Raw genomic sequence first — 72089 nt, forward strand, 5'->3', positions numbered from 1 at the left:
CCACATACTTAGAGGAAGTTCGATGCAGTTTGGGTGATTGTGGATAGATTGACCAAGTCAGCTCAGTTCATTCCTGTGGTTACTACTTACCCTTCGGAGTAGCTGGCTCGGGTTTACATTCGCGAGATTGTTAGGCTTCATGGCATACCAGTATCTATCATCTCTGACCAGGGTACGTAGTTTACATCATGGTTCTGGAGAGCCGTAAAATGAGAGTTGGGTAGTCGGGTAGAGTTGAGTACAATATTTCACCCTCGGACAGACGGGCAGTCCAAGCGCACTATTCAGATACTAGATGATATGCTTCGTGCTTGTGTGATAGATTTTGGGGGTGCTTGGGATCAGTTCTTGCCACTTGCAGAGTTTGCTTACAATAACAGTTATCAGTCGAGCATTCAAATGGCATCGTATGAGGCCTTATATGGTAGGCGGTGCTAGTCTCCAGTGGGTTGGTTCAAGCCGGGCGAAGCTAGATTATTGGGTACGGACTTGGTTCAAGATATTTTGGAAAAGGTTAAATTGATTCAGGATCGGCTTCGTATAGCTCAATCTAGACAAAAGAGTTATGCGAATCGGAAGGTTCGTGATGTTGCATTCATAGTTGGTGAGCGGGTCTTGCTCCGGGTTTCGCCTATGAATGGTGTTATGAGTTTTGGGAAGAAGTGAGAGTTGAGCCCTATGAGATTCTTGAAAGAATTGGAGAGGTGGGTTATAGACTTGCACTACCATCTAATCTCTCTGCAGTTCATCCAGTGTTCCATGTTTCCATTCTTTGAAAGTATCACGGCGATCCGTCTCATGTGTTAGACTTCAGCTCAGTCCAGTTGGACAAGGATCTATCTTATGTTGAGGAACCAGTGGTTATTTTGGATAGACAGATTAGAAAGTTGAGATCGAAGAGCATTACTTCAGTAAAAGTATAGTGGAGGGGTCATCCAGTCGAGGAGGTGACTTGGGAGACCAAGCATGATATACACAACCGTTATTCTCATCTTTTCACCACTCTAGGTATAATTCTAAACCCGTTCGAGGACGAACGTTTGTTTAAGTGGGGGGAGAATGAAATGACCCAACCGGTCGTTTTGAGTATTACAACTCTGTTTCCCCAATTATTTCTCAATTTGTGCTTTACAGTTGTTATATGTCTTGTCGGGGTAATTGGTTCGGGTCTGGTGAGGTCTTGGAATGAATTGGAACGCTTAGTTCTAAATTCTAAAATTTAAATTAAAAAGGTTGGCTGGATGTCGACCTATGTGTAAACGACCCCGAATTAGCATTTTGATGATTTCAATAGTTTCGTATGGTAATTTTGAACTTAGGAGAGCGTCCGAAAAATTATTTGGAGGTTCGTATTTAAATTAGGCTTGAAATGGTTAAAATAGAAATTAGAGTTTGGAAGTTTAACTGGAGAGTTGACTTTTTGATATCGGGGTCGGAATCCGATTCTAGAAATTTGAATAGGTCCGTTATGTCATTTATGACTTGTGTGTAAAATTTGAGGTCAATCGAACTTGATTTGATAGGTTTCGACATCGAATGTAGAAGTTAAAAATTCTTAAGTTCATTAAGCTTGAAATTGGGTATGATTCGTGGTTTTAGTATTGTTTGATGTGATTTGAATACTTGACTAAGTTCGTTTGATGTTTTAGGACTTGTTGGTAAATTTGGTTGAGGTCTCGGGGGCCTCAGGTCAGTTTCGGATGGTTAACGGATCGAATTCTAACTTAGAAGAAAAATTTGAAAGTTTCTACCATTGGATGTAATCACACATGCAGAAATTAGCTCGCAGAAGCTACCATGGCAAGTGCAGAAGCGGACGAGGGCTTGGTGAGGTAGTGGTCGCAGGTGCGGACGGGTGGTCCGCAGAACCAGCATCGCACCTGCGAAGGTTCGATAGCAGAAGAGGAAATAATGGGGGCCAGGCGGCTTCGCAGAAGAGGACAGCTTCTCGCAGAAGCGAGTCCGCAGAAGCGATGAAGCCGTAGAAGCGAAGGAATTCTCGCATCTGCGAGACCGCAGATGCGGCTAAAAATCTCGCAGAAGCGGAAACCCTTGGATAATACAAAAACATAGAGGTTCCGAGTTTTTGCAATTTTTGGGCATTTCAAGCTCGGGCTGTGCGATTTTGAGGTTTTCACAGGAATTCTTAAGGTAAGTCACTTATGATCATTTCTACTCCATAATATTGAATTATCATCGAATAATCCTACTAGATTGCGTATTTTTGAGGCATAAATCGGGAATTTGGGCCTAGGGATTTGGAAATAAGATTTGATGATTTGGAGGTTGAGTTGATGTCGAAATTTGGTAAAAATTATATGGTTAGACTTGTGGTTGAATAGACTTTCAGATTTTGTAACTTTTGTCAGGTTCCGAGACGTGGGTCACACATGCGAATTTTGAGTTAAATTTCAGATTTTGTTAGAAAATTTATATTTTCATATGGAAATTATTCCTATAATTTGTATTAGCTGAATCGAATTAATTATGACTAGATGCGAGTCGATCAGAGTCAAAAAATTAAGGGAAAGGCATTCTACTTGACTGATTGAGCGTGATTCAAGGTAAGTGGCTTGTCTAACCCTGTGTGGGGGAAATTCCCTTAGGATTTGAAACTGTTGTAACACTTTGTGATATGTTAGCACCGTGTGCGCGAGGTGATGAGTGCGCACACGGGCTAAATTTGGAAATATCGGTTCTTGCTGAGTAATCTTCTTTTAAATTCTTTAACTGAGTTGCCTTAGTATATGTAGTGATCATGATTATCCTAGTATCACATGTCTACGTGTCTTAACTCTTACTTGCAATATGTGCAACATGCTTAGCTGAATTACCTGCTTTCCTCGATTTGATTTAAATCTTTAACTGTAAGATTTCTGGATGAAAAATTTGTTGTTCCTCTGATTACCTGTTGCATATTTATTTTGGGACTACGAGGTGGTTCGTCGGGAGATCCCCATGTACTGCATATTTATTTTGGGACTACGAGGCAATTTCCCGGGAGATCCCCCTGTACTGCATTTTTATTTTGGGACTACGAGGTGGTTCCTCGGGAGGTCCTCTTGTACTGCATATTTACTTTGGAACTATGAGGCGGTACCTCGGGATATCCCCTTGCATATTTACTTTTGGGACTACAAGACGGTATCTCGAGAGATCCCCTGTTGAGCATTTACTTTTGGGACTATGAGACGGTATCCCGGGAGAGCCCCCTATTGTTTACCTCTATTTGCCGTGTTATTTACTCCTCAGTTATTTAATTATATTATTATATCCTCTGTCTTAAATTTTCCTACCGAGGTTAGGCTTGGCACTTACTGGGTACTGCTATGGTGTACTCATACTACGCTTCTACACATTGTTTTGTGCAGATCCAGGTACTTCCTACCAGAACAGGTATCAGTGAGCTAGTCCGTACGCGGAGACTTCAAGGTATATCTGCCAGCGTCCCCTTCTATCCTTATTATGTTGTCTTCCTTATTCTCTTTAAAATCTTATGTACCGAGACACTTAGTATTTCTCTTAGAAGCTTGTGACTTGTTTCTACCAGGTCTTGGGAGATTGTAGTTCTTTGACTCGCAATTTTCATCTATTACAACTATTGAGGTTTGAGTTTCAGACTCTTATTATACTATTCCGCAATTTGTTAGGCTTACCTAGTCTTAAAGACTAGGTGCCATCACGACATCCTACGTAGGGTGAATTAGGGTCGTGACAAAAACCATCTTCCAAAATCTTAAGAATAGGATAACCGACGCCAAAGGAAAGTGGAAGGAAATTCTACCTGAAGTTCTTTGGGCATATCGCACAACCTCGAAATCCAGTACCGGGGCTACCCCATTCTCATTAGTTTATGGCGCTGAAGCTCTAATACCAGTCGAAGTTGGAGAGCTGAGAATTCGGTTTTGATATGCAACAAAGGAATCAAATAACAAGGCCACGAATACGAGCGTATAACTATTGGACGAAAGGCGTGAAACCGCCCTCATCCAATTAGCTGCCCAAAAGCAACGAATCGAGAGATACTACAATCGAAGAACTAATCTTCGATATTTTAATGTCGGGGACTTAGTGCTAAGAAAAGTCACCCTCAACCCCTGAAATCCTAATGAAGGAAAATTGATTCCGAATTGGGAAGGACCGTACCAAATTCTCGAGGTCACCGGAAAAGTGTCTTACAAGCTCAGAGCAATGAATGGGGAACAACTACTAAGAAATTGGAACATATCTCACCTAAAACGGTACTACTGTTAAGGTACGCTCTTTTTTCATTCCTTTTTTCAGATTAACACATGCAGGTGGTCGACAAGAAATGACGATGGATTTTTTAGCGAACGACACAAAATCTTTAAGTCTGAAAGCACACGTTGCACTCTTTTTCTGTCAGACCCAGTTTTGTCCCAAATGGGTTTTTTCGGCGAGGTTTTTAACGAGGCAACGATTAATCGTGCTAATTTAGTATCAAACCCGATTATGAATCGGCATCGGAGATCCATTCGACATTATCTGAGGTTCCTTTGCAACCAACCTCGAATATTGTGGGGGCTACCCTCGGATATGCGAATATCAACTCTAGAAAGGAAACTACTTCATAAAAGGAGGATCTCTATAGCTAGGATTTATTGTAAGGGTCAAACGGTCAAATCAAACCGTGGCCATATAGATTGCTCGAACCCTATTTTGATCGAGAATAAAGATAAGCATGTTCCTTACAAAAATTGCTCGAACCCTGTTTCGATCGAGAATAAAGAGAAATATGTTCCTTACAAACATCTTATGATTTAAAAACATTTCGTACTTCTGAATATAAACAAGCCCAAGGGCAATACTTAACCGGAATACGAATGATCTCTCCCTCACTCGGGGACTGCCATCCGACTCAAATATCCCAAATCATCGGGCCTCGGGAGCAAAAAACCTAATAGGCAACACCCCGATTTCTAAAAGTCACGGCCACCCTGCTCGGGAACTATTATCTCGGGAATGCATTGATAAAATGGGAAATCAAGCCCAATGGGTAGCTACCGAACTAAAAGGCTACGACCAATTTAACACGACTTGGAGACGTCCGAAATCCGTAACAGAAATAGGCCTTCAAAAAAATAAAAAAATCTTTCACAACCGGTTCTAAAAAGGCTACCCTCAGCAAAATCTCAGACTTAAGATGTTTTTCGGGAAAACTTTGATAACATCGAACCCCGATAATGCCTAAATCCATAAATGAAATAAAGGAAAGGTTTGTTCGAACCCTCGAACACAACCTTATTTTATGCTAAGGCATTTTCAACCTTTGTAAATACACAGAAAAGAAAAAAGGAAAAATACGAGAGCCAAAAGGGCAAGAAAAACCTTATATTTATATACAATAGTTTTTACAAAGGCCATATCGGCCTAAATTTACAACGGCCAAAAACAAATGGCCTCAAAAAATAAAAAATAAAAAATTCTAAGAGGCTTGGTCTTCATCGGAGGTCGCATCTCCATCCTCGGAATCTTCTTTTTCTTTGGATTCACTTGAACTCTCGGAGTCTTCCTCAAGGAAGGCTATCTTCCGGGCCATGGCTTCCTCTACTCTAGCCTTTTCGATCTCAGCCATGATTTCGAAGCCCTGGGCCTGAAACCATTCGAGGGCTTCCCTTCGAGCCTGACATTTCGCATATTCGACCATGCCCTTGGCCTTGGCCTGGTCGACTTTGACATCGACCCTAAACTGGGCCACTTTAGCATCGTCTCTTTTGTTGGCCTCGGCCACCTCAGATCTGGCTACGGCCACCTCGGATCTGGCCACTTCGAGTTTATCGACCAAGCTTGCCTTATCATAAATGGTCAAATCCAACCGATGCTGAATCCTCTTGATCTTCTCGACCTGCACTGAGGCTTTCTCTTTTGCAGCTTGGAGCTGGGTCTCGGCCGACTCCAGTTGAGCTTGGACGATCTCCTTTTTCGAGGCTAGAATGTCCATGTTCATTTTGAATTCTTCCGCCTCGGCATGTATCGCATCCACCTGCGTTTGGAGTCGTACGATTTCTTTGAACCTCTGTAGGGCCTGCAGAATCGGATCATTAGTAGTTATCTGCAATTCATCTTCACTATTGTGAAGCACTCGAAATACCTGCTCAGCCATCTTGGCATGCTCATCCCGAGCCGTTACCAAATCTACCCAAAGCTTCTCATTAAGAAGCTTATAGGTGTCACTATTATCAGTGAGGTTCCAAATCTCAGCCTCATGCTCCTCCCGGATTCAGAGAAAAGCCTCGTGATGCAACACCGAAGCCTGCAAAACAAGGAAGAAGATGTTATAATTATCTACAACTCCAAGTATAAAAGAAACATTAGAGATACCCTCGAAGTTACTCGATTCAGAGCATGTTAGGCCTCATTGAAAAGGCAAGCAGCTCCTACCACGTTCATCACGGCTTGATCCTCTTCAGTCACCAAGGATCTAAGGTAACTAGCAATCCCCACGGGGGGAGAGAAAACTCGGGCATCCTCCGGGATGGAAAGCACTATTTTCCGTCTACGATCGGGATTAACACTCGGGGCCGGGAATCGGTCCACCAGTTTTGGGCTCGATGAAGACCCGATAGCTCCCGACCATGATGCTTTCTTCGGTACCGATAATCCATCAAACCTGATAATATCCTCCGAGGCACCAGACTCGAGCCCATCCAAAAAGCCATGAATATCAGTCGACCCCTGAATACCCCCGTAAGATTGACTTTCCAAGATGTTAGCTTCACGAATCATAGCATCCGAAATCTGAGGGGATCCTGTAATGTCGACTATCCCTATCTCGTCCCTCGAGACATTGTCTGCTGCCCGAGAAGCCTTTCCCCCGGTCTCTCCTTCGACCATCTCAGCTCGGGACGGAATGTCCTCAAATTTTCCTTGTTCATGAATTATGTCCAAAGCTCCCTTATCAAACTCCGCCGATTCGGAGGATTTTTGTATCACAACATTATCCTGCACACAAGCTACTTCCTCTTCTGCTTCTTCGGGCGCATCCCTTAATCGGCGGATCAAGTTTGAAGGCATAATACTGGAGCCCCCCTTGGGCTTGCGAGACTTTCTCGCCGGTATTTTATTTTCCGAGACCGGGGAACTCGGAGCCCCTTTTCTCTTCTTCTCTTTGACCTACTTTGGAGCAGGGACTTTTTCGTCACCATATGGGGGCCTCATCGCAACGTCCTTCCTACAAAGGAAAAAAGGGGAGAAAATCAAACGATAATCATTCTAAGAAAGAAACTCACCATGATTGGGTGACTCCCATCGACCCTTTGATAATTTCATTCAAGCACGCTAGGAGTATGGTCTCTGCAACACCAAGCCTTCAACCCATTGCTTAAGTTCCGGAATCGACTCCGGCATCTGGGCCACAACTGTAACAAACATAGAAAAAGTAGATAAAAAAATAAAAAATAGAGCAACAAAATTAAACGTTCAAAAGGGATACTACTCATGATTCATATTCCATTTTCTCAGGAAACGGCATGTCATCAGCGGGGATTATGTCCAAAGATCTAATTCGAACAAATCGGCACATCCAACCTCGGTCATGAGTCTCGTCTATACTCGAGAATAGGGCTTTGGTGGCTCGGCGAGCAAGCTTGATTAGCCCTCCTCGATAGAATCGGGGACTGTAAAAGCGCATAAGCTGATCGAGGGTGAAAAGACACCCCTCGATTTTGCTCGAGAAGAATTGGAGGAGAATCATTATTATCCAAAAAGAAGGAAGGATCTGGCCGAGGGTCACGTCGTATCTCTTATAAAAGGCGATGATGACAGGGTCTAAGGAACCCAACGTGAAAGGTTAAGTATAAACACTTAAGAACCTCTCCACGTGGGTAGTACTCGATTCTTCAGGCGATGGGACTACCACATGTTTTTCACCCTAGTTGCATTTCTTTTTCACTTTGTCGAGGATTTTCTCGGTGATTGTACACTGGTACCTCGAGATAGGCTCACATCGGCCCAGTACCGAGGAGGATTTTTCGACCTTAAAGTCGGTGACGATTGAGCATCCTACCAGAACGAATTCCTAAGGGTGAGGCTCCACCGCATCTTCACCACCGGCGGGTCGTGATGAAGAAACGACCTCTTTTTGCGGCACTGTTTTGGAGGTTTTCGCCATTGATGAACAAGGGAAAAGAGAATTAGGGTTGTATGCGGTGTGAAAATTATAAAGCAAATGGATTTTTTGAAGAATATGCTAGAGTAGAGAAGAAGCTTTGAGTGAAAACTTTTAATGAGGAAAGATTGGGTTCGCATAGGTTGTTGGCGACAGTTCGGAACCGATAATGGCCGACCAACAACTGTCAGGTATTTAATGCCTTGGTAACTGGACCGATGGGACATTTCATCACATACGTCATAATCGGGCTCATCGCTGACGTCACAACCCATCAAGTTGGAGTTCAGAAATTCATATTGTTTCTCGTCATCTTCTTTCCGAGAAATAAGGGATCTATCTGTATATGTTCAAAACCGAGCTTGCCCTTTATATGACTAATCGAGACTGGAACATGATAGATCAAGGTTCAACCTCGTATAATGACAAGCTATGATGCGAAGTTAGGTTGCCGAACTCATGACCCAATGATCGGCCAAGATCGAGATCGATCAAAATAGAGACTAGTCGAGATCGGTCAAGATCGAGACCAAGCAAAATCGAGACCGGTCAAGATCATAATCGGCCAAGATCGAGAAAAATGGAGACTGGTCGAGATCGGTCAAGATTGAGACCAAGCAAAATCGAGACCAGTCATGATCATGATCGGCCAAGATCAAGCAAAATAGAGACTGGTCGAGATCGGTCAAGATCGAGACAAAGCAAAAACGAGACCGATCAAGATCATGATCGGCCAAGATCGAGATCGAGCCAAAAAAATAAAAAAAACTGGTATATCCGCAATTAGGGCGAGAATCTTGGCGAAAATCTCGACGCATATCAAGGAAATGCTAATTAATTAATCTATCATGAGATTCCTTCTGTACTTTTAATTATATTCAAAATAGGACTTTCCTACTATATAAAGGGTTTTTGATCATTTGCAGAGGGGGGTTGTTGTCTTTTTTGGGAAAGGAAAGCAATACACTGCCTTATTTTAACTCTTAACACCTTGTTACTCTATTTATACATTAGCATAATTTTTCATTGGTAGGAGAGTAATCTAACTCGAAAGCCAAGGCTAACTGATCCGCTTGGTTTGCATTTATTTCTTTTACAGTTAATTTCGATATTCATTTACATATTTTCTCAATTTGTACCAAGTTATACTACGTATGCTTAAAATCGCATATAAATTTAATTGTTATCCGTTTTTCGGATAAACAGGGAATTAGGCCAAAAACCCTATGGTTAAATTTTTGGGACAAATGAAAAACCTCAATTCTCTTTACTTTGGTAGATTAGATCCTATACACTAAATTTCACAAAAAGATATCCATGGATCTAGTAAAGCAACTTTGATTTCGTTCTTCTCCGGGGTAGAAATTGGGAACTTTTTTTCTTGCTCATGGAAGAACCAAAATTTGTATGCTAGTACAATAATACTCTTTCTGTCTTAATTTATGTGATATTTGTCGCTTATTTAGATTCAAACTTTTAAATTTTAATTATATATTTGAATATAGAATATTTAAATTTTTTGATATATAAGTAATATATTTGAAAACTACGTAAATATATACTATAAGCCACAATAATTGATATTTAAAATATGTCAAAATTATGGTATATGATCAAAAAATGATTGTTTTGACATATTAACGTAAATTGAGACGGAAAGAGTACTAAATATCCAAGATTTCTATTTCCTAGTCCATTAGAAAGAAAGAAACTGTTGCACGTGGCCACTCGTTTCTTTCATTTCTTGCAAATGATAGTAATTGTCAATAACTGTCTGTTAGTGCAAGTGACTGAATGAGTGGGTGTAGTTGAGTAAGACAATATGGATGGCTTCAAATGTTTAAGGCCAGTTTTCCAATTTTATCCTTCAAACATGATTGCATTCGGACTCTCCTAGGATACAACGGATTTGTCATTTAGTCCTACAATACAACTCCAAAAGGAACTATTATGCTTGACCTTCTACTAACTTCTTCTCGAAGAGTTTGAATGTGTACGTACCTTTCAGCTCGCATCCATTCTTGATCTTGACTTCGAAGATTACTTCCTCCTCCTATTTGGCACGTGTTTGACAAGTGGACTTCAACATGCATAGTATCCATTCTAGAAAATAAACTATATGTTAAAATGATAAGTACTTTTTCATCTATTAATATGTAATCTTTATTAAACCTTCATTTGTATATCTTTTATCGTGGAATGGAAACACAAATGAAAAAAGAAATATTGAATTGGGCTAAGAGATGTTAGTTTTTCTTTGGTCAAATAACCAAATAGAGGAGGGGAGTCTAGCTTGAAGCAACGGTAAAGTTATCTGTGCATGACGCTCGCATTTCATATTGACACTATTGATCCTTCTAATTTGGGAGGGTTTTAAAAAAAAAAATTAAAAAAAATTAACTTGCGAGAAAAATATTTAAGTTTTATGCATAATCGATGTAAATAAGATTTACACAATCATGTCACTTATTAAGTAATTACTTAGAGATTTTATGATAAATATGGAGTAATTATTAATCTGAAAAGAATGATAACTAACGTTCTAACACAAATTACAACTCACTGATAATACTAAAGGAAAATATATTTTAAGTGCATATAATTAAAAAAATAATTAATTTTGTCTTATGATTTTCAAATGTCAAAGATTGGTCAATAGCAGCCTAAATAATCCTAATACTCTAGATAGCTATATTCCACAAAAGGAAGGAAGGAAGAGAAGCAGGAAAGTAGAAAGATTCACAAGTTGCCACATCAGCAAACACTTAAGACTTGGAATTTACTTTTATCTCAAACCAATCCACTCGTTCCAAAAACGCTGGGCTTAGGATATTTCTAAAAATATCCAGCCTGTCCCCTCCAATTACATACCGTGTTCTTTCGCCCGCGTCATCAACCTTTTTTAGCTTTATTATTGTTTCAGTTATCATAGCTTACTTCCCCTATATATAGACGCTCGCCTTTCATACCAGAAAAGAAAAAACCTCCAACTGACCAAACATCCAACACTACTAGACTGTACTCTTTACTCTCTGAATATATATATATATATATATCAGTGATCAAGAATGGATATCTTTCGAAGTTATTACTCCGACTCACTTACTGAATCTTCATCACTTTCTGATAACAGCAGCTCCCCATGTAATAGAGCTAATCTTTCTGATGAGGAAGTTTTGTTAGCTTCAAATAACCCCAAGAAGCGAGCAGGGAGGAAGAAGTTTCACGAAACTCGACACCCAGTATACAGGGGAGTGAGGAAGAGGAACTCAGACAAATGGGTTTGTGAAATGAGACTACCAAATAAGAAATCAAGAATATGGCTTGGAACTTACCCCATTGCAGAAATGGCGGCCAGAGCTCATGACGTGGCAGCTATTGCATTGAGGGGTCGTTCTGCTTGCTTGAACTTTGCAGACTCAGTTTGGAAGTTGCCTATCCCAGCTTCTACCGACGCTAAGGATATTCAGAGAGCGGCGGCGGAGGCAGCCGAGGCTTTCCGGCCATCTGAGTCAGAAGCAATTTCAGGTGAATCATGTGCTGGCACTACTCCTGAAACGCTAGAAAATGATAAGTTTTTTATGGATGAGGAAGCTCTGTTTTGCATGCCGGGATTGCTAGCGAGTATGGCGGAAGGATTAATGCTGCCTCCACCTCACTTCGTAGATGTTGGAGATTATGTGGAAGCTGCTGACATGCATCTATGGAGTTATACTATTTAAAAAACTTCTGGTTATATTGCCTCTTTCGAACAATCTATATATATCTATATCATCTTCCCTATAAGTATATATAGTCAATATGCAATTAGAATGCTCGAGGTTACTTAAATTAGGATTTAGTTAGGAGATATATACTGGTAGTTTCGTACTCAAATATTTGGAAGGTACGAATTTACAATAGCGTTGTAAATATTTGGTTAGGCAAGTGAGAAACAAAAAGCTTTGTTATTTTCATGCCATTGTATTTGAATGAAATAAGTGGCCAAGTAATTAATCTAGGACCTATTTCATCTGTTTTGGAGTATTCAATATTTTTTGCCTTCCAATATTATTATTAATAAACTTTGACTAATATTTAAAAAATGTATTATTTTGCCACTTTTGATATTTATAAAAAGTTACTTCTGAGTACTTTTTCTTTGTAGCTTTAGTATCTAAATTTAAAATTTTAACCCGATCCTAAGCGAAAATTATGCGAGCTGCTGAATTTAAACTAACTTACAGCTAGCGTGAACTACTGAAAGCCATTCTCCTCCTTGTAATTAACTAGAATTTCATTTAAGTACAAAGCGTCTCCTAACGTCATCTGTGGCCGTTGGTTTTACAACCACAGAATATTGTCGTTGATGGGACCTTCATAGTACGTACGAGACTAAAATATACATGGACGACAACCAAAGAGTAGAGGCGGAGGGGATGCACGTTCGGCCGAATCCAGTAGCTTTTGTTCAAATTATGTATTTATTTTAAGAAATTTATTGGATATATAAAACTTATTAATTTAAAACCTAATAACTTGAAAGGATTACAATCCCAAACCCATAGCGTTCAAATCTTGACTCCGCCTCTGCCAAAGAGCCCTACTAAATCCTAATAGCATGGCATGAAATGACACCGTACTTAGGAGGATTTGAAATGGTTTGATATTAATGTACAGCAAATAATAGCATATTCACAATAATATATTTGGAAATTTACTATCAAATGATAAAATTTCACGAAAACAAATCAGCCTCAGGCTGCAATAAGTGTAAGAATACTAAACATGATTCTCAGAACACCATGAAGCATATGGAAACACACTTCATAAATTATTCACCTCAAGGAGCTTTAAATGACTTGATCTTGTGCCCTAGCTCAAGTAAAGTTCACGCCACATAAGCACAAAAAGCAACAACAGATTTTCAAATGCTATTACAAGCTACTGGAGAAGAATTTGAAAATCAAACAGTGAATCCAACCCTAGACCTACTGAAGTTGGAAATAGAGAAACTCGCATGGGTAGGCATCTCCTAGAAATGCACACAGCGAGAAAAAAAAAGACAGCCTGCTGACAACTAACAAAGACCTTACAAGCAAATAATTTCATACATAATTAGCAGTTAGAAGCACATGATTGTTCAATCTACTTTGCTTTCTTGATGAGAGTTGTTGTCCTGAATTCACTGTCATCCCGCACAAAGCTCCACCACAAGCAGGTCAGAGGGATGGTGGTGGCATGCCATAGAGCATGGGCATCCACAAATCCCCTATAGGGAGGAAAGTCATATAACTCAAGGAGTGTAGCGAGACCTCCACCAATCACCACAACCCATAGTTTCCAGCGTGACGGATGGCGAGTAACCCCTGCCCAGACAGCCCATAAGATAAGCTGCAGCATGCCCATAGACATACAGACTTTCATGTTCCACCCTGCAATGTGATCAAGCAACATCAGTTTTCCTACTTTGCGATGCTTCATACATTCATGAAATCTAAAGAGCCACTACAATCATGCATCATTATTATTTCATACTGACACAAGGCAAGTATTTGCAACTAAAATTGGAAAGTCAAGATATTACGCCCCAACTTAATAATAGCATCTGATATATCTTCTTCTCTTCAGTTGATACACAAATTGCTTCAATAGTCTCTGCATTTTCTCATCATTATTTTATTTTTGTCGTGTTACTTATTTCCCGTCAAACTTTCTATTGTCAAAAACAATTGCACGGGCATCTTAAATTATAAGGACCTAAAGTCTTTTAATTCTAAAGGTACAGCACATAAACTCATACCTAGACAGATTTAAGGTCACAGAACGTAACAAGTTTATGATAATTAGTTCATTTATTAAGTTTAGTGTTACATATGGAGTAGTTAATATTTTTGTTATTAGGATATTAATTCCCATAATAATATGAACAGAAAATAGAGACAACATGGTTCGAATATGTGATGCTACTGATCATTGAGAAACTAAACACAGTTAAAGATCAAAAGAGAGAAAGATGAAATAGAGGACAAATAGGAAACTAAAAGTGTTGATGTTACAAACTAAATTTGTTTATACTGCAAAATCATCCAAAAATTTGCTGTTTCATTTTCAGTTAGCAGGAGATTGTGCAAGGCACACTTTATCACGATCATACATTATTCTATAGAAGTGGTGATGAAAGTGACATACCATAGTCAAGCTGGTAACAGTTCAGATACAAGATGTGGGTTGTCACAAATGCGAGAATGGGAGCAGAAGCCATTACCCTTGCTGCCTCGTCTCTCACATTGAAGACTCGCAATACAGCCAGGATCAGAGAAAACCCCAACAATGCAACGGCAGACGAATAGTCTAGCTTCTCAGTCAAGTCTACGTCTCTAAAGAGAGTTACAAAACATCAGAAGACAGAACATGGAAATTCGCAAATGAGAAACCGTAAGCTATTTGATAAAATAAAAGAAGAGAAAAAATGTGCCTGACTAGATAATTTGATGAATATATGTACACCTATTTACAAGTGTTTAACAGAATACATATGGGTAGTAACTAACTTAAGAACTTAAACTTCTAATATCTTAACACTGACATTCTCATGGACCCCTTAAATTTAATTGGAAAAACCAAATTACTTATTTTGACAACACATAAGAGCAAACAAACCTTGGAATCGTAAAAAGTCACCAAAAGTCACTTGAATAGAATCGGAATGACTCAGAAAAAAAGAGTCACTAATATGGTGCCACGGAGATCCTGTATGAAAATCACTGGAAAAGCATAACCGCTGGGATCTTATAGGAAAGTTCAGGTCGTAGGGACCGTTACTGGATTAACTGCCAAAATACTAGCCAGAAAGAACAGGTGTCATTGCAATGTTCATTAGAAAGAGGGGTGATGCTGCCAAGACAGTCACCTGAAATAGATGCAGTGCCGCTGCAACGGTCACCGAAGAAGAAGTGTGGTGCCGCTGAAACAGTAACCAGAATTTTAGAAGTGACGTTGCTAGAACAAATATCAGAATAAAAGAACTTTAAAAAAGAACAAAAAATTTTGCTTCGGTCAGCAGGTGGCATGAGGCTGTCATGTAATAAGCACAAATTACTTAAATCTCAGTAAGATCGTAGAAACTTCGGTACTGCGTGGAAGTAAGCGGTGATATATCTGTGACTTATAGCCTCTTTGGCCAAGTTTCTTTTTGGCCAAAAGTGCTTTTTTCTAAAGTTAAGGTGTTTGGCCAAGCTTTTAGAAGGAAAAAAAAGTGTTTTTGAGTAGAAGCATAAGCGATTTTTGAGAAGCAAAAAAAGTAGCTTCTCCTCAAAAGCACTTTTGAGAAAAATACACTTAAAACACTTTTTGAAAGCTTGGTCAAACAGGCTATTAATAATTAGATGGATACAAGAGCAATTATTGATAGGTGTCAAACATAATACACATATTATATTTGTCTAATGTGAAAGAATATCTAACTTTACCATTTCCAATGTTCCAATTCTGACATTATAACATCAATGATTAACATTTTAACAAGCTAGAACATTATAAAACCAAACATATATATATTTGCACAGGTGCTGCCCCAGAAGAAATAGTTTTATAATAATCCAATATGGTTTACCGTAATTAGAAGCTAATCTAATTTTCAGCACAATTACTGAAGAAGTAGTGGCCTCAAACAACACCCAGAATCAAACAGTTAGAGATTCGCAAATAACTAGTTTAGATACACCAAACAGTGTTGTCCACTATGCCCTTAACAATTCCACTCATAAGGAGAAGCTAGAGAAACATAAATTGTCCTCCTCACTCCTCAGACACCAACATAATAATTTGCAGCCGTGGTGCTCATATGATCTCTGTGGCACAAACGCCCAGAAAATTGAGAAATTGACAATCTCATATAGAAGGTTATGTTGTCTTGCATCTGAAAGTTCTGTATATATATGCTTCCCAGGACATATATGACAAATCCAAAATGTTAGCACAATTATGAATTATCCATGACCATGCCAGAAAAAGCTTGAATCATATATTGATGAGAAGCCAACAACCAAGAAGGAAAAACTATATATATTCAGAAGACAGTTTCAAGCTACTTGAAAGAAAGAGAGAACTATAAAAAAGAGAACAATCTCTCACCTACTATGGAAAACAGCACTCCAAAACCAGGAGTTCAGTGAAAATATAGCATAAATATGCCACAGGCCAGTATACTCATAATATGGCTTTTTGTTTGGCCTAAAGGGCAGCTTGTAATTCACCAAAATGAAAAAGGATACCCATCCATGGAATTGTACAGCAAGGTTAAGAGCCGAAAGAGCTACAGAAACAGGTTCCTGGAATGAAAGACTTTGTTTAGGATACTAACCATAATAAAGCTTAAATTAGCCTGCTTAAGAAGGAGGAAATGCTTAGTAGTGTGAAGAACCTGGATTCCATTGACACGCTGAAAAGGCCATTTTCCATGATATTTGACAGGCTTAAGACCAAGTTTCTTCCGCTCTTCTTCTCTGGAAAGCATGCAGTGGTAACGACAATCACTAAGGCAGTCCCATTGTTTCCATCTCAGATAAAGTGGTTCCTGCAGATACCATGGACCATCAATGGGACTCCCACCAGAAGTAAAATTACAGTGTTGAGAGCATTTGTTCCCCACGCATCCAGTCTTCTCACACTGATCAACACAAGCTCTGTAAAACCAGCAATTTCAAATATAAAAGGGCATGAAGTGAACATAACATCAAAAAACTTATTGCAGATTAACCATAGATATTCGAATTTCTCCCGGGATTCAGCCCGTAAAGCCATGCAAATTAGTGAAACCCAGGTGTCGCCTAAGACCCCAGAAGGTAGACTTGGCCATGGAAAAGCAGGCTAGAGGATTAAGGTTTCTAAAAGAGTATTACACATGCATTACTTTCATGTATTCCCTGTTGGAAAGTTTAAGGAACAATAAGATTCAGAAATTAGAGAAAATATTGGTTACATGTATATATGGCTCGAGAGTATATATAGTCCTCAATAGTCCTTTATTGTGTTCCACATCCAAAAAGAGTCTACCAGATCCGACCTCACTTGTCTGTCAAAGCATATGTGGAGTTTCGGTTCTTCACTGATTTTGGATCATAAATGAGCTTTGCAGCATCTAGGGCTTCCTTCACTTTAATTTGGCCCCACTTAACAGCATAACCCACAGTAGCCTGGTTTATTGGGCTAATGGAAGTATGTCACAATTGGTAAACTTACATTGAACCAAAGAACTAAGAAATAGAGAGAGCAATGATTTGCATCAAGTTAGGTTTCAGTACAGAAGCAAGAAGCCGCAGTTGTCAGGATTACACAGGCATCTGACCATTGAACGTTATCATATTAAAGTTGTCTTCAATCCAACAAAAATTTTAAAGAATTTGGAATGCAATATCTACTTCAAGTTTACTCTAGACTTGTGGACAATTCCCGATACCAGATAATGCCTCTTTTTCATGTGGGGATGAGGGATGGGCAATTGAAGGGCCATTAACTAGGTATCCTCAGTGGAGCTTTCATAGGGAGTGAAGATCACCAACCATAGTCCCGGAGGACATAATAATGCCTCCTGTAATTAATAAATACAGGCAGCCTAAAGCAACTCATGGACATCAATTTTCTCTACAATTTTTTTCCTTGCAATTCCATTATATAAATACATCCATCAATAATAACTGTGATAAAATGCAATTGCAGGACTCTCTAAATTTATTAATCAACCCAAATATATGAGAAAAACGAAATACGGATCTTCACAAAAGTTGAACTGACTAAAAAGAGAATTTGTTTTTGTGCAAATTCTCAGATGCTTGGTTGTCTAATTTACTTTATAAAAAAATTAAATTAGCAAAGGTAAAGTGAACACCATCATTAAAGGTATCAGGTAACTCCATTCGTCAACACTTAAGCAGATCGAAAGAAATCTAAGTCCATTCATTTGAAGGAGGAATATGAAACTTGCACGGTACGACCAAGAACAGGTAGCTTCATGCCACTGGATAGAGCTAAATTTCTCCTCCTCTTACAAATTACTACTAGCTTTTAACCTCAATAGACAACAGAAGATGTCTCTTCATCTTGCATTTTCTATGTCCAAGCTCACACTAAATCAAGTAAATTATGACCTTCAAATCTACTTGACAAAGGCTCATCAGTTGATTCCACTTTCCAGAAATCAAATTGAACAGAAATATCAGAAAATATACAAAAAAACGAGACAAATACTAGCATTCAATTGCTTCCGTTTATTCTAGCTGTAAATCAAGCAATATCAACCATTAAATCTCAGGGGAAAAAACGCTTATAAATTGAATTATTTACCACGAATTAACTAGAAGTGAAAATGAACCGGATATAGAAATTGCATACTTATATTAATAAGAGCAGGTCAAAATAGTAAATATGAGTAAAGCTGAGGTTACCTGTAAACCGGATCGGCATCGCCGGCACTGGCATGAAGGAGTCCGAAAATGGAGAAAAACACAGCAAGGAACAGAAGCAAACGACACTGTGCCATCAGATTCGCGATAGAGAAGGGAACGGGAACTAAAATTCAAAGTCACGAAGAATTTCTACGGATGAAAGTGAAACTTTGCGTACTGAGTTGACTGATTAACTTCCATCAATACCGCACTGTCTTTAAAAGAGATTGACACAATGATGAACCGATGAATTGATTTGATTTGACTGTAAACATGCGGAAACGATGAACAACGTCAATTTATTGCAGGGCTTTTGGGAAGATGAGTGGGGTGAGCGACCGGTGCGTTGAGGAATCTCGTGAGTGGAGCACCCCGAGATGGCGTTTCACGATAAGACACGTGGAACATCTCCAATACTTTACGTTTTTACCCTTCATCTTTTAACTAATTCTACTGAACCCCTTCCTTACCTTTTCGTAATATCTTGATGATGGCACTGGATATGGTGATTTCAGCCGGCGGATCCACCCTCAGGGTGGGTGGTATGGAACCCAATACGTTGGTCAAATTATTATATATTTATGTAAAAAAAATTTAAATTAAGTTAAATATTTGATCTTATCACCCCAATCACAAACTAGACAAAAGTGTCATCGTTGATATATTTTTGAAAGCTTTTTTAGTGTGTAAAATTTAAGTTTAAATTTATCTTGAATATTGTGTGACTTTCTTTCGTTGTGCTTTTTATTTTCTTTATCCCCGTCATTTTTCTTTTTGGCTACCTTCTAATTTTCTATTTATCTTCTATTATTTTTTATATTTTTTCCCTCTTTTCTATTATTTTATCTGTGATCTTTAGCAAGAATACTCAAAAAAGAGCCTCCAAAATTTAAAAATTCTATAAAATAAGCATTTCTCTTAATCTCAAAATTTTTAGTTTTTATTCTTTCAAAATAAAAAAACTTGGGTCTTGATCGAAATTTTGGATTGAGATCAAATTTAATTTTTATAATTTTTTTTTATTATAACTGTCACGACCCCAAATTTTCCTCCATAGTATGTCGTGATGGCACCTAGTCTCTAAGACTAGGTAAGCCTATCAATGCGGAATAACAATAGAAACCTGAACTAAATAAACCTGCAATTCACCTAATTACAACTCCCAAAACCCGGTAAGAATAAATCACAAGTTTCTAAGAATTTATCTTTAATGCCTTTATACATCAACGTCTAAAGAAAATAAGGAAACAAGATAATAAGGATAGAAGGGGACTCTGGAGTCTGCGGACGCTGGTAGATATACCTCGAAATCTCCTCGTACGGCTAATTCACTAATGTCTGGTCGGATAAATGTACCTGGATCTGCACAAAAAGATATGCAGAAGCGTAGTATGAGTACACCACAGCGGTACCTAGTAAGTGCCAAGCCTAACCTCGGTAGAGTAATGACGAGGTCAGGTCAGGCCTTACTGGATTAATAAAAGACATGGTGAAATGTATAACAATATAATAAAAATAAAATGACAATGGAAATGAATCAAGTAAATAGTATGCCACCATTTAACTACACAGAATAAGGGTAAATAATATCTCGCGGAAACAAAATATAATTTTTCAACTTTTAAAAAAATCACAACAATAATCAAAGACAACTACGGCCATAAATAAATATCAACAAGGGCACTCACGAGGTACCGCCTCGTAGTCCCAAATCATAAATAAATTCACAATATCTCATTTCCTTATATCACCGCGGGAGCCTTCACATTTAATTTTTAAAGAAAATATTTTTCCCGAAATAGCATCCCGCGTTTTAGCCACCCTTATCACACCGCATGACTTCTAGTAGTTCCCCTACTAGCCACGCGTATCAAGCCACCCTTATCTCACTGCATGCGTTTTAACACTCACACCTTATACCACCGCATGTGTATCAATATCACAATTTGCACCTCAAGTGCCCAAATATTTTAACTTGCCAAAATAAATCAAAATCAGAATATTTTTCCACAATAAGGAGCTCACGACTCAATCACAGTAAATATAAAAATCTTCACAAATATTCAGCAAAATAATATCCATTATTTCCATAATACGGAGCTCACAGCTCAATCACAATGAATACAAAAATCTTCATAAAATATTCAACAGAAATAATATTTTCACAAATTTAACATCTTGAATTAACATTCAATTATTAAATGTAAAATATTTATTTTTTTAATAACAGTTAATTTAAGGAAATTCAACCTTCAAATAATGCACAAAATAAAAGAAAGCAAACAATGCCACGCGATCTCAAATAATGCCACGCGATCGTGAACAATTTTTCAAATAATGCACAAAATAAAAGAAATGCAATCGCGAACAATCACACGCGATAGCGAAGCACAGTTTTCCACTGCTCAAGTTTAACCCTACGCAATCGCAAATAATGCCACGCGATCGCGATGCACAAGATTCCAACTCTACGCGATCGCATCCCTCTTCACGCGATCGCATAGAGCAAACGCATGGCCCAGCTTCCTCTCAAGTTTCCCCTACGCGATCGCAAACAATGTCACGCGATCGCGATGCATAGACTGGCCCAACCTATGCGATCGCTATTGACCTCACGCGATCGCGAAGAACAAAATCAACACTGCCTCAACTAAGCCTACGCGATCGCGTACCAATCTTCGCGATCGCGAAGAAGGTTTGAAACACCAGCAAACAGTACCTACCAGCAGTGCCAAAATAAAGAAAAATAATCTGAATATCATCTGAAATACGCCCGAACCCCTCGGGACCTCAACCAAATATACCAACAAGTCCTAATACATCATACGAACTTAGTCGAGTATTCAAATCACATCCAACAACGCTAAAATCACAATTCACACCCCAATTCAAGCTTAATGAAACTTAAGAATTTCTAACTTCTACATTCGATGCCGGAACCTATCAAATCAAGTTCGATTGACCTCAAATTTTGCACACAAGTCATAAATAACGTAACGAAACTATAAAAATTTTCAAAATTGGATTTTGACCCCGATATCAAAAAGTCAACTCCCCGATCAAACTTCCAAACTTAAATTACTATTTTAGCAATTTCAAACCTAATTTAACTACGGACTTCCAAATAAAATTCTGAACACGCTTCTAAATCCAAAATTACCATACGAAACTGTTGGAATCATAAAAATTCTATTTCGGGGTCGTTTGCACATAGGTCGACATCGAGCCAACCTTTTCAACTTAAGTTTTAAACTTTTGGAACTAAGTGTTCCAATTCATTCTAAAATCTTTTCGGACCCGAACCAACTACCCCGACAAGTTACATAACAGTTTTAAAGTACAGAATGAGCAGTAAATAGGGGAACGGGGCTACAACTTTTAAAACGACTGGTCGGGTCGTTACATTAACATGAAAATTTGTGTTATTCTATGATTCTTAAGAGGGGTTGCTCTGATGATAAGCAACCTCCACTTCCAACCAAGAGGTTGTGAGTTCGATTCACCCCAAGAGCAAGGTGGGGAGTTCTTGGAGGGAAGGATGCCGGGAGTCTATTGGAAACAGCCTCTCGACCTCACGGTAGGGGTAAGGTCTGCGTACACACTACCCTCCCCAGACCACATTAGTGGGATTATACTGTGTTGTTGTTGTTGTTGTATGATTCTTAAGTACAATTTAAATCTATTTACTATTAAACTATGATGAATATTTCGCAAGCATTGCCTAGAAAAATATGAGATTTATAATTTTAATATTTGGGATCTTGTAGTTTATCTAATTCTGCATTTACTTATGGGGTATAATTTATCTATTGATTTTTTTTTCTTATTCTGATTGGTGAAATTCTCAATGTTATTTTACTTGTGCAAATTTATTTTTAGCATGCAAAAAAAATGTAGTTCCCTAGTGAAAATATTGACTTTACTTGTATTGTTAATAATAAAGGCGCAATTCCTTCTTTAAAATGCTAATTACATTTGCTTCTCGATGTTTGAGATGTAATTTTCATATAGAAACAACAACATACTCAGTGAAATCCCCACAAGTAGGATCTGGGAAAGAGATGTAATTTTCATATTTGCAAATAAAAAAATACCTATTAAATTACCCGAATAAACTAAAAAAAAAAATGAACCGAAGAAACGTTCAGAACAAACTTTATATTAGTTATTACAATGTGTACGTTAGAGGAAATTGTGGTACCCGCCACCTTCAATTCCTAGATCCGTCTCTGGCTATATATATTCCACTCTCACCCCCTTAAACAGTCCGTATAAACTTGCGAGTGAAGTAGCAAGCCAAATCAAATTATAACATGTGATAGCATGTGAAATTTTATTTTTCTAAGATTATTAATTACGTAATATTTTATCAAAATATTTATTTGTAATTATCTTATAAATAATTTGATTGTGTACATCAAGAATTTAAACACTTCAAAGGAGAAACTTTATTAACGAAAGGGCTTGGCAACTAATTGAAAAGCTAAAAAGATTGTTGATAAAATAAGTTTAAGAATTCATTGAGACTTCAATCTGGAACTATGTAATGTAATACTCCACTGTAACTAACGTATAGACTCTGTTGCTATAATGCATATAAACTTAAAATATTTGAAAGTATAGAGTAATATGTTGAAGAGGCAGAGAAGCACTCGGAAGAGCCCGCGCTTTTCCAAACTAACGTATTTATGTACAATGAACTTTGCACTACCCTAAGAGAGTAGTAATAAATAAAGTACATATTTTACTATAATATCTATAATAATAATATCATTTTAAAAAGTTTTGAAAAATAATTTGAGGAATGAGTAGTTAATGATAAGAATAAAAGAGAAATTTTATTTTGGTCAATGAAGTGGGTGAAAACTATGAGATCTCAGGTTCAAATCTCAGTGGAGGCAAAAATACACTAGGCAATTTCTTGCCATATGTCCAAACCTTAGCGGGTAGAGTTACATGGTATCTGTTGCTGGTAAGAGATGACAGATATCCTGTGAAATTAATCAAGGTATACGCAAGCTAACCCGAGCACCACCGTTATTAAAAAAAAATGAATTTCATTTTGTTTTTCTCTAAATTTATTAATATGGACAAGTAAAAATAAAAATACATTTTTAGTTTAACAGACAAGTAAAGTTTGCTAGTTTAGCATATATAAAACGGATGAATATGAAGTAAGATTATCATGAAACCAAATTAATATACAGAGACAACTCAAATAAAATACCATAATAAGAAAAAGATGCTAACACATAAAATTAAAAAATGATGATTGATACTAAGAGGTCTTACTAGTGTTACATGATATGAGATAAATAACAATATGAAAAGTAAGTTGCATAAAATGGTCGTGAGACTAACGATAATATATCTAAGTGAATAATTAGCCTCTAAAAATGAGCGTCATAGAAATATGAATCATATCATATTGACGATTATTTCACCTTCGTTTGAACTCTATCTCCACATTATTCTTATACCAAAAAGTAAATTTATTTTCTAATGGTTGATGCATAAATTTATACTACAATCAACAGGTAAATGGAAAGTCAGTATAAATGATAAAGGCGTATTAATTCATGGCTTTATCCTTTCAACTCCTTCATAAGAGTTTGTCACTGCAATAGGTAGGCGTCGGACAATTCAGATTAAATATGAAATTTTCTATTTGAGTTATTGATTTTTAGACCGAAGAAATTAGAATTCAAATCCAATCCAAATAAGCTTATATTGGATCAATTTTTTTAAGTTCGAGTTGGGTTAATCAGTTCAGATATTTCAGATCTTTTTTTCCGCCTATAAATTGAGGTTCTTCTTCTTGTTACAAAAATAAATATCCAAATCAAATATTCACATTTTGCCTTAATAGTGCCATAAGAATTAACGATAGTAAAACTATATTAAAATAATGAAGTATTCTCACCATGACGTAGTAATTAAATGTTAAGAATTGAGTTTTGATAATTAACAATTGTATCCAGTGAACGTGTGATGAGAACCAGGTTCTCAAAGTAGCTGCTGAAGGTTCTTACAAGACAGTAACTTTTACACAAAAGTACTGCAGTCCGATATTGCTGGAAAGGACTCTTGTTTGTCATCATCAAAAAGGAAAAAATTGTTGGAAATTGGTGAATTTTGGTTTTGATGATTAACAAACATGGCAGATATATTAGGTTGGTCGAAAGACCTGACCCTGCTGGGTTGGTCGAAAGACCTGGCCCTGCTGGGTTGGTCTTGCAGAGTGTTGGCACTTAATCCTAGCGGGAGTATGATTCATTTTTGAGATAGATATTATCTTATTTCGTGTTTTATGACCTACTAGCCACCTAGATAATAGAGAATCTTGGTAAATTTTTATTGTTAACGTGGAGACCAAGTTTGTAAGAAAATAGAGTTAAAAGTGGGTTTATTTTAGGAAAAGAATCTAATTTTTTCTATACTTCCTTTATTCTCTAGGGTTAGGAGGGAGATCTTTAAGGGATATATTTTGCACGAAATTAGTGAAAATTAAACAGGTTTCTTGCTGAAAAAAAAAATTAGAATTAGAGTAGGAAACAAATAAGGAAAATCATGTGGTTATAAGAATTTTTTAACCTGAGACTGCTCATTGTTTTAGTATTGTGAGAAATCCCAGAGGCGTGTCGTGATTTTTACTCCTTTGAACAAAAAGGTTTTCCACGTAAAAAATCTCATATGTATTTAATTTCACACTTTACTATTTCAGTTGTTTAACGAAGGAGTAGATATAAGAACCAAGTTCTTATACAGGTGTCTAAGGGTGCACCAACTCAACAATTAGTATCAGAGCAAGTTCTCAGCAACAAAGGCTAACACCTGAAGAGATCCTAAATATAAGTGCACCACCTAGAATGAATGTGAGACAATCTACCACTCGTCCACCACTGTTTAATGGCCAACACTATAGTTGGTGGAAAAATCACATGGAAAATTTCTTGCAAACTGAAGACTATGAATTGCAGGAAATAGTTACTGATGGACCTCTAATTCCTACCAATAAAATTAGGGATGGACAAAAGACGTCTAAGATTAAGGGGGAATTCACTGCTAAAGATTACAAGATATTGGAGAAGAACGCTAAGTCTATCAAGATACTAACTTGTGAACTGGTCCAGATGAATATAACAGGATTTGCAAAAATAAATTAGGATGCCTTGCAAATTGCTCATGAAGGTACTAACCAGGTAAAAAGGGCTAGAATTGAACTCCTTATGAGATAATATGAATTATTTTCTATGGATGATAGGAAGACAATAAAGGAGATGCATGCTCGATATATTTTTATTACTAATGAACTCCAATCTCTTGGAAAAGTATTTTCTTCTGAAGAACTTGTCAGAAAAATCTTGAGGATAATGCCATTATCATGGGAGAATAAGGTTACATACATCCAAGAAACGAAGGAGTTAAATAAATTGACAATGGATGACCTAATTGGAAACATGCTGATTTATGAGCTTCGTAAGAATAATCAAAGCAAGGATGAGCCAAAAAATAAAATAAAGTCCAGCCTTAACAGCAGATATGAGTGATGAATCTGACTTTGATGAGTAAGAACTTGATATACTAACGTGCAAGCTAAAGGAGTTTTTCAGAAATGAAAGAGCAGAAACGGAGAAGGAACAGTCAAAGGACCTGGTCCTTGAGCACTTCAGTTCCCCAAAGAGGTCATTTTATAACAACTTGAGAAGAGTCATGCTAGCAGCCTTTCATGATAGTTCCGACGAAGAATCATAAAGCGAAGGTGATGAAGATGGATTTCTTCCTATGATGGCTATGAGTGACTCAAAATCTGAGAATAAATCTATTGAGGTAAACCCTTCCGGTCTCAAAGAAAATATTCATGCACTATCTAAGAAAGAATTGATGCCTGTAGTGCTCTCTTTGATGAACGAAATTGATAGGTTGAGTGCTGATAATAATTAATTGGTTAATAATTTTTCAAGTGTTAAACTAGACTACTTCAGTCTTGAACATAATAATGTTGAACTTGAAAACCAAATAAAAGATCTTAAGGAACAGATTCACGTTCTTAAAACTGAAAATGCAGCACTCAAACTTGAAAATCTGAAATCAAAGGAAGTACTAAATAAAGGTAAGGGATTAATTAGTGAGATTCAGATTGCTCTTAAAAGGGAATTGAAAAGGACAAAAGAAAAATGGTACCTTGAAACTGAAAAAAATAGATTACTTGAAGAGAATCTGAACAAAGCTAATTATGAACTTACCAGAATCACTAAGTGGAACAAATTCTCGGATGCGCTAAATTGGCCGAAAGAAAATCATAACAGGAATAAGACTGGAATTGAATATACGAAATCTTTGTCTACGTTGGATCCTAAGTATGTAAAAGTGCATAAAAATAAGTTGTGCACACATTGTGGTAAAACTGATCACTTTAAGGATAGTTGTACAACTTTATTTAAGGCAAAAATAAAAAATAAAAAATATATTTTACCTAGTTGGACTAAGAGGTACTTTATTCATCCTTTTTTTTTTAAAGAAAGGACCCAAGCTAGTATGGGTTCCTAAATCTAACCTCTAATTTAGTTTTGCAGGCTAAAGTGAGAGGGAGCAACCAATTATGCTACTTGGATTTGTATATTGTTTGCTCAAGGCACATAACTGAAGATAAACCAAATGTTCTCTCTCGGACAGCCTTCAAAAGAGGGAGTGTGTCATTTAGTAAGAAAGGCTAAATTATTAATAAAGATAAGATAGGTAAGTCACTCTCTCACTCTATAGATTATGTGTATTTGGGTGTGGATGGTAAGCTTGAAAGTACTTATGTGATTTTTGATGAGTCTGATGCTTTAGTTGAGAAGAATGTGCTGGATGATGACTTTAAAATGAATATTATTTGAAGTCAAGTTTCAAGTGAAAAGAAAAAATTATAAGCACACATATTGAGAAATGAGTCAAGGAAATTGGTCTTGAAGTAGGCTCATCTGGAGATGGGCATGATTTAAATTAATCAGGGGGAATAAATTTTTGACATATTCACCAAAGCACTGAACATGGTTCATTTGAAAAAAATATACTGGAACTTGGTTTGATAAATCACATATGTGCTTGCTTGAGTCTTCCCTAAAACGATTGGCTAGTATGATCTGTATTTGATGTATGCTAAAATAGCTTAATATCTTTTCTAGTCTTATACTGTAAAAAGTATGCATGCAGACCAAGATATAACAGTTCTCACAATGGTCTAATGATGCTATCCTTATTGTCAAAGATGGAGAGTCATTGCAGGTTGGGAAGGAACAAGCAGAAGAACCTAGTCCGTCAGTGTCCATGTATGCATTCACTCACTCTAGACTGAATTCATGTTTTGCTCGCAAAAGCCACGTAGTCCAGTCTAAACTTCAATTAAAAATGCATCTTCTACCCAAAACGTTCAAACTTTTTAAAGCTCCAGCCTCACACACATCTTAAACATCGTCAGCCATAAAATATGAAAGGAGAAAAAAATGCAGATACTAAGGAGGAATCAAAAGTAGAGGTTCAAAAAGAGCATTGATCTAAGTGCACAGAAAATGATGGACATACTGAGGAGGAACTGGAACTTATGATTGAAAGAAAAAGGAAGAATATACGTTTGCACAAAAAAGTGAATGTTGTCTGATTTTGCATATATCGAAAAGTTATATGCCTAACCATCTATAATGTTGCAATTAATGGAAGGTGAGTCTCTTATACTTGTGCAAAAGCTCTGTGGGTTGTGTATGGATAAAGGGGGCATCAAATGAAGAAAAATCAGTTCCTCGGCACCTCTTCCAAAAAAAGGAGGACCGAAAAGAAAAAGGTGAATATGGTATTATTCAAGTTAACTGGAACCAAAATGGTGAAAGGAGGAATTATTACTGCAGTTAAAAAATGAGAAAATAAAATCTTTTCATAATTCCACAAACCCTTGAATCTGGTCCTTTACACTTTTTCCTATGAAATAAGTTCAATTCCCTTTTGATCCTGTGGTTTTTTTGTCACGACCCAAAACCCACTATAGGTCATGATGGCGTCCAACGTCGATGTTAGGCAAGCCAAAGGTGAACTACCAACTTAATTATTCATTTTATTATTTTTAAAATCATGAATCTTATTAGATAGAGAGATCAATGAATTAAAAAATCATAGATACGTATAATTTAATTGCAATATAAAGTAATAGTGTGTCAATGTAAAGCAAACCATAAATAAATTCTAGAACACCCCAAAACCCGATGTCACAAGTGCATGAGTATCTACTAGGAAGTACAATAACAATACAACATCTGTCTGGAATACAAGATAGACAAGATAATATAAATAATTATGATGGAGACTTTGTATGCTGCGGATCGTAACATGAGATGCAGCTCACCGTAAAGTCCTCGCAATTGATGCGCCTTTGCGCCCAAAAGACCACCAGAAATATATATACTTGCACAATAAGTGCAGAGGTATAGAATGAGTACGTAAATCAATGCGTACCCAGTAAGTATCTAGCCTAACCCCAGAGAAATAGTGACGAGGGGTCGACTTCGACACTTACTAGTGGTCTAATAAATCAAGCACAATACAAAGTAAACAAGCATGAAATATGGTAATTAAACAGTGAAAATAAATATAGGCATATGATACGATCTTCATCTGAATAGTAAAAACAAGTCCTCACATATCGGTTACCTCTTCAAATGGAGTATATAATATGGTCCCCGCCAGATATGTCATCACAACTCAAGTCAAGAAAACTCACAGATACAATAGCTTCTTGTCAAATATTACACACGATTCTGCCGAGGCGAACGACATGATCCCATAAGAGTATTTCATGAAGTTTCCAAGGTGAACGGGCCGATCCCATAAGAATATGATACATGATGTTGCCGAGGTGAACGACCCGATCCCATAAGAATATGATACATGATATTGCCGAGGTGAACGACCTGATCCCATAAGAGTGTGTTACAATAATATTCCGTCGAGGCGAACGACCCGATCCCATAAGAGTGTGGTACATAATCCTGCCGAGGCGAATGACCCGATCCCATAAAAATATGATACATAATTCTGCCGCGGCGAACAACCTGATTCCATTAAAATAAGAAGTTTTAACGAGTCCTTGACCCCACTCACGAATATACGTGTGAGTTATGAAATTTAAAGAAACTTTTCGATGAATACGCACAGTGCGAGAGAAATTCGTAAGGGAAGCATACTTTTTCGGGCTAATCAAGTATCTAAAATATTGAGTCCATTACTCTACGCGAGTCTAGTCTCAGGTCGTAGTGCGAATTAAAATAATTAATCAGGCAATAATAACTCAAATAGTACAATTAAAGCGTGGCATGAGTCTGAGTCTACCCGGACATAAACAAAAATTCTAGCGTACGCATAGACACTCGTCACCTCATACGTGCATCGTTCCAAAAACATGTAGCACATAACAAATATAATACCTATGAGGTAAATTTCCCCCTCACAAGGTTAGACAGGAGACTTACCTTACTCTGAAGTTCGATAACCGGCTCCAACGCCTCTCTAACACCCCCAAACCGATGCTCATCGATCCGAAATAAGTAAAATAATGTGCAAACCAATAAAAATATACTCCAAAACTCATAATTTAACAATTCATAACAATTTCCAACTCCGCTCGAAAGTCAACAAAGTCAATCCTCGGGCCCTCAGGCCCACGTGCCCGGATTCTGAAATTTTTTAAAGATAAAGGTTACCCATAATACTACGAACTAAAATATATAATTTATTCCTAATTTCATGTCCAATTTCGAGGTCAAAATCTAAAAATACTATTTTTAGGTTTTCTTCCAAATATTTCATAATTTCTATCAAATTTCCATGTTAAAATCCATATATAACCCATGTATTTAACTAGAAACAAGTAGAAATAGCTTACCTTATGATATATGGTGAAAACGATCTTTAAGAATCACCCCAAATCGCCTTACATGAGCTCCAAGAACTTAAAAGTGATGAAATAATCTCAAAATCCCGAAATTAGATGTTTAATACACTTGTCATGCCTCCTTCTTCGCGATCGCGGTCAATATCGATGCGTTTGTGATTAACAAAAGTTCTAGCATCGTTTCCTTCATCGCGATCGGGGCCAAAACCTCGCGATCGCGATGTACAAATTTTGTTTTCTCTTCACAGATACCCTTTGGTATAATGGTTATAACTTTTTTTACAAAATTCGAATGACAAACGGTTTGATTTTATGAAAACTATATTCAAAGGGATACAACTTTTATTTTTGGATCATCCATAAATTCCTTATAAAGTGCAAGATATAAGCTCCCAAAGTCAGACAACTGATAGCAAAAATTCCTTCTACGCGATCGCAAATTTCCTTCCGCGATCGCGATTCACAAGGCCTGGAACACCATTTTGCTCTTCGCGATCGTGGCCCTTTCTTCGCGATCGCGAAGAAGGATGCACCAGATCTCAGAAACAGCAGCTCAAACATTGCAAAATGACCCGTAGCCCATCCGAAACACACCCGAAGCCCCTGGGACCTCGTCCAATCATACCAACCATTCCAAAAATATGATGCAAACTTGCTTGAGGCCTCAAATCACACCAAACAATATCCAAATTATGAATCGACGATCAAAACCCTTCTTTTAACTTTCAAACTTCACTGAACGCGTCCGAATTACACTTAATATTCCGGAATGATGCCAAATTTTACGTACAAGTCAAAAATCACAATACGAATCTATTCCAAGGTTCGAAATCCCAAACGAAAATTGATAACACCAAAGTCCACTTCAAATCAAACTTATAAAATTCTAAAACCTTCAAAATGTCAACTTTCCACAATAAGTACTGAAATGCTTCCGGACCATCCGATACTCAATTCGAATATACGCCCCAGTCCGAAATCATCATACGAACCTATTGAAACCTTCAAATCCCAGTTCCGAGGTCATTTACTCAAAAGTCAAACCTTGGTCAACTCTTCTAACTTAAAGCTTCCGAATTGAGAATTTTTCATCTGATTCAACCCCGAACTTCCTAAAATTCAATTCTGACTACGCGTACAAGTCATAAAACATAAAATATAACTATTTAAGGCCTCAAACCGCCGAACGACGTGCTAGAGCTTAAAATAACCGTTCGGGTCGTTACACTTTTGTTAAACAATCATGCTTTTTAGTTCTATTGTGATGATGCAATGCTTAACTGTTACATTGCAATTGGCTTTTGCTTAATGTAATTCCCACTTGCTTTGATTTCACTATTTTTTGATGGCTAGTATCCTTAGATTAATGCTCTTGAGAGTGTTTAACTTGTTTGTTTATTGTGTAGCCCCAGAGTCCATAAGATTGATATTACATTCTTGCTACATGTTTAGCATACTGTTAGATGTTGATATATTCAATGATGCCAAAAGGAGGAAGAGTGAAATGTGCACAAAAGTGGTACAAAAAATCTACTTTAACCCACTTTCATATAATTATGTTCTTATGTGTTGTGTTTGGGTTGATCATGCATGGATTATATGAGGTTTTGTGTATGTTTGTTTGTCATCATCAAAAAGGGTAAAATTGTTAAGAATTGAGTTTTGATGATTAACAATTGTATTCAGTGAACGTGTGATGAGAACTAGGTTCTCAAAGTAGCTGCCGAAGGTTCTTACAAGGTAGTAACTTTTACACAAAAGTACTGCAGTCCGATATTGATGGAAAGGACTCTTGTTTGTCATCATCAAAAAGAGAAAAATTATTGGAAATTGGTGAATTTTGATTTTGATGATTAACAAACATGGCAGATATATTAGGTTGGTCGAAGGACCTGGTGAAGGATATGGCCCTGCTGGGTTGGTCTTGCAGAGTATTGGCACTTAATCCTAGCGGGAGTATGATTTATTTTTGATATAGATATTATCTTATTTCGTGTTTTATGACCTACTAGCCACCTAGATAATAGAGAATCTTGGTAAATCTTTATTGCTAACGTGGAGACCAAGTTTGTAAGAAAATAGAGTTAAAAGTGGGTTTATTTTAGGAAAAGAATCTAATTTTTCCTATACTTCCTTTATTCTCTAGGGTTAGGAGGGATATCTTTAAGGGATATATTTTGCACGAAATTAGTGAAAATTAAACAGGTTTCTTGCTGGAAAAAAAGTTAGAATTGGAGTAGGAAACAAATAAGAAAAATCATGTGGTCATATATGGTAAGTTCTTTATGAATTAGGTCTCTTATTATTTATTTCCTTTTATGATTTGGACTCTTTATGCTACTAACGTGTTACCTATATGTAGTACAAGTTTACTTCATTGCAGGTATGCACTTCCATTATTTCTTGAGAGAAAATTGAGAGAAAAGTGAGAAAAAATGAGTTTAAAATTCTGAAGTGGATATTGAAGGCTGGAACGTGCAGAAGAACGAGACTAGAAAACATGTTCCTTGATACAATGTCATATTTATTGTGTCTAGTCTAGTTCATTGTATTAAGGTTATTGAGTTGTAATCTTATTTGCTTATACAATAAGCATTTCGAGAAGTTTTTTCGGTGAGAGAGTTCAAGTCTTAGGCTAGAATTAGCTTGAGCATTTTGCTACAATCGGAGTGGTTGTAGGCAGTCAAGTGTCTAGGATTTAATCTTTTGGGTTATAAGAGTTTTGTAACCTGAAACTGCTCATTGTTATAGTGAAGGTTTTGTGAGAAATCCCAGAGGTGGTCATGATTTTTACTTCCTTGAGCAAGGAGATTTTTCACGTAAACAATCTCCTGTGTATTTAATTCCACACTTTACTATTTCAGTTGTTTAACCAATGAGCAGATATAAGAACCAAATTCTTATACATGTGTCTAAAGGTACACCAACTCAACATTAAATTGAGTGTATTGGCTAATATCTAATGGGTATAGTATTGGATTTGTTAAAATTGGGAATATAGATAATGGACTAATATCTAATGGGTTGGACTAAATATAAAGTATAAAACTTTCAAAATTTTAGATATCAGAAGTATCAAATCCAATCCACACTCCAAAATTCCAAACTGAAAATTCAAAAGATTAAAAACTTGGTTAGAGTTTTGCATATGCCCAAACTATATCCACCATTAGTAACTACTTGTCCTCCTAATAATTTCTCTCATCGGTTTTCAACTCTACTCCTCTCCTACCTCCACTCTTCAAGTTTGGAGAAGTTTTACTTTGAGTCTCATATGCCATGTAATACTTGGTGAGGCTCTTATTTAATGACATCTGCAATTTGTGGCCCCATTTATTCAACTTTTTCTGTCGTATCTTTAGTTCTTTCTTTTTCTTTCTTAGTTCTTTTCTTTTTTCTTAGTACTTCATCTTCCTCCTAACAGATCTTTCGATGGGTGTGACTCTGAGCTTCAAATTCAATGGACTACTTGTGTATCTTTTTTTGTAATTGGGACATTGTGAATCTCTTTCGCTCACTCCTTGAAGTTTTGAGAAAACTTAACCTAGATAGATTTATATGACATTCAAGAGTGAGAAATAGAGTACCAAAGAGAGACAACCCCTTCCATTACTGTTTGTTAAGTCAAATTGCTACATATATTGTTTTTCAGAAAAAGAAGATATTTGCTGAGAAAACATCTGACTTTTCACTTAAAATTGTAATCAACAAAATATTGCTCTGTAGATACTCTACGTCTCTACCAATCTTATTAGATTTTTTTTTGGAAGTATTCTTTTATGCCTTTTCAAAGAAGAGAAAAAGAGGACAGGGAAATTTGAACAAAGAAAGAGACGGAGAAAGGAAGAAAAATAAAGATTACAGAGGCTGTATCTGCTTTTTATTGGGTTTCATGGACAGTACTAAAATTTAAGTGGAATATATGTCACCGTTAATGGTGCTTTTTTCTTTATGATTCTTTCTTCTTTTAAAAAAAAGTATTTTATGGGTTTAATTTTTTAGTGTCTTTGAAAAATGGCTAATTGCTTGAGAGAAGAAAATTAGAGAACAAATTAGAAATATTGAATTCTTGTAAATGAAAATATTGAGTTAAGGGAGTTGCAGAAATTTGGAAGAGAAGAGAATAATAGGGCAAGGTTGGAGTTGGCCATTTTTGCTAAAAAATGGGACCCAAAAATCCACTTAGCAAAGTTCTAAAGGAGTCTCATATAAGTTTTGTTTGCCACATAATAGTTGAGTCTCGTGCAAAATAGAATTTCTCTCAAGTTCGAATTCTCTTTTCACAAATACTTTTGTCACGATCCAAAATTTCTCACCGACGGGATCGTGATGGCTCCTACCATTTCACTTGTTAGGCAAGCCAACGTTAGAGAATCATTAAACCAATTTCTTATTCTCATTCAGTAATTAACAATAATTAACTAAGATAAAATATAATAAGTGCAGAATATCATAAAACTGTATTAATTACTACCACCCGGATCTGGAGTCAAAATTCACGAGCATTCTAGAATTTACTACAAGTAATAGTCTGAAAGAAATACAATCGTCTGAATGAAAGAAACATTAGAACATAAAAGATAGACGGGGACTTCAAGGTTTGTGAACGCCGACAGATCTACCTTGAGTGTCCGGACATCGGACCAATAGCAAAAATTTCGATCAACCCGAGCCGGTACCAAAATCTGCACAGAAAGTGCAGAGTGCAATATCAGTACAACCGACCCTATGTACTGGTAAGTATCGAGCCTAACCTCGATGAAGTAGTGACAAGGGTGAGGCAACACACCTATAAATCAACCTGTACAATTAAACAGTGTATATACAAATAACAATAATGAAGAACTAAACAGGAAACCTGTGAAGACCCAAAATATTATCTTTAAATTTAATAAGTAATTCTGTGTTCCAAGACCTCTAAAAGCACTATTTATCATTCTTCTACTTGCGTGCGCAGTCAGTACAATTTTCCGAAAAGTTTTCATGTGAAAAATGGATTAAAATGTGAAATAGATCCTTAAAACTCAACCGAGTTGACTTTAGTCAACATTTTGAGCAAACGGACCCGGATCAGAGTTTTAACAGTTTCGGTAGCTCCGTATCGTGATTTGGAACTTGGGCGTATGCACGGAATTTAATTTGGAGGTCCCTAGCTCAAGTTATGAGCATTTAACGGAAACTAGTAATTTAAAGGCTAAAGATTTTCAAGTTTGACCATGGGGTTGACTTTTTGATATCGGAACCGGAATCTGATTCTGGAAATTTAAACAGCTCCGTTATGTCATTTATGACTTGTGTGCCAAATTTGAAGTCATTTTGGATTCATTTAATATGTTTTGGCACAAGATTTGCAAATTGAAAATTTAAAACTCAAAGTTCGAATGAGGTAGTGAATTGTAATTTCAGTGTTGTTTGACGTGATTTCAGACCCCGAGTCAATCCGTATTATGTTACGGTACTTGTTGGTATATTCGGACGAGGTCTCGAGTACCCCGAGTGTGATTCGAATCGAAATCAGAACAAGAATTGGACTTAAGTAAAATCTGAAATTTTGGGTTCTAGTGAATCGTACCTGCGAATTTTTGACCACAGGTGCGAGCTCATAGAAGCGAGCCTTTCATCGCAGATGCGGGACTGGGCTGGCCTGGGGTTTTTGCAGATGCGGCCTTTTTGCGCAGATGCGGATGTCGCAGGTGCGACAGGGGTGTCCGCAGATGCGGAACTTCACCTGGCAGCCTGGCATCGCAAATGCGAGCTTTGTCTCGTAAATGCGAGTCCGCAAATGTGGAACTTTTATCCGCAGATACGAAATGACTGGGCAGAGCCCATCAATTCGGAAGTCGCCATTTTTACTCATTTTTGAGTTTTAAGTCTCGGATTTGGGCGATTTTCAGGGGGATTTTCACGACTTTGAATTGGGTAAGTGTTCTTTAACCAAAAGTGATTATATATCACAAATCCATGTCTATATTCATCATTTATTTCGGATTTAGATGGAAGAAATTGGGATTTTTATAAAACTTTCCAAAAACGAAAAATTAAGATTTGAAGGTCCATTTGATATCGGAATTGGACAAAATTTGTATGGTTGAACTCGTATCGGAACGGGTGTTCGGATTTCGCAAGTTTTTCTGGGATTTGAGATGTGGGTCCCACTGTCGAATATTTTAATGAATTTCGGATTTTTATTCGAAAAATGTGTAAATTCATATGGAATTAATTCCTATGATTAGTATTGAATATATTAAATTGTTTGTGAATATATTTGAAACTTTCTGAGGTAAATTTTAAAGGAAAAGCTGTGATTGAATAATTGATTGGAATTTGCAAAGCGAGATAAATGTCGTGGTTAACCTTGACTTGAGGGAATAGAACCCTTAAATTATTTGTTATGTGAATTGCATGTGAACGACTTATAGGCGAGGTGACGAGTGTCTATACGTCGTCAAATTAATTGTTTGCCTGCTTACTTGAAAAATCATAAATTATTTTTAATCATAAATTAATTATTATAATAATTGTTTCTCTCTTATTCTTTGTCAAATATTAATTCTTGAATTCCCGCATTAATTGTTACATGCTATTTGAATTATGTGCCTTAATTGTTATTTGACATTTAGCATATTAAATATTAAACTGCTTATTTGCTCCCTGATTTCCATAATAATTTGCTGTTTGTCATTGTTTGCTTCATAATTAAACCATAATTATTGTATGCTTGTTGTCTTATAATTTTATATTAATTGTTACATTTATTGGAAAAATTTCTTCTATAAGAATTGGTAAATGAATATGTTGGAGGAGCGGGTTGTACGCTGCAACATTATTGATTATAATGAATATATTGGAGGATCGGGTTGCACGCCGCAACAGACGTATTAAAAGTCTATATTGGAGGATCGGGTTGCACGCCGCAACAGACTTATTAAAAGTCCATATTGGAGGATCGGGTTGCATGGCGTAACAGACTTATTAAAAGTCCATATTGGAGGAATGGGTTGCAAGACTCAACAAACTTATTAAATAAAAATAAATATATTGTGAGAGAGGGTTACACGTTGCAACAGAATTGAATGTGAATATATTGTGAGAGCGGGTTGCACGCTGCAACAGAATTGATGGAAGTGATAATTGGTTATGACTGTTGTGTTGGCTTCAATTATTATAAATGAGTTACCTGATTTATTTCTATTATCATTGCTATTACTAATATTGCGTACAGGTAATGTAAGTGACCCGCCTTAGCCTCGTCACTATTTTGTCGAGGTTAGGCTCAGCACTTACCAGTACATGGGGTCGATTGTACTGATACTACACTCTGCACTTCTTGTGCAGATTTTGGAGTTGGTCCTAGCGGCGTACCGTAGACTTGCTCGGATTTCAGCTACCAGAGGAGACTTGAGGTATAACTGCATGGCGTCTGCAGTTCTGGAGTCCCCGTCTATTTTACTTTAGCTGTGTGTTTATTTTCAGACATCTTTATTTTATTCAGACCTTATTTGTATTTATTCTAGAAGCTCGTGCACTTGTAACACCAATTCTGGGATGGTATTTAGACACCGTTATTTTTATGGATTATTCACTATATTTCAAACTTGTTTCCGCATTTGTTCTTGGATTATTAATAATTTAAAAATTGGTTAATATTATTCTAACGTTGGCTTGCCTAGCAAGTGAAATGTTAGACACTATCACGGTCTGAAGGTGAAAATTTCGGGTCGTGACAGTTGGTATCAGAGCACTAGGTTACATAGGTCTCACGAGTCACGAGCAAGCTTAGTAGAGTCTGAAGGATCAGTACGGAGACGTCCGTACTTATCTCTCAGAGGCTATGAAGTTTAGGAACAATATCACTTCTTTCTTATTCTGTCATGCGGTTTTATTCTATCATCGATGATTAAATCATTCTACTCTTATTCTCTCACAGACGGTGAGAACACGTAATACCTCTACCGTTGGACAGGGACCAGAACCCCCGGTGGCAACTATGACCAGGGGTAGAGGTCGAGGTCGTGCTAGAGGCCGAGGCAGAGGCCGGAGGTAGAGCTCAGTCTGTAGCTCGAGCAGCTGCACCTATTGTAGAACCTCAGGTGGACCTTCAGGAGGAGGTTCCAGTTAAGAATGTACCAGTTGGACCAGTTCAGGTCCCAGAAGGATTCATAGCCACTCCAGTACTTCAGGACGCTCTAGTCTGTTTGGTAAGTCTTATGGAGAGCATGGCCCAGAATGGTACATTTTCAGTGGCACCAACCGTCTCACATGCTGGGGGACGAGCACAAACTCCCACTACTCCCGCTCCGGAGCAGATGGCTCCCCAGAATCAGGCTCCAGCAGCCCCGCCAGTTGGGGTAGTTCAGCCAGTTATTGCGGCACAGATCGGTGATAGGCCCGCCATGTCTTTTGAGGCCTTATTGAGACTGGATAAGTTTACCAAGCTCTTTCCAGTTCACTTCAGTGGTACGCCTTCTGAGGACCCATAGGATTATCTTGAACGCTGCCATGAGGTGCTGCGGAACATGGGTATAGTTGAGACCAATGGGGTTGATTTTGCTATAATTCAGATGACGGGTTCCGCCAAGAGATGGTGGAGAGATTACACATTGACCCGACCAGTCGGATCGCCTGCACTTACATGGGAGCAGTTCTCTCAGCTATTTCTCGAAAAGTTCCTCCCTATCACACTGAGAGAGGAATTCCGCAAGTAATTTGAGCATCTACAGTAGGGCAGTATGACTGTTACTCAGTATGAGTACCGTTTTGTGGATTTGGCCCATCATGCTCTCCTTTTACTACCTACGGAGGGAGAGAGAGTGAGGAGGTTTATTGAGGGACTCACTCACCCTATCAAACTTCAGATGGCTAAGGAAACCGGAAGTGAGATTTCTTTTCAGGCGTCTACTAATGTCGCTAGGAGGATTGAGATGGTACTTGCACAGGAGAGACGACAGAGGTCTGATAAGAGGCCTCGTCAGTTCGGTGGTTTCAGTGGTGCCTCGTCTGGAGGCAGAGGTAATTTTGGTAGGGGTCATACTCCCAGTCCGTTTCATTCAGCACTTCATGTATCTCCCGATGTTTCAGGGAGTCACAGTCCTATTACCTCTTACTCTGGGAAGCCAGTATTCAGTGCACATTCAGCTCCTATCAGTGCATCACCACTCCAGAGTTACTACAGCGGTTATCCGGCCCATTTGGGTCAGCTTCAGCTTCAGCAGCCACGGCATCAGGATGGGTGTTATGAGTGTGGGAACATTGGTCATATCAGGAGGTATTGCCCTAGATTGGCGAGTAACAGATCTCGGCAAGATTCTCGTGCCATCATACCGGGACCGGTTGCTTCACCGCCTGCCCAGCCAGCTAGAGGTAGGGGTCAGGCAACTAGAGGTAGAGGTCAGACCACTAGAGGTGGAGGCCAGCCATTCAGAGGCCGTCCCAGGGACGCAGTTCAGAGTGGTGGGGCCCAACCCCAATTTTATGCTTTTCCAGCTAGACCTGAGGCCGAGTCATCTGATGCTGTGATCACATGTATTATTCCAGTTTGCCATAGAGATGCTTCAGTTCTATTTGATCCAGGATCTACTTATTCCTATGTGTCCTCCTATTTTGCTTCATATTTGGTTGTGCCTTGTGATTCTCTGAGTGCTTCTGTGTGTGTATCTACACCGGTGGAAGACTTTGTGGTAGTAGATCATGTCTACCGTTCGTGTGTGGTTACTATTGGTAATCTTGAAACTAGTGTGGATCTTCTACTTCTTGATATGGTAGATTTTGATGTCATCTTGGGTATGGATTAGCTGTCTCCTTATCATGCTATATTGGACTGTCATGCCAAGATAGTGACCCTAGCTATGCCGGGGTTACCTCGTTTAGAGTGGAAAGGAAATCCTCGCCATTCTGCCAGCATGGTTATTTCTTATATAAAAGCTCGGCGTATGGTAGAGAAAGGATGTCTAGCCTATTTGGCTTATATTCGCGATCCCAGTGCGGATGTCCCTTCTATGGACTCAGTACCAGTTGTTCGTGAATTTTCAGAAGTATTTCCTGCAGATCTGTCGTGGATGCCACCCGACAGAGATATTGACTTCTGTATTGATTTGTCTTCGGGCACTCAGCCCATTTCTATTCCACCATACCGTATGGCCCCGCCAGAGTTGAAAGAATTGAAAGAGTAGTTACAAGACTTGCTTGATCATGGATTCATTAGACCCAATGTCTCGCCCTGGGGTGCACCAGTATTATTTGTAAAGAAGAAAGATGGCTCGGTGCGGATGTGTATAGACTATCGGCAGTTGAACAAGGCCACTATCAAAAACAAATATCCGCTGCCAGGAATTGATGACTTATTTGATCAGCTGCAGGGTGCCAAGGTATTTTCGAAGATTGATTTGAGATCTTGTTACCATCAGTTGAAGATTAGGGCATCTGATGTTCCTAAGACAGCTTTTCGAATTCGGTATGGGCATTACGAGTTCCTAGTGATGTCATTTGGGTTGACAAATGCTTCAGCAACATTTATGGATTTGATGAATCAGGTGTTCAAGTTTTATTTGGATTCTTTTGCGGTTGTATTCATTGATGATATCTTGATTTACTCCAGCAGTCGAGAGGAGCATGAGCAACATCTTCGAAGTGTGCTTCACACCTTGAAGAATAATCAGTTATATGCCAATATTTCAAAATGTGAGTTTTGGTTAGACTCAGTTACCTTTTTGGGACATGTTGTATCGGCAGAAGGCATAAAGGTGGATCCTAGGAAGATTGAGGTTGTTCAGAATTGGCCTAGACCTACTTCGGTTACAGAGATCCGGAGTTTCCTGGGTTTGGCAGGTTATTATCGTCGGTTCATGGAAGGGTTTTCATCTATAGCAAGCACATTGACCAGACTAACCCAGAAGGGTGTTCCATTCAGATGGTCAGACGAGTGTGAGTTGAGCTTTCAGAATCTCAAGACCGCTTTGACTACGGCGCCAGTATTGGTATTACCCACAGGTTCAGGATCGTATACGGTATATTGTGACGCATCACACATTGGGCTTGGTGTAGTATTAATGCAAAATGGCAAGGTAATTGCATATGCGTCGCGACAGTTGAAAGTTCACGAGAAGAATTATCCCGTTCATGACTTAGAATTGGCAGCCATTGTTCATGCGCTAAAGATTTGGAGGTATTACCTCTACGGTATCTCGTGTGAGGTATTTACTGATCATCGCAGCCTTCGGTATTTGTTCAAACAAAAAGATCTTACTTTGAGACAGAGAAGATGGTTGGAGTTGTTGAAAGACTATGATATCACCATTTTGTATCACCCCAGAAAGGCCAATGTGGTGGCCGATGCCTTGAGTGGAAAGGCTATGAGTATGGGCAGTCTTGTGTATATTCAGGTTGGTGAGAGGCCATTAGCTGCAGATGTTCAGACTTTGGCTAATCAGTTCGTGAGGTTAGATGTTTTAGAACCCAGTCGGGTTCTAGCTTGCACAGCCGCTCGGTCTTCTTTGTATGAGCACATCAGAGAGAGGCAGTATAATGATCCTCATTTACTTGTGCTTAAGGACACAGTGTAGCACGGTGATGCCAAACAGGTTGTTGTGAGGGAAGATGGAGTTATGCGAATGCAGGGCCGTATTTGTGTGCCTAATGTGGATAGGCTTCGTGAATTAATTCTTGAAGAGGCACACATTTCCAGGTATTCTATTCATCCAGGTACCGCTAAAATGTATCAAGATTTGCGACAATATTATTGGTGGAGGAGAATGAAAAAGGACATAGTTTCACATGTAGCTCGGTATCTGAATTGTCAGCAAGTTAAGTACGAGCATCAGAGACCTGGTGGTTTGCTTCAGAAGTTAGAAATTCCTGAGTGGAAGTGGGAGCGTATCACTATGGATTTTGTTGTTGGGCTCCCACGGACTTAGAGAAAATTTGACGTAGTTTGGGTCATTGTGGACAGGTTGACCAAGTCAGCCCATTTCATTCCAGTGGCAGTTACCTATTCTTCAGAGAGGTTAGCGAAAATTTACATTCATGAGATTGTCCGCCTTCACGGTGTGCCCGTGTCTATTTTTTCAGATCGAGGTATGCAGTTTACCTCATATTTCTGGAGGGTTGTATAGCGTGAGTTAGGCACGCGGGTGGAGTTGAGTACAGCATTTCATCCACAGACAAACGGACAGTTAGAGCGCACTATTCAGATATTGGAAGATATGCTTCACACTTGTGTTATAGACTTTGGAGGTTCTTGGGATCATTTCCTACCACTTGTGGAGTTTGCTTATAATAATAGCTACAAGTCGAGCATTCAGATGGCTCCATATGAGGCATTATACGAAAGGCGATGCCGATCGCCAGTTGGTTGGTTTGAACCGGGAGAGGCTCGGTTGTTGGGTACCGATTTGGTACAGGATGCCTTGGATAAGGTCAAGATTATTCAGGATCGACTTTGCACAGCTCAGTCTAGGCATAAGAGTTATGCCGACCGTAAAGTTCGTGATATTGCATTCATGGTTGGAGAACAAATATTGCTCCGGGTTTCACCTATGAAAGGTGTAATGAGGTTCGAAAAAAGGGCAAGTTGAGCCCTAGGTATATTAGACCCTTTGAAATTCTTGAAAGGGTGGGTGAAGTAGCATACAAGCTTGCGTTACCACCTAGTTTATCAGCGGTTCATCCGGTGTTCCATGTGTCTATGCTCCGGAAATATCATGGTGATCCGTCCCATGTGTTAGATTTCAGCTCAGTCCAATTGGACAAAGATTTGACTTACGAGGAGGAGCCGGTTGCTATTCTACCCCGGCAGGTCCGACAGTTGAGGTCAAAGAGTTATCCTTCAGTTCGGGTGCAATGGAGAGGTCAACCGGTAGAGGCATCTACCTGGGAGTCCGAGTTGGACATATGGAGTAAATATCCACACATTTTCTCCAGCTCAGGTACTTTTTCTAACTCCGTTCGAGGAAGAACGTTTGTTTTAGAGGTGGAGAATGTGATGACCCAAAATGCCATCTTTAAATTTAATAAGTAATTATGTGTTCCAAGACCTCGAAAAGCACCATTTATCATTCCTCGACTTGCGTGCGCAGTCCGTATAATTTTTCAAAAAGTTTTCATGTGAAAAATGGATTAAAATATGAAATAGAGCCTTAAAACTCAATCGAGTTGACTTTGGTCAACTTTTTGAGCAAACGGACCTGGATCAATATTTTGACAGTTTTGGTAGCTTCGTATAGTGATTTAGGACTTGGGCGTATGCCCGGAATTTAATTTGGAGGTCCCTAGCTCAAGTTATGACCATTTAACGGAAACTAATAATTTAAAGGCTAAAGATTTCCAAAAATACTGAAGTTATAGGTCCGTTATGTCATTTATGACTTGTGTGCCAAATTTGAAGTCATTCTGGATTCATTTAATATATTTTGGCACGAGATTTACAAATTGAAAGTTTAAAACTCAAAGTTCAAATCAGGGCGTGAATTGTAATTTCAATGTTGTTTGACGTGATTTTAGACCCCGAGTCAGTCCGTATTATGTTACGGGACTTGTTGGTATATTCGGACGGGGTCCCGAGTACCCCGAGTGTGATTCGAATCGAAATCGGAACAAGAATTGGACTTAAGCAAAATCTGAAATTTTGGGTTCTGGTGTAATCGCACCTGCGGATTTTTGACCGCAGGTGCGAGCTCGCAGAAGCGAGCCATCCATTGCAGGTGCGGGACTAGGCTGGCCTGGGGTTTTCGTATGTGCGGCCTTTTTGCGCAGATGTGGATGTCGCAGGTGCGACAGGGGTGTCCGCAGATGCGGAACTTTTATCCACAGATGCGAAATGACTGGGCATAGACCATAAATTCGGAAGTCGCCATCTCGGATTTGGGCGATTTCCTAGGGGATTTTCACGACTTTGAATTGGGTAAGTGTTCTTTAACCAAAAGTGATTATATTTCATAAATCCATGTCTATATTCATCATTTATTTCGGATTTAGATGGAAGAAATTGGAATTTTTGTAAAATTTTTCAAAAACGAAAAATTAAGATTTAAAGGTCCATTTGATATCGGAATTGGATAAATTTTGTATGGTTGAACTCGTATCAGAACGGGTGTTCGGATTTCGTGAGTTTTTCCGGGATTTGAGACGTGGGTCCCACTGTCGAATATTTTAATGAATTTTAGATTTTTATCCGAAAAATATATAAATTCATATGGAATTAATTCCTATGATTAGTATTGAATATATTAAATTGTTTGTGAATAGATTTGAAACTTTCATAGGCAAATTAACAAGGAAACTGTGGTTGAATAATTGATTGGAATTTGCAAAGCGAGGTAAGTGTCGTGGTTAACCTTGACTTGAGGGAATAGAATTCTTAAATTATTTGTTATGTGAATTGTATGTGAACGACGTATAGGCGAGGTGACGAGTGTCTATACGTCGTCAAATTAATTGTTTGCCTGCTTAATTAAAAAATTCATAAATTATTTTAAATCATAAATTAATTATTATAATAATTATTTCTCTCTTATTCTTTGTCAAATATTAATTCTTGAATTCCTGCATTAATTGTTACATGCTATTTGAATTATGTGCCTTAATTGTTATTTGACATTTAGCATATTAAATATTAAACTGCCTATTTGCTCCCTGATTTCTATAATAATTTGCTATTTGTCATTGTTTGCTTCATAATTAAACCATAATTATTGTATGCTTGTTGTCTTAAAATTCTATATTAATTGTTATATTTATTGGGAAAATTTCTTCTATAAGAATTGGTAAATGAAAATGTTGGAGGAGCGGGTTGCATGCCGCAACAGGATTGATTATAATGAATATATTGGAAGATCGGGTTGCACGCCTCAACAGACTTATTAAAAGTCTATATTGGAGGATCGGGTTGTACGCCGCAACAGACTTATTAAAAGTCCATATTGGAGGATCGGGTTGTATGCCGCAACAGACTTATTAAAAGTTCATATTGGAGGATCGGATTGCACGCCGTATGTATATTGGGTGATCGGATTGCACGCCGCAACAGACTTGATTAAAAAAGAATATATTGTGAGAGCGGGTTACACGCTGCAACAGAATTGAATGTGAATATATTGTGAGAGTGGGTTGCACGCTGCAACAGAATTGATGGAAGTGATAATTAGTTATGATTGTTGTGTTGGCTTCAATTATTTTAAATGAGTTACCTGATTTATTTCTATTATTATTGCTATTACTAATATTGCGTACAGGTAATGTAAGTGACCCGCCTTAGCCTCGTCACTACTTCGTCGAGGTTAGGCTCAGCACTTACCAGTACATGTGGTCGGTTGTACTGATACTATACTTCTGCACTTCTTGTGCAGATTTTGGAGTTGGTCCCAGCGGCGTACCGTAGACTTGCTCGAATTTCAGCTACCAGAGGAGACTTGAGGTATAACTGCATGGCGTCCGCAGTTCTGGAGTCCCCATCTATTTTACTTTAGCTGTGTGTTTATTTTCAGATAACTTTATTTTATTCAGACCTTATTTGTATTTATTCTAGAAGCTCGTGTACTTGTGATACCAATTCTGGGATGGTATTTAGACACCGTTGTTTTTATGGATTATTCATTATATTTTAAACTTGTTTCCGCATTTGTTCTTGGATTATTAATAATTTAAAAATTATTTAAAAATTAGTTAATATTATTCTAATGTTGGCTTGCCTAAAAAGTGAAATGTTAGGCGCCATCACGGTCCGAAGGTGAGAATTTCGGGTCGTGACAAAATCTCGGGAGGGGAACATGCTGAGGGGAATACGAGATAAAGAAATACAACAGATTGATAATCGGAGCAGTCAACATACCATGAATCAACAGGAATAGTGAATACAGTAAAGAAAAAATGCACGGCATCACCCTTCGTGCTTTTACTCTCATTCTTATCATAAAACAATAGAAACAACACGACATCACCATTCGTGCATTAACTCTCATATCATGGCACAACATCACCCTTCGTGCATTAACTCTCATATCATGGCACGACATCACCCTTCGTGCATTAACACTCACAATATGGTATGACATCACCCTTCGTGCATTAACACTCACAATATGGCACGACATCACCCTTTGTGCATTAACACTCACAATATAGCACATCATCACCCTTCGTGCATTAACACTCACAATATGGCACGGCATCACCCTTCGTGCATTAACACTCTCCCTTACCATAATGCAATGCATAAATAATAATAGGGAGATAGAATAACAAGTACAAACCTTACTTCAACATTTCGTTACACAATATAAATCTCAACTTTTAAATGAATACTCGATTACCAACAGAAAATCCATAACCATGATAATGACGATCAATTTAACAACACTAGTATAAACATATAGCAATTAGGCATAGGAAAGAGACAATATAAGAAAACGGAAGAAACATGGAATGCAGGTAAATTGGCGGTGCATAAGTACTCGTCACCTCACATATACGTCGCTCACATGAATTTTACTTAGCAAATAATCTAAGGTTCCTAATTTCCTTAAGTCAGGGTTAGACACAACAGTTACTTCGCTCCGAAGGCCACTTAATTCTCAATCACAACTTTTCCTTTGGAATTCACCTCCAAACCACTCGTATCTATTCAAAAATAACTCAATAATATCAAATATTGTTAAAGGAATCAATTATATTGCATAAATTAAATTTTTCAAATTTTCCTCCAAAAAGTCAAAAAATGACCCTGGGCCCGCTTGGTCAAAACCCGAGGTTCGGACCAAAATCTATTTACCCATTCACACCCGAGCCTGAATATGTAATTGGTTTTGGAATCCGACCTCAAATTGAGGTCTAAATCCCAAATTTTCGAAATCCCTAGTTTCTACCCTAACCCTTAATTCTGCCATGAAAACTCTAGATTTTAAGTTAATAATTTATGAAACGTAATTGGTAATTGAAATAAAATGATTCAGAATCACTTACCAACAATTTGGGGAAGAAATATCTCTTGAAAAATCGCCTCTCACCATTTGATTTTTGAGAAAAATGAATTTTTGGCTAAATCGCGTATTTGAATTCTATTAAGTGGTGGGCGACAGTGTGCATCGCGTTCGCGAGGCCACTGTCACATTCGCGAAGAGCATTGGCTGCCAAGCCTTTGCGTTCGCGAGACAGTGCTCGCATTCGCATAGGCTACCCCCACTGGACTTCGCGTTCGCGAGATATTGCTCATGTTCACGATGAAGAAAAGGCTGACTCCCCCAGTGCCTAACACTACGCGTTCGCGATGGGCTTGTCGCGTTCGCGAAGGGTAATGCCCTCATCGCTTCGCGTTCGCGACCAAGCCTTCGCGTTCGCAAAGAAGAAATTTCAGCCTCATCATTTTACTCTTTGCGTTCGCGAGAGGACCTTCGCGAACGCGAAGAAGGATATGCCAGACACTAGAATCTGCAGAAAACTAGATTTTTCAAAGTCCAAAACATCGTGTGGCCTATTCGAAACTCACCCAAGCCCTCGAGGCTCCAAACTAAATATGTACACAAGTCTAAAAATATCATACGAACTTGCCCGCACGATCAAATCGCCAAAATAAGACCTAGAACTATGAATTTAGCACCAAATCAAATGAAATTCTCAAGAACACTTTAAAATTCCTATCTTCTCAACTGGACGTCCGAATCACGTCAAATCAACTTAGTTTCTCACCAAATTTCACATACAAGTCTTAAATATCATAATGAATCTGTACCAGGATCCGGAACCAAAATACAGACCCGGTACTAACAATGCCAAACATCAATCAATTTTTAAAAATAAATAATTTTCAGACTTTTAATTTTCATCAAATATTCATAACTCAAGCTAGGGACCTCCGAATTCGATTACGGGCATACGCCCTGGTCCCATAATTCGATACGGACCCACCGAGACCATCAAAATACGGATCCGGGCCCGTTTACCAAAAATATTGACCGAAATCAAATAAAATCGACTTTTTAAGGCATAAATTCTTATTTTCAACATAAAAGCTTTTCGAAAACCTGTCCGGACTGTGCACGCAAATCGAGAAGGATAAAAATGAGATTTTTAAAGTTTAAGAGCGCAGATTCGAGTTCTAAAACATAAGATGACCTTTTGGGTCATCACAACTTTCCTACTCTTATTGAATATCTCTTTATTTATTTACCTTTGTTCTTCTTTTACTATTTTTCTCTTTCTTATTTGTCTATTTAATTTTGTTTGACTGCTTGAATTTGTTGATGTTAGATTTATTTATTTTTTGCAGGAAGTTAATATTTCTAGTGATTGCACGCCGCAACAGACTTGATTAAAAAAGAATATATTGTGAGAGCGGGTTACACGCTGCAACAGAATTGAATGTGAATATATTGTGAGAGTGGGTTGCACGCTGCAACAGAATTGATGGAAGTGATAATTAGTTATGATTGTTGTGTTGGCTTCAATTATTTTAAATGAGTTACCTGATTTATTTCTATTATTATTGCTATTACTAATATTGCGTACAGGTAATGTAAGTGACCCGCCTTAGCCTCGTCACTACTTCGTCGAGGTTAGGCTCAGCACTTACCAGTACATGTGGTCGGTTGTACTGATACTATACTTCTGCACTTCTTGTGCAGATTTTGGAGTTGGTCCCAGCGGCGTACCGTAGACTTGCTCGAATTTCAGCTACCAGAGGAGACTTGAGGTATAACTGCATGGCGTCCGCAGTTCTGGAGTCCCCATCTATTTTACTTTAGCTGTGTGTTTATTTTCAGATAACTTTATTTTATTCAGACCTTATTTGTATTTATTCTAGAAGCTCGTGTACTTGTGATACCAATTCTGGGATGGTATTTAGACACCGTTGTTTTTATGGATTATTCATTATATTTTAAACTTGTTTCCGCATTTGTTCTTGGATTATTAATAATTTAAAAATTATTTAAAAATTAGTTAATATTATTCTAATGTTGGCTTGCCTAAAAAGTGAAATGTTAGGCGCCATCACGGTCCGAAGGTGAGAATTTCGGGTCGTGACAAAATCTCGGGAGGGGAACATGCTGAGGGGAATACGAGATAAAGAAATACAACAGATTGATAATCGGAGCAGTCAACATACCATGAATCAACAGGAATAGTGAATACAGTAAAGAAAAAATGCACGGCATCACCCTTCGTGCTTTTACTCTCATTCTTATCATAAAACAATAGAAACAACACGACATCACCATTCGTGCATTAACTCTCATATCATGGCACAACATCACCCTTCGTGCATTAACTCTCATATCATGGCACGACATCACCCTTCGTGCATTAACACTCACAATATGGTATGACATCACCCTTCGTGCATTAACACTCACAATATGGCACGACATCACCCTTTGTGCATTAACACTCACAATATAGCACATCATCACCCTTCGTGCATTAACACTCACAATATGGCACGGCATCACCCTTCGTGCATTAACACTCTCCCTTACCTACCATAATGCAATGCATAAATAATAATAGGGAGATAGAATAACAAGTACAAACCTTACTTCAACATTTCGTTACACAATATAAATCTCAACTTTTAAATGAATACTCGATTACCAACAGAAAATCCATAACCATGATAATGACGATCAATTTAACAACACTAGTATAAACATATAGCAATTAGGCATAGGAAAGAGACAATATAAGAAAACGGAAGAAACATGGAATGCAGGTAAATTGGCGGTGCATAAGTACTCGTCACCTCACATATACGTCGCTCACATGAATTTTACTTAGCAAATAATCTAAGGTTCCTAATTTCCTTAAGTCAGGGTTAGACACAACAGTTACCTCGCTCCGAAGGCCACTTAATTCTCAATCACAACTTTTCCTTTGGAATTCACCTCCAAACCACTCGTATCTATTCAAAAATAACTCAATAATATCAAATATTGTTAAAGGAATCAATTATATTGCATAAATTAAATTTTTCAAATTTTCCTCCAAAAAGTCAAAAAATGACCCTGGGCCCGCTTGGTCAAAACCCGAGGTTCGGACCAAAATCTATTTACCCATTCACACCCGAGCCTGAATATGTAATTGGTTTTGGAATCCGACCTCAAATTGAGGTCTAAATCCCAAATTTTCGAAATCCCTAGTTTCTACCCTAACCCTTAATTCTGCCATGAAAACTCTAGATTTTAAGTTAATAATTTATGAAACGTAATTGGTAATTGAAATAAAATGATTCAGAATCACTTACCAACAATTTGGGGAAGAAATATCTCTTGAAAAATCGCCTCTCACCATTTGATTTTTGAGAAAAATGAATTTTTGGCTAAATCGCGTATTTGAATTCTATTAAGTGGTGGGCGACAGTGTGCATCGCGTTCGCGAGGCCACTGTCACATTCGCGAAGAGCATTGGCTGCCAAGCCTTTGCGTTCGCGAGACAGTGCTCGCATTCGCATAGGCTACCCCCACTGGACTTCGCGTTCGCGAGATATTGCTCATGTTCACGATGAAGAAAAGGCTGACTCCCCCAGTGCCTAACACTACGCGTTCGCGATGGGCTTGTCGCGTTCGCGAAGGGTAATGCCCTCATCGCTTCGCGTTCGCGACCAAGCCTTCGCGTTCGCAAAGAAGAAATTTCGGCCTCATCATTTTACTCTTTGCGTTCGCGAGAGGACCTTCGCGAACGCGAAGAAGGATATGCCAGACACTAGAATCTGCAGAAAACTAGATTTTTCAAAGTCCAAAACATCGTGTGGCCTATTCGAAACTCACCCAAGCCCTCGAGGCTCCAAACTAAATATGTACACAAGTCTAAAAATATCATACGAACTTGCCCGCACGATCAAATCGCCAAAATAAGACCTAGAACTATGAATTTAGCACCAAATCAAATGAAATTCTCAAGAACACTTTAAAATTCCTATCTTCTCAACTGGACGTCCGAATCACGTCAAATCAACTTAGTTTCTCACCAAATTTCACATACAAGTCTTAAATATCATAATGAATCTGTACCAGGATCCGGAACCAAAATACAGACCCGGTACTAACAATGCCAAACATCAATCAATTTTTAAAAATAAATAATTTTCAGACTTTTAATTTTCATCAAATATTCATAACTCAAGCTAGGGACCTCCGAATTCGATTACGGGCATACGCCCTGGTCCCATAATTCGATACGGACCCACCGAGACCATCAAAATACGGATCCGGGCCCGTTTACCAAAAATATTGACCGAAATCAAATAAAATCGACTTTTTAAGGCATAAATTCTTATTTTCAACATAAAAGCTTTTCGAAAACCTGTCCGGACTGTGCACGCAAATCGAGAAGGATAAAAATGAGATTTTTAAAGTTTAAGAGCGCAGATTCGAGTTCTAAAACATAAGATGACCTTTTGGGTCATCACAACTTTCCTACTCTTATTGAATATCTCTTTATTTATTTACCTTTGTTCTTCTTTTACTATTTTTCTCTTTCTTATTTGTCTATTTAATTTTGTTTGACTGCTTGAATTTGTTGATGTTAGATTTATTTATTTTTTGCAGGAAGTTAATATTTCTAGTGATTCTTGATGGATATAAATTCATGTTATTTCATATGTAACTAATAAAATGTTAAAATAAAATATAAATAGTTATATCATATTCTCGCATTTTTCTAACAAATATTACAGGAAGAAGAATACTTGAAAAAAGAAAAAGGAAGAAAAACTAAAAGGCAAATGAAAAGAAAGAAAGCCACTTAGGCCAATATCTCATATTTTCCAAAACATGTTAAACGATTTTTATCCGTAGAGAAGATATCAACTTGCCAATATAACATGTGGACAATTAAAGAAAGAAACTACTTTAGCTAAAGTAGCCAAAGTAACCTCACTTTGACCAAGTGCCATCTTATTCACAATGTGAAAATTAGGAAGTAACCAAGGGTGTGTTTGGTACGGAGGAAAATATTATCTATGAGTGATTTTATCACTTATTTTTCCTTGTTTGGTTGGTATGTGAAAAGTTTTTTCGGAAAATATTTTCTTGTATTTGGTTAGAGAATAAAAAATATTTAAAAAAAAATATTTTTTTATGTTACTCCCTCCCCCCCCCCCCTTCCCTTCCCACAAATCCCCATATTTTCCATGCTCCCCCCCTCCACTCTAATACCCAACTTTTTCAGGACCCTATTTTGTTCAAGAATTTAATTATTCCTTTAAAAATTAACACAAATCCAAAAGAACTAATGTGTTACTTTACTTTTTCACACAAAAATAATATTGTAATTTGTACTCCATAACAAAAAAAAATACTCTTTTTTTTTGTTAAAAAAAATACTCTTCCTACAACATGAAAAGAAAATACTCATTTTGTTAAAATGAAAGAAAATACTTTTTCAACATCATGAAAAGAAAATACTCATTTTGTTGAAATGAAAGAAAATACTTTTTCTACATCGTGAAAAAAAAACTCATTTTGTTGAAATGAAAGAAAATACTTTTTACTACATTATTTTGTTGAAATGAAAGAAAATATTTTTTCTACATCATGATAAGAAAGTACTTTTTTTGTTGAAATGAAAAAAATGCTCTTTTTTAGATCATAAAAGAAAAATACTCATTTAGTTAAAATGAAAAAGAAAGTACTCCATCTACAGCATGAAAAAAAGTACCCTTAATAATATTTAGGATGGGGGTGGGGTAGGGTGGATGGGGTGGGTAGGGATGGGGAATAGGGTGAAGAAGATTAAAAAAGAGTTTTGAAATTTTTTTTTCTTCTCTTAATAGGGAAAATATTTTTCCTCCAATTGGAGCAAATTGAGTTCATGAGGAAAAAAAATTTTAAAATATTTAAGCCAACTAAACATAGAAAAATTAAAAAATATTTTTCGAAAATTATTTTCCTTCATACCAAACACACCCCAAGTGTCATCATTTCCGATAAATAGCAAGCTCACTTTGTAAAATAATCATCAAATCTTTTGCAAGACACAAGAACTATTATTGGTCTATTTCTTATTTTATTTTTAGTAAAAATATTTCTTTAATCTCTTAAATAGTTCTAGTCTTTAAAAAAATCCTTTTTAGCTTCTCTTGCTCCATGATGGAGTAATCTCTTTCTGTTAGTATAGTTGATGAAGCTTGATATATTTTATAATACTATCTCTATTTGAATAAATTCTTGGCTTGAAACTTTCTATTACATTTCATATTGTGCTTGAGTGATGGTTTTTAATTAATCTATTATCATGTCTATATATTTTATCTCTAAGTTTTTCTTATATTAATTTTATAATTTTCACAGAGAAAATTTAATATGCAACAACTAATAACTAAAATAGTAGAGTGAAAGTTATTTTGTAGTAAACTATTAATTCAAGTCCATAATGTTGCTTGCCTGAGTTTTAATTCATACGGAAGAATTATTATATGTAAGATTATTGATTTTTAATAAATATATGCTCTCGAAATTTACTACCATTTAGCACAATTCAAACAAAACATACTTTAATTTAATTATTACTAGTCTTAAATCAATTAATTAATAATCTCAGGGGATGTTACTAGTTGGGTATTTTTTAGTGTGCAACATATAATTGTATTAGGGAAAAAATTCACATAAGAATAACTGGACTCCATACTTTTCAATTTTATAGCTCATATTTTAATTTACAACCAACTAGCCCAAAAATAATAGGCTAAGATTCAACATCCAACTCCAATAGGTTCTCAAAATTACTATTTAATTTTTAAAAAAGATTTCTTAACCTTTTAAATTAATTTTCGAATCAATAACTGTAACTCAAATATTAGTTAGATTTTTAATAAGCTTAAATATGTGGGTTTAAATTTCGAATTTAATTTTGTGAGAAATTTAGAGTGGGCATTATTTAGACTTGTTAGAAATAGTATAAGAAGGTTGTATATAAAATTTGAAGTCATTTAATGGAGATTTGGACTAGTTTTGAACAAGAATTGTAACTGAAAATCGTGAAAGAATTTCTTCTACAGACGCTTGTATAAAGGTGTATAAAAATGTATAATATTGTATAAGATGTGTTTATACACTCATATACACTATTATGTGAGAAGAAGAGAGAGTGAAAGCAATAGTTGTGAGAACACAAATTTAACTCCATAACTTTTAGAAGCAATGGTTGTAAGAACACAGATTTTGAATTTACAAGAGCTAGTGTTTTTCAACTATGTACAATATAGGTTAGGTCGGGTAAAACTTAAAAACATAGATTATTTTTTGTTATAGTATGAAGTCATGCGTATTTTCTTGTAATTCTTTCTTTAATTATCCCCTAATTATCAAGTACATAGAGAAATAAATATAAAAATTAAGATTTTATTATAATAATATTATCAATGTAACACCCCAAAATTTTTTGAAGAACTTAAGTGTAAAGCCAGATAAAATTTACAAAGAAAATAATATTTCATGGTGCCGGACTAGGATTACGTGTTTGAGGATTGTAGAAATTCTTCGCAAGACCTTTTGAGTTGAACAATGCACGGAAAAGTAAAGAAAAATTTTTGGTGGCAAAGTGCATTTCTGCGGTCCATTATGCGGCCGCAGAATCACTCTGTGGACCGCATAATGGCCGCAGAGTGAGGCAGTTAATTGGGTTAGTTGGAAGCAATTATGCGATCGACTATGCGACCACATAACTGTTATACGGTGTACTATGCGATCGCATAACAGTTATGCGGACCGCAGACTCAGGCCGATTTTTGGTCATTTTGGATACCAATTATACGACCGATATGCGGTCCGCATAACCATTATGCGGTTGCATATGCGACCACAGAACCTGTTCCGGAGCTCCATTTTTGGGTTTTTAAAACCCGACCCTATTTCGTTAAATATACTCTTTGGGTCATTTTTGAGGTATTATATGATATTTTAGAGTGAGAAGGTGTTCCTCAATAATTGATTCTTCAATTCTTGCTCAAGTTTTAGAAGATTAAGAAGGGAAGCTCACTAGGTCTTCATTCTAGAGGTAAGATTATACACCCTACACCCTAATTTCGAAATCTTCTGAAAATGGGTAACTAGCAAGATAATTTTTGGGCATGAGAGTTGTTTATTTTACATACATGTGTGTAACAAAGGGTGTAGGAAGATTGTTGAGCTAAAAATGGTAAAGATTGGGTTGTGGGATGATGGAATCCTTCATAAAATGGACATTGAAACCTTATGCGCACCTAGTGTTTGATAAAATGCTCAAGTGAGCTAGAACCATGATCATCTTCCTAATTTTGATTCAATTTGTTATATTTCTACAATAGATTGAAGTTGCTAAGAATTCCGGAATATTTAGAGTGTAAGGAAGTTCAAGTGAGATATGTTGGCTAAACTTTCTCTCTTGGAATCGAACTCCATAATGTTCCCAAGAGTTTCAAAGTATGAATTGCGTATTAAAATATTGTGGCTTTGAATCGTATTTCAAATGAAAGTTAGTATGCCAAATTGTGTGAGAAAATCTCAATATTCTTAAGACTCATAATTGTTCATATGTGTACCTATAGTCTTGATTGGAAATGTATTATTGTTGATAACCTATAAAGATGGTTGGAAGTGAAATCAGTGAATTAGTGTGGCCAACGTGCCAATAGTGAAAGTTATACTTGTGACCAATGGTGCCAATGAAATGAGCTTTGATTCAACTATTTCAAAATTGACTTCGACAATATAATCGGCTAAAAGTTTATGAACTCAAGTGATGCCCATATGTGGCTGTTATAGCTAATGCTATGCTCTGTAAGTAATTTTTAATGTGTTTTGCGTTCTTACATATTCGTGAGTGAAAATTGTGTATGATTTTAACTTGTTCTTCGATTGCCAATCATTTTACTCCATTTATTGGAAAGAAATCGATTGTGTTTAAAGCCTTCATTACTAATAAATTTAGAGTTGTGATTTTCGGAATATTCTACTTGTTGATAATTATGATGATGATCTATGAAAGGGAAAAAATGAAAGTGTGGAATATGAAATACGGCCATTGCGCCATGAATAAAGAATCATATGTATGGCCAAAAGAGCCAATGAAATAATAATATTGTAAGTGGTTGAAAGTACGGATTAGGTGATATATGGTGTGAAAGGTTATGAGATGTACGTATTTGTACTTTTGTTTCCAATGTGTTATAAAATCCTATGGACGGTCTATGAAACGCATAAGTATATTGTGTTATGAAACTCTATGGACGGTCTATGAAACGCATAGGTATATTGTGTTATGAAATCCTGTGGACGGTCTATGAAACACATAGGTATATTGTGTTATGCAGTACATTGTATTATGAAATTCTGTGGACGGTCTATGAACGCATAGGTACATTGTGATATGAAATCATGTGGACGGTCTATGAAATGCATAGGTACATTATGTTATGAAATGCATTGTGATATGAAATCCTATGGACGGTCTATGAACGCATAGGTACATTGTGTTATGAAATCCATTTGTCATACAAAAATCCTGTGGACGGTCTATGAACGCATAGGTACATTGTGTTATGAAATCCATTGTGATATGAAATCCTGTGGACGGTCTATGAACGCATAGGTACATTGCGTTATGAAATTCATTGTGATATGAAATCTTGTGGACGGTCTATGAAACGCATCGGTGCATTGTGTATAAGAGGTATAAATGTACGGTATGAATAAACACTATAGATGGTCTATGAAACGCATAAGTGTATAATATGATATGTGAACACTAAGGACGGTCTAATGAGACACATTATTAATACAGACAATAGGTGCCCCTTTTGTTGTCCTTGTTTGTACATGCTGTTTCAATTACATTATATTATGTATTTCACGTATAGATCATATGGGCATTCTATTTTTAAAAAGGATTTCTAGTTATACATACTAGTGTTATTCGACAATACTAACGTCCATTTTGCCGGGGGCGCTGCATCTTTAATGGATGCAGGTGGTTCTACAGCAGGTGACATAGATCAATGATAGCAGTACATTCCTTTCAGCTGATTTGGTGAGCCCCACTTCATTTCGGGGTCATGTATCTTTTATTTTTCATGTACTTTGTGGTTGAGGTATAGCCGGAGCCTTGTTGCCGGCATTTCTATATTACTCTTCAGTTGTACTTAGAGGCTCCGTAGACATATTATGAGTGGTATTTGATGTTGGAAATTGGATTAGAACCGTTGGTATTTGGCAACATGTTTTTCATTAAATCTATAAACTCGTACTATTTTGAAAATATTGAATGATGCTGTTAATGGGAATGAAATGTAAGCGGTTAATGAAATCTCTTAAGTATTTGATTAACGGAGTACATCTCCTCTTTATTCACGGATGAATTTGGATAGAATGAAATCTAACAGGCTTGCTCAGTCGGGTTCACTCGGTTGAGCGCCGGTCGCACTCCTCGGTTTTGGAGCCTGACAATCAAGTAAATTCAATAATTCTCAATTCTTTTTAAATATAAATCTTCCTGAAGTTGTTAATTTAGTTTAAGCAATTTATAATTCTAAAAACTATTTTTTCATTGATTTGATTCTCTCAAGAAACAGTAAAAAAATTATAAATCTGTAGCTTAAATTTTTCAATCTTTGTGGGACGAGCAAAATTTCTCTACATTTTGACCTCGTTAAGTCTACTTGGAGTCTTACTTTTTTTGTTTAAAGATATGTATGAATTTTCATACTTGTCAATTATTTTGTGCTTCTTTTTATATTGGTTATAATTGTGCTACCCCAACACATTACAACTTTCTGTGCATCTAGAAATGAAATGGATAATTTACAACTCACTATTTACCAAGATGTAATGATTTGAATTGATATCCATACAAAAGATTCATAAATAAGCAAATTATATTAAAGTAAAATATAAAGACTAAAAAATAGATAATATGTTGGTGTAAACTTTTTGCTCAACAAATGACTCAAGTACAATTTTTATCTAATATTTTGTGATTTTTTAACATTTTATACAATTTTGTATTCAGAAACTTTGCACATAGATCAAGTGTTCAATAAATTATAAGTACCTTGTTTGAATTGTTTAAATAAAAATTGCTGCCAAGTTCTGGAGTTTTCTATATATTAAACCTTTTACACATATCAAGCCATTTACATGCCTTTTAAAAGCCTTTGACTATTATAATAGCTTGTTTGGCCGCAAAAATTAGCTTATTTCGAGAAGTAATTTTTTTGAAAGTACTTTTTAATAAAAAATAGTTTGTGTTTGATTAATTAATTTAAAAGACGCTTCTAGATAGTAATTAGTGTTTGATCGATCTTTTAAAAATTATTTATAAGTGTATTTTATTAAAAGTATTTTTAAAAAAAAATATTTTTGAGGAGAAACTATTTTTTTTTTATTTCTCAAAAACTGATTTTGCTTCTATTAAAAAAATATACTCTTTTCTTCTAACTTTGAGATTTTTTTTTTTTTTTTTTAAAAGAAAAACAGGCTATAAGCCTTCTACATGCCTAACGTTACCAAACATAATTAACTGAACAGAAACAAAGGCGACAATGACAACTGACAAGTTGGAATTTGGACACTCCGGATAAAGTGAAGACAAGTGTCTTTCCTCTTCTTCTAGCCATTTATGTATAAAATCAAAATGAAAATCTAAAGAGCTCAATTTTCAAACGAAGCTCTTACACAAACATGGCTAGTACTGTAACTAACTCCTTCTGTCTTTCTCTCAACTCCGCCATTACACAACGGCGGCGCAATCAACAAGTCTTAATCCGGCGACCATCTCACTTCTCTATCTCTTCAACACAACGTCCGTTTCGTCCACATTTCATTAGTTGCCGGAAACTGAAACGGTACTCCGCGATATCTTCAGCTTACATAACAGGCCCTGCTTTTGATGCTATTGTTTCAGAAAACGATCCTAAATTCGAAGAATCGGATGATAGTTTAGTGGCAGTTGAGCCAATTGAAGTTATCAGTTGGGGTTTTATGTGGAAACTTGTTTCTCGCCACAAGTTGAAGCTCCTTGCTTCTTTTCTCGCTCTTATCGGCTGTACCACTTGTACTCTCACCATGCCTTTACTTTCCGGTATGCATTCTCTGAAAAATAGATAAAATTTGCTCCATCTGTTTTTTTTTTCCCATCTGTTTGAAATTTGAATAGTTCGATGAGTGAAATGTTTAATATAAATAGAACAGTATCAAATACTATATTATGTTAACGTCTCAAATTGGAAAGAATGTCATATAAGTTGAAAAAGGAGTACTGCTCCTATTAGGTTTTTACTTTTACTTTTTTTAGAAAAGAGTATTGATTTTCAGTAATTAGGAGGAAATAAAGTGCGAGCAATCACATTTTTTGAAAAGAGTTGTATTTCATAATGGATATTTCAGGGTTTAAGCCAGTCAGATGGCAACCTAAATCTTATTTCTCGTGTCAAATTTCAGTATTCAGTTTTAAAAACATGTATTTTCCACAAACTGTAAGATCAGCGAAAATGTTTGCTTTTTGTGGCTTGTCTAAAGCAATTAGCGTCGGAGAATTATAAATCTATTTAAAGATAATTGTTAAGCATGTCAGAGTGAGGATATGGAATATTCCTTCAAAATCTTTTGCTATTGAATTAAGTTCATCCAAGACCAGTTATCAACGAGTGGACTAGCTTTGGATTTTGTTAAGCACCTCTAGCTACATCATTTCAAGATGATGGATGTTTCTCTCTTAAACATGCTAATGCTAGAGATAATAGGGGTGTATGGAGAAGTGTTAAGTATGTTTAATTCACTTGACATTTAAGAATGACAAGGTTGAGCATGACAGAGTTTGCATATTCATTGTTTCGTTAGGCAACACAGTGGTCAAAACTACAGTGCAGTTGCATATTTGAATCATATAACTCATCCAGCCAAAAATTTAAGCAAATATTAGGCGTATATTATTTTATTTGCAGAAAAGTATAAGTTTTATATGTCGCAAGTTAAAGTTATTTGACCAATCAGAGCCAATTTTTTAAGTTGCCAATTGCCATTTCTGTCTGCTTATTTTGGTTGAAATGTTATAGCTTTGTACTTATATTTTGAAGAACGTAGCTTTGGTCTAGTGGTAAGAGTGTAGATTGTAATGTGTGGGTTTGGCACACGTCAGATTCAAACCCCGCTGCAGACCAAAAACCTGGTATTTTAAGTGGAGTAGAGGAGCAGGTCCCGAGTTTTGCTCATTGCGCCACTAGTCCTCGGGGATTTCTCAGTTATCAAAAAATATATTTTGAAGAAAATCAAGCAGATGAGAATCTGTCATCCGCTTTCCAAGCAGAGGAGAAAAAGTGATTTTTGTCAATTAGCTTGGTAGTTCAAGATGCTACCACCCATATTAGGCAAGATTATAGGTGAAATTTCAGCACAAGTGAAAAGACACTATACTATGGTAGAGTGGTGGCACTAGACCAAATTTCTTGAAATACTAGTTAAAATGCTGATATCGAGTAAATATACCATTCATGTTTAAAAATATAAAATTAATGCTGCGTAGGCCTGACAATTGCCTGAGCTTATCATTGCAGGAAGATTTTTTGAAGTACTTATTGGAACAAGACCAGAGCCTCTGTTGGAACTGCTCAGTAAAGTGGGACTTCTATATGCACTGGAGCCAATTTTTACAATTATCTACGCGGTGAACATGAATTCCATTTGGGAGAAGGTTATGTCCAGCTTAAGGGCTCAAATTTTTCAGAGAGTACTGATTCAAAAGGTGAACGCCAAAATCAGATTAGGTGGCTGTCCAAATTTTAACTTGACGTATAATGGTTTGTTATAAGATGATGTAACTATAAACCGCATCTTAAACTTTGAATGCTATGTTTATGAATTATCAGCATTCAAACCTAATAGTGCTTTTGTAGCTTTTGTGACTAGGACAGTACTAAGTTGTATCATACTAACTTTCATGGATTTAAGGCATCACATCCTTTAATTATTTTATTTCTCGTGATTCCTTTGTATCTGTAGCATTCTGCTAATCTTGTTAAGAATCACAGCTTAAACCTTTTGAAATGGCAAAGGTCAAACAGTTGATTTACAGATTAGTATTTGACCCACAGAAAGACATATGTTGCTTTTGACTTCAACTGCTTTCGAAATGTTTGCCAAGATTTATTGTAGCATGGGAAAGATCAATCAACTGATTTTCCTGTCAAAAAAGATCAGTCAACTGATTTTTGAATAGTTATTGATGTACAAGAACATATATATTGCTATTTAGCTTCATCTGCTTTGGAAATGTTTGCCAAGATTTTCTGTGTGAACTCATTCAGCACGTCCTTTTTAATGCTTTACCTTTCTTTCTCTTTGCAGGTTGAGTTTTTTGACCGTTACAAGGTATGCTACTTCATTTGCTATGCTATATTTTCCGTCATAACAAGCTTGTACATGCCCTTGCGTGCTTGTGTGAATTCCAAATAGATTTTACTTTTAATTGTAATAAGGTCTAAGGATGTGCTGGTTAAAACTGCTTGCTTTTTAGGTCCCTTCATTTTGGCCATCTTGGTCTAAATAATTGCAGCTTTTGAGAGCACTACTTTTCATATATGCTGCTGTACAATTTCCCAGTTTTATTCAAGGAAGACCCCTCTACTATTAAGGAAGCAAAGTGCCTTTTTGTTCTGGAAAAATTCTTACACCTGTGGCTGTAATGGTTTTTGATTATTCTCCATTTGAGCGTCTGTATGTACTTCTTTCTGTATTTTTCATTTCATTTATATACAAATATTCCAGTTGCTTAAGAACCTTCTTCGAACAAACTTATCAAAGAAAAAAAAAAGAACATACTTTGAACAATACAGGAAAACAAGGGGAAAAAACAAAGACTTCGTTATTTTGTACAATATTTTTGCAAAGAACCAGAAGTTCTTATGTTATTAGTATACTGCATCTAGAAGGTCCCGTGTTGCCATTTTGGTTGCTTAAAGCTTCTAAATGTTTTGTAGAACATACCCGATGCAAGTATGTGTTATAATTTCTGAGGCAGCCTGTGAGCACTGTCGGTTTGCAACTTTGAATTAGGTTTTTCAGCTATAAGAGAGATCATATAACCCTGAGTAGATGATATTATGGCCTGCGTGGATGCTGTTGAGGAGGGTGGACTACTCAGTGTATATTTGGTCTCGCTCTTCCTTAGGCCTTCCAAGTTTGGCTGTCTACATAAGACTCATATGCTTGATATCTCTGTTTACTGATCTTCCTATGTCTACCTACTAATTCATTTAGCTTCCTTCTTGTAGGTTGGTGAGTTAACAGCTCTATTAACAACTGATCTTGGTTCACTCAAAAATATTGTCAGTGAGAATACTTCACGGGATCGTGGTTTTAGGGCATTATCAGAGGCAAGCTACTTTCACTAAATAAAAGTGAGCTTTATATTTTATTTTATTTTTGAATCAGTTCTCTTTCTCTTTGATTGCGAAGTGAGTCTAACGTTGGACCGTCGGAACAATTTCAATTTTCTTTTCCTTGGGTAAAATTTCCCGATGTTCCTTTTCCCGAATTTTTTGTTCTTAAATCCCCCCTTTTTTATAAGGTAAAAAAATCCCTTATTTAGACAAACTACTCTTTGCTGATTTATCTTAGAAATGTGTTTATGGTGAGACATCAATTGCATGTTTCTTGACTCCAAATTTTCAGCTCTCATTTTCTGCGAGTGCTTTCCCTTAATGACGCTCAAATTGCATTGTCCTTTAACTTTCTCTCTTCCCTCCCATCCACCTGCTTTTTCTCTGTGCATACCTTGCATGATGATCTTTCACCTAGCTGGATTCTCTTTTTCATGCAGGTGGTTGGAACATTGTCCTTATTGTTTGCTCTATCTCCCCAGCTTGCTCCAATTTTGGGCGTACTCATGCTCGCCGTGTCTATTTTAGTCGGTAAATATTTTATTTCTGATATTACTGGCTTTTCTGTGCACTCTGACATGCTATAGGTATGGCTATTACCTTAGTTTAATTCACAGTTTCTCAGTGTGCCCTTAATAGTTGTAATCATAATAAAACAGTAATACATTCTTCAGCTTGAATAATATAACTTAATTAATATATTTTATAAATTCTAGTAGTGTCACTTCAGCTTGATTGTATTGACTAGATGTGCTGATTAGTTATACTCCCTCCGTTCCAATTTATATGAACATGTTTGACTGGGCACGGAGTTTAAGAAAAAATGTAGACTTTTAGAATTTGTGGTCCTAAACAAGTCAAAAATGCGTCCAGAATATTTGTGTGGTTATAAAAGCTTCTCATAAATGGTAGAATTGGAAGTTTAAGCTAAATTGTTTCCAAATTTAGAAATGGGTCATTCTTTTGGGAACGGACAAAAAGGGAAATAGGTTCATATAAACTGGAACGGAGGGAGTATTACTTAAGATCATATCTATCTTGATAAATGCTAAAGAAAAGAAATGCCACATCAGAATTCAAATATGGTTTCTTGGTAACAAAGGCGCAAGTAATAGGTCGAAATGGAAATGCAGAAGAAGATAATTGATGGGTTTTGGTAATTACTGGTATTCTGTTTGAGTTGTCTGTTCACCTTCCTAATGGTTGTGAACTTATTAGCTGTGTACAAGAGGACAACTGTAAATGTCTTCAAAGCTCATGGACTGGTCCAAGCATCCATAGCTGATTCTGTGGCCGAATCATTTTCTGCCATTCGCACTGTAAGTTCATGATCTATAGCCCATTCAGATTTTACCTCAACTTCTGTAACTATAACTACTAAATTTCAGATTTTCATGTGATGCCCCTGCACTTCTTTGGTGGTAATGAATACGACACTGACCTCTTCTGCAGGTGAGGTCATTTAGTGGGGAGAAGCGTCAGATGTCAGTGTTTGCTCGCCAGGTAACTTAGAGGCTATATGATTTTCTTAGATTCAGAGTAAGGACTAGTTTATCATAGTTGCTGTTCTAGAGATGCTAGAGTGTATTTGTGGAGTTTGACAGGTACTCGAGTATGAGAGTAGTGGCATAAAGCTTGGAACCTTCAGATCCTTCAATGAGTCAGTGACTAGGGTGGCAGTTTATATCTCCTTGATGGCTTTATATTGTCTTGGTGGAAGCAAAGTAAAGGCAGTAAGTACTTTAAGCAAAGTTATGGATATTTATATCATCAAGAGTTTATCCATCTTAAGCTGTAATTTGTTTTCAAGTTTTGAGTATGTACATATGGCTGCACGTTTTTCTCCATCCAATAGTAATTTTAATGATATCTGGAATAATCTTCGTCTTATGGATTTGATTTTATTTGCATATTAACTGATAATTCAAATTTTATCATATGTAGGGTGAAATGTCAGTGGGAATTGTGGCTTCATTTATCGGATACACTTTTACATTAACTTTTGCAGTGAGTAATTCTCGGTGCCGTTGCTCTCTTAAATTCCCACTTTTATGTTCCTTCATCTGCTTGACAGATAATGCATTATAGGTTCAAGGCCTCGTAAATACCTTTGGAGATCTTCGTACAGCTTTTGCAGCAACTGAGAGAATTAACTCTGTTTTGTCTGGAGCTGAAATTGATGAAGCGCTTGCATATTCTTTAGAGAAAGACATGAAGCAAAAGAAGGTCCGTGATGAGGCTTTAGAATTATACTTGGTGAATGGTTCTAATGAGAAGAAACAATCTACCAAAACAAGATACATGTCTTCCTTAAAATTGGGTAGCAGTGTGCGAAGCCTTGCAGAGACAGGTGATATCTGTCTTGAAGGTATGTACTTTTGCTATATCTGTTTATTTTGTGCTGCTTGTACAATACTGTAAAAAATGGGCATAGTATTTATTTTGAAAAGTCTATAAACTGGGTACAGATAACAAGTTTTGACAATGGATATAGTTCCTTTTTAGATGGGGGAAATCTATAAGGTAGATCTTTCTGTAACTTTTTGTCAAGGAGATTTTCTGGTCTCTTTTCAGTAAAATGAGTTGCTTATGAAGACTGCTATTGTTTAGGAGAAACATATCTTATTCTTTTCTGTTCATCCATGATTTCAGAAATATGGCCTTCAAAATTCTTCCCATCGTCTGAAAAAGAAATTGGGGGGGGGGGGGGGGGGGTGGGAAGTAATTGAAAATGCACCATTTGTCAATTAATAAAATGCTTTTCATATTTCGTTTGCAGATGTGTATTTCTCGTATCCAGTGAGGCCTGATGTGGAAATCCTCTGTGTGGTCTTAATTTAATGCTAAAATGTGGAACGGTTACAGCTCTGGTGGGACCAAGTGGTGCAGGGAAAAGTACAGTAGTACAACTATTAGCACGTTTCTATGAGGTCTACTTTCTATATCTATTTGAATATTCCTTAATACAAGTTTTTGTGGTCCTTCTAGGAAGGTCTAAAGGTAAATATATCAGTCAATAACCTGACCTTGCAGCCAACTCGAGGCCGCATAACTGTTGCAGGAGAAGATTTGCGAACATTTGATAAGAGCGAATGGGCACGGGTTGTCTCTATAGTGAATCAAGTATGTGTTTCTCTTTTCTTTCCAAAACTCACTGTTTAAGCAGTGAGACACTACTCTCAGGGTCATCATGAAGTTCTCTTTGACCGAAGATTTAACTTGAAATCAAATTCTGGATGCTCTCAGTGGTTATTTTGAGCCTTGTAATCACTTTTTATTTGTTGCTGACATGCATAAAAACTCGCTTGTAGGAACCTGTTCTTTTCTCTGTATCGGTTGGAGAAAATATCGCTTATGGTCTCCCTGATGAGTATGTATCCAAGGACGATGTAATAAAGGCAGCCAAGGCTGCCAATGCTCACGAGTTCATAATTTCAATGCCACAGGTTTGTCATTTCTGCCAGGTTGCTCCCTGTGCCCTTCTATTTCATATTTGCACCTATTCCGCTAATTATCTCTCGAAAAAACTGACAGGGTTATGACACATTAGTTGGTGAACGTGGTGGTTTATTGAGTGGTGGACAGAGGCAGGTAATAAATTGATTTGCTGTTTATGCGTGCACTTATCAGAGCTTTTCATTTTTTTTTCTCGCTACACGAGTTTACAGAGTTCTTTTGACTGTGCCATCTTTCCATTTTCAGAGAATTGCTATTGCAAGGGCTCTACTGAAGAATGCCCCTATTTTGATTCTCGATGAGGTAGTCTTTGCCCCCCATTTGCTCCCTCTCTGTCCATTGACTATCACACCGTATGCTCTATGATACAGTTCTGTGGGTGGCCTTAGTATCTTCTTTCTCATTGTAAACTGGTTTAGCCTAAATTATATAGGCAGATTTAAACATTTTATTGTTGTGGCATTACAAGCATAGTCCCTACAGTTCCGTGGGTGGCCTTAGTATCTTTTCTCTTTGCAAATCTGGTTTAGCCTAAACCCTATCTGCTCTAGGAAGACCGTGGTCATTATTTATGTTATAGAATAATACCCATCCAGCTGAACTCAGACAAGAAAAAGCTAAGTTGCTCGGACACGGGTGCGGGTGTCCGACACGGGTGCGGATCTAGAGGTCGGATCTTTCAAGATGTAAATTTTAAGATTCGGGGATACGGATCCTAGTACGGATACAGGTGTGGGGATCCGGCTAAAAATAATTTTAAAAAATATAAATCTCTCTAATTTATGAGAAATTTTGTGGAATACTTACGTATAGCTTGTAAAGTGTGGATTTCCTTTTTATTCTCAAGTTGTAGATAGTAAAAGATTGATTTCCTAGATAAGATATGCTATTTTCTCAAATTTACCCTAGTTTTAGTTCTGATTTCGGTAATCAAACTGTATCTCGTCTCGAATTTTTCTGTCCGTCGGGGTCAAAGTACCCAAAATTGTTTGCCTAGATCCGGTACGGATCCCATACCCACACCCATACTAGTGTCGTGTCGACACGGGTGCGGCACCTAAACTGCCATGTCGGAGCAACTTAGAGTAAAAGTATGAATGGCAAATCCTTAGGTATTAGAGGGTATTGTGATACTACATATGTTTGATGAAATATGTCCTTGCTTTCTGTTTTTTCTGCAGGCCACTAGTGCTTTAGACACAGTAAGTGAGCGTCTAGTCCAAGAAGCACTGGACCGTCTGATGAAGGGACGAACAACTTTGGTAATTGCTCATAGATTGAGCACAGTTCAGAATGCAGATCAAATTGCTCTTTGTTCTGATGGGAAGATTGTGGAGTTGGGAACACACTTTGAGTTGTTGGAGAGGAAAGGCCAATATGCTTCTCTGGTTGACACTCAGAGGCTCGCATTTGAATAATGTATAGCAGTTCGTTTTTGCTAGTTTTTCAGAACAATTTCAGAAGCAGAATATGTGAGTTATGCTAATTTAAATTGGTTGTCTTGCTTTGAAAGCTTTTTCAACTGTGTTCGACCACACCTAAACATTCTGATCCTGACTTCTTTCCAGATACAGCATGATATTGTGCACTGCAGGGCAAACATTAGGGATCGAATGTTGAATGGAAGGAGGATGGATATAGCAGAAAGAAAAACAGAGAAACAAGTCTCTTTTTTTCTTTTGAACATAACAAGCTTATACAAAGTTTACATGCTATAAACAACTGATGTAAAATATAGTATGATTGTACTGGTTACTGTAAAGCCTGTATCATTGGATATTCACACGTCCGATGCTCCCATGAATTCTACACTTTCTGTATTACAAATCTCAATATTAAATGTTTTATAACTTCAAATGAGATTGCATCTTTAATATGCAATTTCTTGGTCTTTCTTTTTTATTTTATCTTTGAGAGCTATACATTGTATCTCACATAACTGTTGCTTAGCAAAGTCTCTAGGTACTGGAAAATGAGATTTTAGCATTCATTTTCGCAAGACATTCTGTTGGAAGGCTAAGGAATGTATTCATAAACAAGTCGTCAATAGGTTCAACTGTTGCCACCCCAACAAGTGTGCACCTTCCTTCTTCATTTAGCCTCTCCCCTCTTCCTTCTCTAATTCTTCCCTTCGTTTCTTCTGACGTTAAAAGCGTCTCCACAAGCAATGGCGGCGCTCTGTAGATGGTTCCAACTGAAAACCAGAACTTGGCCTTGAACTCCAGATTGACCTATTAAAGTTATAAGCTTGAAAATTAATTTCTCTTTCTACTTGATGAATTCATATATTTCTGCTACAAGGGCAATTAAGTAAGAGGTAAGCAATGTACCTTGCCAGTTTCTTGGCTAACATATCCTCTAAGGAGCTCGGGGACAACATCAATTTTCAGAAAAGGGGGCAATGGTAATCCCAAGAACTTAGCAGTTGCAGATGTTAATGGAGGAATGTACAACTTTTCCAAGTCAAAATCAACGGCAATTTCCTCGCTTGACTCAATTCTTTTGCCAGTTCCAGTACCTGAACCTCCTTTGGCATTATACACAAAATCTGGGTATCTGGAAATACCAAGTTTGCAAGCTTCAAAAGTCTTGAAGTCCACATTGTATGTACCAGTTCTTGGAATTGTTGTTTCAGTTACAGCACCAGTAGACCGCGGCTGTTGCTGTGAACTTATGATGTTGATTCTGGGTTTTAACTGAAGTGAGGAAAATGAAGATACTTGTCTTGATTTCGTTTTGGGAAGTTGGCAGGAGAATTGAGCAGTTGGTGAGTAAATTTGAGACCCCATTTTGTTAGTGTCTTGCTTGTAGGAGGAAGTTCAAGTGGCAGATTTATGTCTTTTATGTGAACCTCAAGTTGGAGTAGACATGTCCAATTTGTGTCCACGAGTTAGGATCTTATCATCATATGTTGGGCAAAAGTCCCAGGTCCTTGCATGCTTATGACTTGGTATGAGTTATGATTGCATTATATTCAAGGCTTTAATAATAGCTCTAGATTAAATTTTCTTCAAATTTGGAACCATGCATTTTAGGAATAAATATATTTGAAAATTGGATATTTGTTTCTTTATCAGTTTGTGATGTCAATATTAGAAAGGTAAGTCTGTAATGTGTTCATCGTTTTACTTGAGAGGTTACCATCGTTCATTTTTTAACTTTACTACAGTATGCTTTTAGCAATATTTAGGTTAAGCAAGAAAAACATAGTTTTAGTAGCTCTATCGTACTAAAGAATAATATTTAATCTAGTTTATTTTCTAAATAACGCATCATGGCAATACAATGTAACGATGTATTACTAATATTTTATTACCATACACTCGTTGCATTTTGGTTTACGGTAAAAACTTAGCTGCATTTTCTGGTGTTTATATCCAACGGTATTAACTTACCATGATGAAGTCATAAAATAAGATGAAATGTGTATTAATTAACTATGGTTCAGTGTTAAAAGTCGCATGTCAAGGCATGTATTATATATTTAAAGACAACTTTAAGATAGTTTACTAGTTTAAAGACTACTTTGCTAATATTAGTAAAATCGATACCTAAGGTATACTATTTGAATTGTTATAATAAGAGAAGTTTAACAAATTGTTTATAAGATTTTGACACAACAAAATTTTGACTCACTCATAAATATAAGACTTCTAAAGTGGATATTACAGTAAACTAACAATATGGCATGCAAGCTTAACATCTACAGAAACTTGTAAATGAACATTATAGTTCTATAGAAAAACTTACTATTTAAAGTTGGGATTTTATTTTCTCTTTCAAATTATAAAGATGGTCATCATAAGAAAACAAATTATTCAAAATAAAGATAGTAAGAAATGTTTGTTGGAAATAATTTTCTTTTATCCTGTGGATTGTACTCCAAAAAAAAGTTTGTTATGACTGAAACTCACATGCTATAATAAACTCAATTTACTTATCAGATTAATTTTATCATTTAACATGACCGATTAAACCATCCTAGATAGATAATGATGCGAAATTTTGTTTTTAATTAACTGATCAGAAGGTCCCAATTTAATGAATACTTGCGTTGCTACTTTTTTCCTTTGCTGTCATTTTATTATGATTCTAGAGGTTTAATAACCCCAGGTACAAGCGTTAAGACAAAAATCTCTCAAGTTCAAATGAATCAAATCACATCAAAATGATGGTTTGCGTCCAAAACATAAATGATGCCTATGGGATGTCCTAGTGATGACAAATATCGCAGACCAACATTTAAATCTCAAAATAGATAAAAAAGACACACTAGTAATTACTATTCGTCTACCTAAGCCTTGGTGACAAGGTTATCTAATATCGATTTTAGTGAAAGATACGTAGTCGATATGCCATTGAATAGTTGAGATGCGCTTAAATTCAGCTTGTTTGGATGGTTGTTAGTTGTTACCTATTGTGTTGTATTATATTGTTACTTAAAATACAATGTTTGTTTTTATTATTTCTTAAATTTTATTGGGTCATATTATTAAATCCGTTGTTATGTAACGACCGATTTAGTTTGATCGCATCATTATCTTGCCCTTATTATTAAATAATTTTATTTTATCCTTTATCCTCCTTTTTTATTTAATAATTCTACTTTGAACTCTACTTTTTCTTTGTAATATCCTTCATTAAATGAAGGCAAAATATATAATCTATCCAAAAATTATAAATAATTAATACAATATGACACGTTATGAAATGATAGGAGCATCCAAACAAGTTGTTGCCCTATAAAACAAAACAAAGATGTGCAATACATGGAATTATAAGAGCTTAACTCGGACTTCATTTAAAACAAAGTCTACAAGAAAGCGTTCCTACAAGGACAAAACCAAAAGGATATCATAGAGTGGTGGAAAGCACAAACATGACAAATTATGATTAGTGAAAATATGTCGCTTATGAACAAAAAACAATTCTTAGTTGAATGGTCCCGCCACCATCTATATCCACATTTTCCCATTATTATGTCAATGTGTAGGCCTAATTGCTGGTATTGATACCAAATTTTGATTCTCCATATGGCCATGTAGGGGTGGGAACAAGATCACTCCCCATTCTAAAAAAGAGGTCCTCATAAACTATACTAGTTTTTAATTAATAGTTTGGAGCATGTCATACCCATCATTTTGTCTACCACCTGTACCTGCTCACATGGTTACAGATTGGATAACTTATATACTAGTATATTATTACTTTGAGAAGCAAAAAGCCTACACCAAAAACAACTCTAAAGTCAGCTCTTTGGCAATCACAAACAAGAAAGGATTAATTGTATTATATTGAAGTAAATGAGAGTACAACTCAAGCCACACTTGAAACTCTAAAACATATTATATGTTCCATGCACTGAGAAAGTAAAAACAAGTTGCACTATATAGTAACCCGCAATAATATACAATAGAGAGAAAAATTCTTTACACTGCCTGTTTATGTAACTTAAACTCTTAAAAATAATGTTCTACATTTATCATGTGCAGCCATGTTTGAAACTCAAAACTCTAATTAAAGACCTTGCAGCAATAACAGGCTATTGTTTTTTATATAAGCTTCAGCATTTGAGAAAAAAAGTTAATGCATCTAGTCAGAATTTTATGTCAAACACTCGCATTCGGACAACAGCAGATGAGATGGCCAAGCAAACTCAGAATATCAACTACTGTAAACTTTCTACACATGGAAAACATCATTGATAGTACCACATTACCAAAATCAAACTTGTGAGTTGCGAATAAGCTTGAGGGTTTAGTCCGCAAGCTCATGAATCTAACATGTTACATGACCTCATTAAGTGAACATACTAGTTAATGACTCTTT

The 72089-nt window shown here is 36.8% G+C and overlaps 5 protein-coding genes across 5 annotated transcripts in view; 2 read left to right on the forward strand and 3 right to left on the reverse strand.

The window, feature by feature from the left end:
- The first annotated feature begins 11082 nt into the window (after positions 1-11082).
- Positions 11083-12084, forward strand: LOC107791506 (dehydration-responsive element-binding protein 1E). The gene has a single exon (XM_016613591.2). The coding sequence runs from the start codon at positions 11197-11199 to the stop codon at positions 11848-11850; it is 654 nt and encodes a 217-aa protein (XP_016469077.1). The 5' UTR covers positions 11083-11196; the 3' UTR covers positions 11851-12084.
- A 1115-nt stretch (positions 12085-13199) lies between these two features.
- LOC107791510 (post-GPI attachment to proteins factor 3-like) lies at positions 13200-18688 on the reverse strand. The gene is given in 5 exon segments (NM_001325520.1): positions 13200-13542; positions 14300-14487; positions 16244-16440; positions 16533-16794; positions 18553-18688. Coding segments are annotated over 5 exon segments (1029 nt in total). The 5' UTR covers positions 18648-18688; the 3' UTR covers positions 13200-13255.
- A 40254-nt stretch (positions 18689-58942) lies between these two features.
- LOC107791508 (ABC transporter B family member 28) lies at positions 58943-68162 on the forward strand. The gene is given in 18 exon segments (XM_016613593.2): positions 58943-59509; positions 60981-61168; positions 61771-61794; positions 62697-62798; positions 63245-63335; positions 64023-64123; positions 64257-64307; positions 64409-64537; positions 64749-64811; positions 64893-65172; positions 65584-65624; positions 65627-65734; positions 65838-65927; positions 66116-66250; positions 66339-66395; positions 66507-66563; positions 67442-67732; positions 67829-68162. Coding segments are annotated over 17 exon segments (2154 nt in total). The 5' UTR covers positions 58943-59109; the 3' UTR covers positions 67679-67732; positions 67829-68162.
- LOC107791509 (uncharacterized) lies at positions 67901-69120 on the reverse strand. Its single transcript, XM_016613594.2, has 2 exons — positions 68591-69120; positions 67901-68491 (listed from the first exon to the last, which is right to left on the reverse strand). Exons 1-2 carry the CDS (start codon positions 69047-69049, stop codon positions 68219-68221), a joined length of 732 nt encoding a protein of 243 aa, XP_016469080.1. The 5' UTR covers positions 69050-69120; the 3' UTR covers positions 67901-68218.
- A 2783-nt stretch (positions 69121-71903) lies between these two features.
- The window catches only part of LOC107791507 (calcium-dependent protein kinase 26-like), a 3590-nt gene continuing 3404 nt past the window's right edge, over positions 71904-72089 (reverse strand). Inside the window, exon 5 of the mRNA XM_016613592.2 lies at positions 71904-72089. This exon is cut by the window's right edge and continues 300 nt beyond it. The gene's annotated coding sequence lies outside the window, so the exon portion shown is untranslated.

Source organism: Nicotiana tabacum, chromosome 4 (assembly GCF_000715075.1).
Source record: "Nicotiana tabacum cultivar K326 chromosome 4, ASM71507v2, whole genome shotgun sequence".
Classification (NCBI taxonomy): Eukaryota; Viridiplantae; Streptophyta; class Magnoliopsida; order Solanales; family Solanaceae; genus Nicotiana; species Nicotiana tabacum.

What these genes read in the sequence shown, in the direction of transcription:
- LOC107791506 (XM_016613591.2), top strand. Translation starts at nt 11,197, where the DNA reads ATGGATATCTTTCGAAGTTATTACTCCGACTCACTTACTGAATCTTCA.
- LOC107791509 (XM_016613594.2), bottom strand. Translation starts at nt 69,049, where the DNA reads ATGGGGTCTCAAATTTACTCACCAACTGCTCAATTCTCCTGCCAACTT. An exon ending in TTAGCCAAGAAACTGGCAAG is followed by an intron (nt 68,492 to 68,590) that starts GTACATTGCTTA and finishes TAACTTTAATAG; the next exon opens with GTCAATCTGGAGTTCAAGGC.